The sequence below is a fragment of the Manacus vitellinus genome, unplaced genomic scaffold (assembly GCF_001715985.3).
Source record: "Manacus vitellinus isolate BGI_N305 unplaced genomic scaffold, ASM171598v3 scaffold_0_pilon, whole genome shotgun sequence".
NCBI classification, from domain to species: domain Eukaryota; kingdom Metazoa; phylum Chordata; class Aves; order Passeriformes; family Pipridae; genus Manacus; species Manacus vitellinus.
The window spans coordinates 22345266-22409811 of record NW_021938789.1 but is presented as its reverse complement, the minus strand read 5'-3'; the positions used below and the strand labels follow the sequence as shown (position 1 = coordinate 22409811).

The window sequence follows — 64546 nt, the reverse complement described above, 5'->3', positions numbered from 1 at the left end:
ACCTGATAGACCTTCCTCTGAGCAGCCATAAAGATTCTTTGCTGTAGCCTTCATCTAAAGTATCAATTAGATGCATTCACAGTGATACATCTCCCTGAGCAGCTACTGCCACTTAGAGACTGTTTAACCCATTCTTTAATTTTACCGATCGGCGCTTGTCATGGCTTAACCCCAGATGGCAATTAAGTTCCACACAGTTGCTTGCTTACTCCCCATACTCACACAGGGATGGGGAGGAGAATCAGGGAGAAAAAAATAATATTTAGGGACTGTGATAGGAACTGTTTAACAATCCAAACTGAGTAAAATAATAATACTAGTAGTACCACTTATAATAATAATTGATATAAAAAGGAGAGGGAGAGAGATTGATAAAACCCAAGAGGTGCACAATACAATTGCTCACCACCTGATGACCGATGCCCAGCCCGTCCCTGAGCCACGATGAGCCCCGCTTCCAAGTAACCCCCTCCATTTATATACTGGGCATGATGTTGTATGGTATGGAATATCCCTTTGGCCAGCTCAGATCAGCTGTCCCGGCTATGCTCCCTTGCAGCTTTTTGTGCACCTCCTCACTGGCACTAAGAAGACCTTTGCTTAGAGTAAGCACTACTTAGCAACAACCAAAACATCAGTGTGCTATCAACATTATTCTCATACTGAGTCCGAAACACAACACTACTAGAAAGAAAATTAACTCTATCACAGCTGAAACCAGGACATTTGGTCTTTCTGATTGCTCTTAGGTACTGATTAGATGTATTCACGGTGATACCAACATTTCTCTGAGTGGTTACTGCTACATTAAAGACCATGATGTGCATCACTTTGCCTTCATTAACGTTGTTCCTTACCTGCCGCTTTATTACTCAGTCCACCAAAACTCTTCTGCACCCCTTGGACTGCACTTAACACGTCCATATAACGAGCAAATTTTGTCCCTTTCTGTTTAACCCATTCTTTCACATCAGTAGTGTTAAACAGCAATCTCCTGCATGTTCACTGTAAGGCAGTACTTTCTACACTTTTTTTTAACCACTAGGGTTTTTTCTCCATTTTGAAAGAGACCTGCTTTCTTAAAAGCCTTTGATAAAGAACTATCTCCAAAAGGTTTATTGGAAATCCACGCTTTCTACATAATTCTCACTGAGTCAACTCAATCCAGAATATGCTTTTATATAAAGAAACTTAATATCCTCGTAGCTCACAACAGAGTCACTATGAAAGGTACATTGAACTTACTAGATGTTTGTAAACTTGCAAAGTACTGGAAAGCACTCTTAACAACTTCAGTATATCCCATGATCTGCATAACTAGTTCGCATCATTCATTGTCTAAATATTTCATGTAATTTACTGCTGTTGTGAAGAAAATGTAATTTCCATTTTAGATGAAAAGCAGAAAAGGGTAAATTAAATGGCAGTTTAAATTAGGCATTTCCAGTCAGGATTTATTAATATGTCTAAATGAGTGCATCTTTCAGTTGTTCACTGAAGAGATGAGCCAATAGCCTCATTTTCTGTTCCCCCTTTGCTCACAAAGACTGCTAAAGGTGACAGCATTCCCACGCTTCATTTTATGACATACCTGGATGGTTGTGAGCAGTCTTTGGAAGGCCTACATGTTTATGAAATAGACACAGTTAGCACCTGTGAACTGTTCCCTATTGTTCTAAGTCACCAACGTCTGAAATTGAACCCTGACACGAAAGATAGGCAATAATGGAATCTTAAATCCAGCTGTTTTGGGCTTTCAGTAGTGAATCAATTTGCCTAACATTGTGTGAAAGAAGTAATATTAACAGGTATTAGACTAACCATTACAGGTAGAATGCGAAACAGAAAAGGTTTAGCACATTGAAGCCCTCCTTTCAGCCTGAGAACAGCAAAATTCATGGTGACTACAGGTTAAGAACTGTTGTAGATGCAATATTTGTGTTATCAATAAGAAAATGTAATAATGAAAAAAGCAGAGCAAAGGTGTATTTTGCTGTGGAAGAAATAATACAGTCAGTGAGCTATGTAGAATACTAAACTACATCACTAACAATGGAACACAAAGAAATTACTATGGATAAATTTATATGCTATGAAATCATTTTTTTTTCATTGAGTCTGTAACATTAACACCAAAGACAATTATGAACGAGAGTTTCCATTTTCAGTTTTGGGAAAGACTAAAATGCATTTCTCATTCAATAGAACTTCTGTGTTAAAGGCTTTTTCTTTTTTTTGTGTGTTTACATTAAATAGGTTTATAATGTGTTCCTGTCCTGTAATTACTGGTCACGTAGCTCATCCCACTATAAAGAGCTAGTTCTGCTTTCACCGAGGTGCAAAAGGAACCCAGTGGACCAACCATTTGAATACAACAATGCTTTAACAGGTGGCTCTAGATAGTCCATGGGCGCTGAGGGCTGTGCTGAGACAAGCTGCTGCTGCAACATCTGTTCAAGATACACCGAATGAGCCAGCGCTTGTTTCAGGAAAGTCTGCTTCCAAGTGGATTTGCTGGTAATTAATTTCTGACTAGATATCCATACAGCACGTCTGCTGTGAAGTGCCAGTACTTAGCCAATGGAAAGACAACTCTTGCTCTAGAAAAACAGATTTTTTCCCTAGAGAGTCACAGAATCACAGAAGCTTTAGGGCTGGAAGGGACCTCTGAAGATCATCTGGTCCAGCCCCTCTGCCAAGGCAGGGTCACCTAGAGCAGGTGACAGAGGAACGCGTCCCGGTGGGTTCGGAATGTCTCCAGACAGGGAGACTCCATGACCTCCCTGGGCAGCCTGTCACCAAACCCCGTAAGCTCACACTACAGCAGACGAAAAACCTATCGATTAGGTGCCTGCTCATCACCTGTCTCCTCAAACTGGAAGCTTTGCAGACCTTCCAGCAACCCCAACCTGTACCTACAAAGGCGCGGTCAGTCCCTTTTTAAACAGGTTTACGCTACCTTTCCCGCCCTCCCTCCGGGCCGGCCGAACCACACTTACCCCGAACCCAGGCACTCCCAGCGGGGGCGCTGCCGAGAGGCCGCGATGTCTCGGCGTTTGAACACCTTTGAAAATGGCGCGCGGAGCAGCGGCCGCTTCCGCCCCGTCCCCTCAGCAACGGCGGCGACGGCCCTGCCCCGCCAACCGCCCGCCCCTTCCCTTCCCTTCCCTTCCCTGCCCGCTCCCTCCCTTCCCTTCCCTTCCCTGCCCGCCCCTTCCCTTCCCTGCCCGCCCAGCAGCCCTCGCGCGGGGCGTGGAACGTTTCCTGCTTTCCTTGCGCCCGGAGCCATTGGGGGCGGCGTTGGGAGAAGGGGGCGCTGCAGGCCCCGCAGGGCTCCGGTAGAACCCTGACTCGAGGGACCGGCCCGTGCCGACAGCCCGGCTCTGGGAGCCTGCGAGACGGATGGAGAGGGATTTCTAATATGGGCAAGTAGTGCTAGGGCACGCGGTAGTGGCTTCAAACTGTAAGTGGATAGGTTAGATTAGATATTAGGAAGAAGTTCTTTACTGTGAGGGCGGTGAGACACTGGAACAGGTTGCCTAGAAAAGTGGATGCCCTATCCCTGGAAGTGTTCCAAGTCCGGGTTGGATGGAACGCTGACCATCCTGGTCTGGTGAAAGGTGTTCCTGCCCATGACAGGGGGTTGGAACTAGATGATCTTAAGGTCCTTTACAAACCAAACCATTCTGTGAAATCCAAATGCCTCAATGTTCCTGAGTTGTCACGTAGCATGTTTGTTACAAAACTCAGAAGAAAAAACTTTCTCATTCGTACTCATTCGTGCATATTCTTGCATCTGCATCTCAAAATCATCTTACCTCTGTCTGCATGTTTTCTGTACCTGTTTCTATTCTGTATACACCCCATCTCTGTCCAACAACTTAGCACTTTCATCAAGATGTACAGAAAACCTATGTCCTGAGTCCCTGGCAGCTGAAGCTCCAGGAGGATGAAGGGCTTACATGAGGTGGGAGTATACTGATGCTAAAAGGAAGAAAAACACCACATGGAGAAATGGAGCAAATCTACTTCAATGGCCAGAGACAAAACAATGGAATTAACTCTGTTTTCACGTTTTTGAAATAACACTCCACAGAAATAAAGAATATGATGAACATAGTTTAATTAGGAATAATAGCCGCAGTCACATTACAACTCAGAAAACAAATTCAGTCTTCCACCGCATAAAGTTCCACATCAACACTTCCTAAAACAAGGAAAATATTTGATAGTCTTCAATGCTTACATAATTTCCAAAATATTAATGAAAAGAGTAGTATCCTTTTTGCATACTAAGGTAGTGCTTACTGCTTATAGCAAGAGGAGGAATTATAAATAAAAGTATCTGAATATTAGGGGAAAGGAAAAACTGTATCCAAAGTGTTTCACAGAATTAATGCTTTCAAACAGTACTTCAGCCCAGTAGAAGAAAAACAAATCCCGTTTCATTTTGCCCTGAAAGACATTTGAAGCAGAGTGTAACTCAACAGATATGGCAGTTAACTACACATACAATTGGAAATCCACCTTTTAAAACAAATAGCATTTATAGTGTTTGAATCCCTTATACACAGGCACCTATTTTGCTAGCTTCTCTTTCCCTTTTGAGAACTTAATGAGACTGTGCAATACTGGAGCAGTAGTCTAAAATATCCTGTATAGTGAATTCCATAGTAATTCCTGATCCAGGATAGCAGCGAGCTATCAGCCCTTCAAAGTGCTTGTATTGTCGTATAAACTCATCTTGCATGGAATGCCACACAACCTGCCAAAGAAAGCAAACTTTAGGAAAAGTCAACTGGCACAATACGCTACATATGTGAACTACTAAACATGGCTCATTAATTCATTCTCAGTTCAGGTGTCATTTTCCAGTTAAAGCTTGCTGACAAAGTTCCATAAATGGAGTTGCTGCATTACATAAAAAGATTGATGTTTTTCACCCTTTAAGTTTAAGATCCGTAATGTTTACATGACTCCTACCAAATGTGCAAAGCAGAAAATAGTAAAGATGAGAAAGTTTTCCTAAAAGAAGTATTGCTTTTGTGTTTCAAGAAAACACCCTGAACCAGAATTGTGCTGTAATTCACGTTTCAGATTTTAAACAGCTGTTTAAACAACTCTAACTTGTAAATCTATTTATCATTTACTCCAGTAAGAAATTTGCAGAGTATAACAAAAACATCAGATAATGCAATATCAGAAAAGATGTAATTGCAAGTCTATTCTGCTGTAGTGCACCAACTAAATTTCGCATCAGGTTAACAGTGCATTTCAATCTAGTTCTCTCTACTTCCAGTATATTTTGCAGAACAGAGATCACCTCTTAATGGTCAGCTAGGGAATCATAGAGGAATTTTCTTTATGAACTTTACCACCACATTTCAAATCCATGATAAACAAACAGAATTATAAAAATACCCTAAAAACCTTGACTCAAAATTCATGTTTTTTTTCAGAGTTATGCTGAACATTCTCATAGAATACATATGTTAAAGCAATAATAAAAATCCTCTGTGTAAACATTATAAGGTTTTTAAGTCATGATTATGGTTAGTTTACCTGAAGTAAGTTTTCTTCTTCACAGAGATGTTTATCTACCTTCTTGTAGAGATTATCCAATCCCTTCTTCACTTCCTTACCAGGATATTCCTTTATAACTTTACGAAGCTCCTGTTTATTGAAAGCCAGCTGGTAACTTACTTCCTCTTCTCGTATACCTTGTGCCACACGAGCTTCAACGCCTTCAAAAAAATGCTAACAACAAATAACAGTATTAATGACAACTACAAACCTAAACTAATTAACTTAATTTGGCAAGGATATATGCAGTTAAGCCTTGATTCTGCTTAATGACTGCTGTGTTACCCCCATTTTTGTTTTTTAATTGGGCATGCTAAGCTATAAACAAAACACAACCCAACAACAGAGTGCTCCAAGTACTAGCATAAAACTGAAATCAATCATTTCTAGAAGGAATCAAGCTTTTCTTTGCAACCTTTAACTAATAATCACCCTCAAAATCCTCAATTAACAAGGATACTGGATCTTTCAGATAAACTCACTAAGCACCTGAGCATCTCTACTTAAAACATAATTACACAACAGCATAGCTGTTCACAAATGCCCTCACTTCTCACTGCTGTTGACCAGTTGGCTCAACATAATACAAATGGAGAGAAGTACTTCTATGAGCATGCAGGTAGAGAAACAAAAGTGCATTGGGTCTGGCCAGGACAGAGTTAACTGTCTTTATAGCAGCCCATATGGTGCTGTTTTTGGATTTGTGGCTAAAATGGCTGATAACAATGTTTTGTTATTGCTGAACAGGTCAAACCTGTTGAAACCATAGTATATAACTTCATTCTCAACAACAAAAAGTAGGGTTGGAGGAGGGGGCAGGGATGATGTTCGGCTTCAAGGTGGCTCGCTCTCTTTTTTCTCTCTCTCACACACACACAAAATGGATGCCTCAAAAAGCAAAGAACAGTGGAAGACATTCAGTAGCAGAACTGAGTCTGAACCTAAGTCACCACTCACTAACACTTCACACATATAAGCTTTCCTAGAACTCTTCTTATTGTTGAATAATTCAGAAACTACAGTAATTTTCTCTGCAGTTGAGGTAAATAAAATGATCCTAAAGCTCCAGATTACTTTTCCTCTATTTTTTCCTTCTTCAAAACCGTTTGCTTAAGATACTAATGTTTACTCAGTACTATTAATTGCCATGAAAAATTTGCTTATTTTCATCCAAGACTGCTACCCTCATGAGTCAAGTACTCTTGCCAGACATCCTCAAGTCCAAAATAATAAAATAAGAGGTTATGATAGATGCAGTGATAAAGAGATCAAATAATGCAAACTAAACATTCTGTACCATTTAAATGTAGAGGCAAATATACTTACATTTAACTTTTCAAGAGGCTGTCCAAGTGAATAGATTACATAAGACTGAAGATGATCAGTGTATTTTTGTTTGGCCTCTTTTTTCTCAGCCTCCAGACAAGAAATTTTCAAGCGCGAAAGTGTTGCAAAAATATGATGGAAGTTCTCCATCATGACCACATCTCTGGGTGTTTTCTGGCTTTCGTTAGCTACTTTCTCAACTGAAAGAAACAGGAAGCAAAATACTTAAAATACCTAAAGGACAACCAAATTCAAAAAAAACATAACCAGTAACTATAATACTGCCAAAAAAGAAGTTTTGGATTTCATGTAATTGATAAACGTTTGTATGAGTAATCACCAGAACTGTCACTAAATAGAACAGTTATCTGACAGCCTTCATAAGAAGTAACAGATAAATACAAGCTCTAAGATCATGAAATTTGTATGGGAAGTCACAAGATACAAAATAGTGCCTATGTATGGTCTCATTTACAGAAGTGAGAAACAACCCACACTCTGTGGAGGCTTACAAGTAAGCTTTCAGTATCCCTAATAAGTTTTACATGACAGAATTATTTAAGAAAAATCAAAGAAAAATCAATTCCCATCTTCAGTAGGACAAAAATCTTCGATAAGATAGTGGGGCTTTTTTTAAATGTACTTCTTAGTCTTTCAATTTTTGCTTATTAGTTTTATGTTCAAAATTATTGTCAGTCCCTAAATTTAATAATAAAAATAGATAATCCTAGATCTTTTCTCTCCCACTCCTAAAAAAAAAATAAAAACAAACGACCCCAAAACCAAACAAAACAACAGGCAGACAAAAGAAATTCTACCTATCACTCCCTTACTGCACCTAAAAGCAGGCTGAAAAGAGGATGGCTTCCACCAAGAGTGCAATTAAGTCTCTGTGCCCGTTCATCCATTAATCCTTTGCCGAAACTACCAGAGTATCAGTAATGATTCACTTCAGTCAGAACACTGAATTGCCAACTAGGAAAAGTCTGCTACTGCCATATACTCCCATAGAATTTTCTACAGGGAAAAAAAAAACAACCAGGAAGCTACTTCAGATTGAGCATGCTGTGTTGCTGCCATCTCCTCTTCCTCTCCAGAGTCATAACCACTTCCCTCTCTTTTAACTCGAGATTACAGGTATATACAAAAGGAAATATCTACAGTTCTCTCTTAAAAAGTATACTGCAATTAAAAGGATTACACTTGGTCACCTACCAATAAGAGAGACAACCAAAATTTCAGCCATAATATCGGTCACATGGCTTGCAACAGACAGTCTTAAAAAAATCACCTGTTAATTGGAGCAAAATGATATATAAATAGGAGGAAACAATTATATTAGTAGCTATGAAAACCTCAGAAGACCTACCACTGACAAAAACAGCTCTAATAAGTTTTGTGTAGGCTTTATCTAGATCTCCTCGTCGTTCTGCGTTTTTGAAAATCGATTCAGCGAGGGCAGCAAACTCTTCAAACTCAGCAACAAATGGAAGGATCCCAACTTTACTCTTCTTTGAGATTTTTACTTCATCCATCTGCTTCATTTGATTACTCTTAAATTTAAAAGAAGAACAGATGTTAACCTCTAATATATGACTAGATTATGTTACAACTATTAAAAAAAATTGCAGATATACTGAAAACTGACATTTATCCAAACACAGAAATAATTTTACCTTTCAATTAATATATAATTGAATAGAAAGACTAATACTCAGTCTTTCTGCCTTTTTACCCTTAAACGTTTGTTAAGTAAAATAATTGCAAAGAAAAAGGGAAGACGGGCTTTTATTCTCCTTTGTTTACTTACTGTTAAGAAAAAAAACCCAATGAAAAAACCCCAAACTTGTGCACCAGAAGCAATTAACAATTTTCATTCAATAATCCGAACAAGGAACTTCATTTTTCTGATTCAGCCAAGCTAACAATTCTTTTTGCTGCAAAAGTTTCTTTAGTCTTCCATTAAAATATTATTTTTGAGTCTAATTTAAAAAAAATCTTCAAAATATTTTAAGCATTAAACTGATCAAGAATGGTTAGTCTTATTATGTTGGCCTAGAGTCAAATTACATTGATGAAAATTAAGAAAAAAATTATGCCAGCAACTATATTTTCACTAAACTTGCCATATTTCATATAATGGTCATAGTTGTATTCTGGCAGTAGCGGCTGCCACTGCTCATAGTGCCAAAGAACCTCACACCCTCGTAAGTCCACGACCTTTTGCTTTGGCAAGTAAAAAAGGCAGAGAGCTACAGTTTACTTAATGGACTTCGGTGATCTCAGTGGGAGTATAAATACAAACAAAAACTAAAAATGTCAACCAACTCACAGAAGTGAATAAGTGGTCTTATTTGTTACAAATAGCTACTTACTGAAGAAAACTGGAATGGAGAGGAAAAAGAAACACAACCACCAATTAGTTTATCTTTTTTGAAGGCTTAGCCAGCAGAAGAGCAATAAAGTTACTAATTTTCTCTACAAATTTAACGCAAAAATTTAACTATAAAGAAATGCAAAATCAAAGTGGATAGGACTGGGCTTCCTATAATATTATAGTTAGCTTAATCAGAATAACTAAAAACTTACAATGCACTTATCAAAGTTCCTTTTGACAGTCACCAAAACATTTCCAAGTGTTGTGCTGAGAAAGGACGCTGGGTCCACATTTTGTGCTGTCCATACATGATGACTCATCTTAACTAACATATAAAGGGAATTAAAGCTATCAATCTTGTCCCCCAGCGCTATAAGGTTATTCAGCTCAGGTTCAATACAACGAAATATTTTTGTCATCATTTGTCGGATCATGTCCTTCCTATTAAAAACGTATAAGAGAAAAATATTACTCTGACAGTTTACTAGGCTATATTACATGTTCTTTGATAACATTTTTAGGATATATTTATTGGATATAGTAGTCTCTTTTTCATTCAACAAGTCTCATGATTTTCAGAAGGCTGCTAAGGAAGAAACGTCAGTGCCACACAGTAAAAGTCAACAGTCACAGGTATAAAATATTCCAAAAAGTATTTTCTCTGTGAAAGCTGCCACACACTCTCAAAACTTTGCTAAGCCCATTTTCCGTATAACAGAGCCCACTTTCACTTGGCAAACTAAGAGAATTAAGCATCTTTTTTATACCACTACCCATATACAAAAATTTTCTATTTAGTGACACACTCAATGTCTTGTAGCTAAAAATTAAGATTTCACTGTTCACTTCCACTGAAAGGGAACAATTTCTGATTACAGAGAAAAGTTTTATATGCCAAATAAATTCAAAAGTAGCCTTAAGAATTAAGAATCAATAATAAACAACAGCAGCACATACTCAGATGATATAGTTTGTGGAACACCAGAAGTGTACGAACGAGATAAAGCTACTCCATCCATTTCCTCCACTTCATTCTGTAAGAACAAGGAATGTATGTAAATAAAAATAAATTCTGTCTCCAATTCTATATCTAAGCAATAAGTATATCTGATAAAACCAACATGATTAGCAGCTCTCTACTCCATCGCCCCACCTCCTGAGTAGAAAATATAGCAGTTTGCAAGGTTCTGGTGTTTTCTGGTCACGTTCCACCAGATACAACACTATCCCCAATTGCTCCCTATTGTCTTCCTGCATAGCATGGTCAAGTGTCTATTGTGATCTTACGAGGAGATAAAGCCATGGCAAAGAAACCTGTCAGTCCTTCTTTCACAGATTTTGTTATGGTCAGCCAAAAATAAGGATCCTGCCAGATCATGGAGAAAAACACATTATTGATCACCTAGATCACATAACTGCCAGATAAATTTCAAATTTATTTATTTTGAATTTCTCTAATGAGGCCTGGTCAATATTTTTTACTTCAATGACAGAGAACGTAAGCCATACCGTTGTTGTTCCCGATGTGCTCTGATGTTGTTGTAGTTTGAAAAATTTACTAATGAAGTCCTGTTCTGCCAGACACAGAGGCTCTAGTTCACTTAATACTTGCTCAAAAATCTAAAGAAAGCCAAATATTTTATCAATACACCAAATACTACGAACAGTTAGCAATACCAATTTTAACTGTTTGTTGCATATACTTTCTAACTTCACTAAGCTTTAGAAGGCTTATTACTACTTAACAGAAATGGAAACAGCTTGAACTTCTATCTTTGAAAGTATAGTTGCATCTTCAATATAGTCCCTTCTCATGCATGTAACACTGGTAAGAAAAGAATAACCTATGTTTTTCCACAACTATAAGTTTTCTAGACACAGCCTGAGGCAAAATTTAAAGCCTTAGGGAAGAAAAACAGGTCAACTGTATATGTAGAAGATAACTGCTCTGTAGGAAAAGCAGAAAATGTTTCTTTATACCTGCTACAGAAAGCAACAAGTAGGTTTTGTACTGAAGTATGCATCACAATTTTTAGACTTAAACAAAACACTATTTTGGCAATAATTTTTAATCTGTCATCTTTACACAATGCAGAATTTTCTCTGCAAGTATTTAGCAAACAAGACAGGCAATAACTTACCACAAAGAAATCCATACTGATGGAAATTCCCATAGGAAAAAATAAAACAACCTAGTAGATCAGCTCAATAGCTTACAATTTTGTATATATTAGTCACACTCACATATCCCAAATGGGTGCGAGATACAAGTCCCAAGTTGAAAATAATAGCACAATACTTGCATAAAGCTGTTTTACCAAGTTATCTTTTTAATTCTAGACCAGTTGCTGCTACAGGTTTGTAATAACTTAACAGTTAATATTGTTTCAGGCATATAGTATTTCCTCCCAGAAAAAGACTGAGCAAGGATTTGAAGAGGTCAGAAGAAAACTCATCTCCATCAAACAATTCAAGAGAAGAAAAATATTTTTATCTCTCACTGATAACTGCTCCTTTTCCTTCCGGTGAGGAGTTAATTCCGCAAGAAATAGCGAGTATTGTCACTTTTAAAGGTTTGGGTGGGGGGGGAATCAACAGATGCTGAGGACAGCAAGTTTTAAAACAAGATGAGGACACTCCAATAGTCACTTAGTGCCATTGTTAAAGCTGAAAACTGATGGGAAACTGATGTGAAACCAGAATAAATAAAATTTTAGGGCCATGCTCAAAGTCCTGGCTAAAATAAATTTCTGCTTTCATATCTTTCACTTTTGCTTACATACTGGCAAAATGTGACAGAATATATGAATACCTGTACTGAGAAAAATAATATCAGCTGGAGAATCCATCTCAATTCCTGTTTGCTTAAAAATGTGTATTTGGCTTAAACTTAATAGACCATTTGTTTTATGCTTGATATTCTTTAAAGATCACACATAGCATATAAAGGAACTTAATAGAATCTAATAACCAAAGAAAAATACTCTGACCTACATATTTCTTAGAAACTGCCTTTATTAGATGTATGGTGCATACAGACTTTGAAATTGGCAGGTTTTAAGATTTAAACAGTACAGATTTTTAAACTATACAAGAAGGATATGTAAGATGCTTCTAATACAAAACTAAGCAGGAATCCTATACAATACTTTGGCTTTACCTTATCAAATTTTGTTCTGTCAGCCACATCAAGGTCAGAGGCAGACATGTTTCCCATGTCTAACAGTGAGGATGACTGAGACCTACGGTTTCCTGAACTCTGAACAGAGAGTTTATTTAGACTAGAAGTAGACCCAGTCAGTTTTCCAGAACTTCCATGAAGACCTGTGAAATAAAGACACTATGAAGAAGAAGCAAAGGCAGAATAAAATACTAAAGAACAGGTTCATTACAGAACATATGAGATCAATACAATAGTCCTATATTACAATCAAACAACTCAATTTTTATCTAAGCTAAAAATGCTTTTGCTATAGACATTCTTTCCTTGTTACAAGGTAACTGAAATACTTCAGCAATTTTCAAAGTATAACATAGCTGTATAACCTCTCATTGTAAACTATGGAAAAAAGTATAAAAGGAATGAAACTCTGAAATACAGGAACACTGGGATAGATATTCTCCTTGAAAACTTGAAAGTGAAGACCAGTTATAATCTTTGTGAATGTACTCTGGGCAAAGGCTGCTACAAGCAGAAGAACTGATGCCCAGGAGGGAAAAAATTAAAAAGCTTTATGTATACACAGGCACTTTTTCTTCTTGAACTTGATCTTTCTGCTGTTAACATCCTTTTATCTACACAGTTTGTTCTAGCTATTTTGCTGGATCCACAGCTCCACAGTAATTCTACTTCTAATGGTCTCCTCTCCTTTTGATCATAATTAATATTCAGTTATTTCTTCCTGATATTGTCGGGCCTTCTCCTAGATGAGGAAATGTATTTTTTTTTCTAGAATTCTCAGAAATGTTGGATGAGGACAGAGAAAGCTAGTAACAAAAAAGACCAAGAAATTATCAATATCTAGCTGCCACCTAAACTTCTCACATCTAAACCACAAAAAAACTTAAAAGCAACCCTGCAAGTTTCATTTAACTGCTATGTTGGTATCTAGTCACAAGACAAAGTCTATAAATCTAAGTTGCCACCTCAGCTTACTGGAAGAGTTAGGAAACTATGACAAGCTCTCAGGCACAAACATATTTTTACTAGTAGCATGGGGAAAACAGAAGATATTGCCTTTACCTGCAAACCTTTTCAACTTCTATGTTGGGACATTATAGTTGTGCTTCATTTTTGCCTTGCAAAATCAACGATTCTGCTAATGCTCATTTCATTCTAGAGCACTTCAGTGTTAGGTAGATTCTCCATGGTGCAGCACTACATCATAACATCGACACACATGCATTGACAATACCAACTAATGCAACTAGTTATACTCACTCTCAGTTTCCTGTTTGACAGCACTTTCTTTTCGAGGCAGTGTAGCTGGGATGGATTAGGTTGCAAGCATCAAAGACAAAGACAAGTTAAAATGCAGTTTGCACAAACCATGCACAAGATGCAAGTTAAGCTCTAACTGGAAAGAAACATGCGGAGAACTATAAGCAGCAAGTAACTACATTGCAAACACATTTAGTTGGAGAGGTACTATTCTAGAAATTCAGTATCTAAGCTACATGGACAATAAAGTAAGTTTCTAGGTATTAAAATTTGCTTGTTCTTATATAGTGCGTTCAAAGAACATTTTTGGTAACGTGTATTCAAGTTCTCCCAAATTGAGAAGTCCATTAAATTAGGGCTTTATTTGTCAGAATTAATACTGCAAAAGACTCAGTTTCCAAGATAAATCATCATATCAATAATAGACTTGAAGAAATCAAAATGCACTTATGTAATTTTTTACTGAGTCAGAGATATTGTCCAGCATTTTAATTTAAAAAAAACATATACCAATGCTACAAAATCATTCATGGTTACCCTTTTCTGTTTGCAAATCAGGATGTTTACATAGAGAATACATCACTTTTGTATTTATGCTGCACCAAAAACTGATGACTGCAAATTTGGAGAGGATGAAAATAATAAATATATAGTAAAAAAATTTCCAAAGCTTTTTTTTTTTATTTTTTTTCAGAATAAAACAGCTTCCTCAAGTGGACTTCAATGTGAAATTTAGAGTAAATGGGCATTTGTAGAAAAATAGAGAATCCCTAACCAGTAAAAGGCATTTGCATACATACGCTACAAGCAATATGCGGTATTAAAGATCTTGATGAGGATGGATGCTACAAGCCCCCAAAAATGGAGCAGGCAAGCAGAACCTACTGTAATAGAATGAGTAGATACTTCTAAATGCCACAAACATGTCTTAAATACCAGATGTTCTCAAGAAGGCAACACTACTGATAATTGTAACATCAAATTGAAATTTAATTCCAGCCTAGTTTTTAGATCTTGGGGGTTTTGGCAGGTTTTGAATAAAAACGTTTTAGGCATGATATATTTTGGCGTATGCAACTGTCATGCATTGGCCCCACTTCTTCATTGTCCTCAGTTTCCAAACGCATGGGACTTATAACAGAATGTGAAGAACTGTAGGCAAAGATCAGGCCCCAGACAACCAGGGGAGCCTCAGTGGCTTTTGAGAAGCTACACCGCATAAACCTATGACAGTAGTAGCACTCTTTCCAACACTGACTGTATGGTATTTAAGTATCAAAGTCTTGGCTTCATCAGAAAAGGAAAAAAAAAAAGAAAAAAACACTACTTAAGACAAGTGTGAATGCTCACGACCCAGGTAGGTTTTTTTGCCATAAAAAAGCAGACAAAGAACCTTGCGCTAGCACAGAATGCCAGAATTCTCCCAGCTTTTGAGGCATTCAAATAGCAGTGCTATTCCCAAAGCACAAAAAAAAGGCAAGAACACACACCAACACAGCTTGGAAACAGGTCATCTTTAGTGTTCGAGTACAACTGGAGCATTATTGCATTTATGCACCTATACTATTCCTTAAGCAAGTTTACTATTAAGAAGTGATGTATTTTGAATAAATGTGCAACTAGGAGTAGTAGTATGATCTTCTCAAGGTGCAGCTTTTACACTGGTGAATTGAAAGACCTCTTTCTCCAAAATGCCTGCTAGCTCCATAATGCTTACGCAAGTTAGGGAATTGCTACAAAAACTGTTTCCTCACAAATACAAATCACAAAAGAAGTGTCAAGGCAAAGGGTTAAGAATGCTTTAGATATCAATTTGTATTAGGATAAAGGGGGTTCTTTCCTTGCAATAAGATACCTTTTCAAGATTTATGAATTTAAATGTTCTGATGACGACACATTATGGCACCTCTTGCTCTCCATGTCCAACAGATTGCCAAGACTGATCTTTCCAGCTTCGCCCTTCCTCAAATAATACCACTCTCCTGCTTTCTTCCTTTTGTTACATTTTCCTGTTTTCTACCATCTTCTACCATCAAACTTCAAAGGATAAGTTCAGGACCCAAAATAGGCTTGACAGAACTTACTCGTTAAAGCTGCACATAATTTTGGAATTCTGAAGTTGCAAACTGGTGAACTGCGGCAAACATAAATATTTCAAACCAGTTTTGAAACAGTGGACCTCAAAATAGAGAATAGACAATATATAAATACACCTATACCACTGTTGCTTTCTAAGTATCCCAGTTTGTTTTTTTCCTAAAGTTTCATTTCCATATTCACACTAGACTAAATCTAGGAGGAATATAGACACCCTTAGACATAAATGCCTACAAGTTAACAAATTATGATTTCTAGTCTCAGGCTACATAGGTAAATCCAACTGAAAAAAACCCAATAAAATACATAAGTTTTCTTAGGCAGAATTAGCATTAAAAACTAGCTTCCTAAAATTCACCTAAAACTCATTAAAAGCAGAAATAACAGCAGAAGGAACACACAACACACGCTGCTGCCCAAACTTTTGTTAATTACAAGAATTGATTTTTCAAACTTGTTCCAGTAATAAAGTGGGATAGATCAAGTAATAAAATATGATTGGTAGTTTGTTAAAAAGTGATCAAGGATCTGAAAATTTAGAAAAATATCATATTTTATCCTTTTATCTTGACTAATTTCACAATATTTCAGTTGTTCTACTTTGGCCTTCTCGAAGTCAGAAGTTTTACCAATCATTTTTTCCATCCAACTTCTTCTACCTTGCCAAAAATAAAGAATTTTACCCCATCATAAAATTAGCTGTAAGTGTTGCAATAAGTGTTTAATATGCAAATTACAAGATTCAAAGCAAGATATGTGTCTTCTGGAAGCTTACCAAACTTTTTCCCTTCTCTGGTTGTGCCTGTCATCTTGATCTTGGCAACTTCAAAGAAATCTTTTATTTCCCTTTCATACAGTCGTGATAGATAATCCATATAATTCTTAAAAGAAAAAAGTAAATTTAGTTAACAGGTATTCATACTGACTTCTATTACAGGTAAATAGTTCCAAAAACATGCAAGGTTTGTAAGTCCTACTAAATAACAAACTGTTTTGGTCAATATAAATATATATATTTATGCAGCATGCACAAAAATATATTCATGATATTTAAGCAGCTTATATTCATTTTCATAGTGAGTTCACTAAGCATTATTCAGAAACTTCTACTTCTCCTCCATAAAGAAAGATATGCAATGCAGTACATACAAATAGGATTGCCAGTGGTAGAGTATCACAGAATTCAATTCAAGGGTAAAATGGAGAGAATTCAGCACCGTTCTCTGTACCCTCTTTCATCACTCCTATTGTGTCCTCAAAAGCACACATAACACATAAATATATAACTCTTTCAATTTTTTGTTAGAAGATCACAAATATGTCAACCATTCATTAACTATCTGCATGACACTGAAAGCAAAGGAAGAGCTGTTTCAAAGCCATTGAAAAAGTCTAATTTAAATCTTCCATTTAAGAATTACAGTACTTTAATTAAAAAAAAAAGACTTGCTCTCTAAGGACTAACTTCCCTTTGATTTCTACCTAAACATTTTGTATACTTCTGTAGTAATTTTTTTCATTCCATGTTAGTTTTAAACAAGGTAGTTAAAAGTTACATACATAGAAAGGGAAAACATTTCTATTTAGTCTACTTTACAAGAGACCTTAAATTTTTGATGTTCCCAAGTGAAATGAAGGTCTGTTGAAATAAAGATGTCACACAGACAAAAGACACATCGCTTTGAAAATAGCTTAATATCATTTTTCTTACTAGGCTGTAAAATGACAAACTTGTTTTACATAAACATTAAGAAAAATATCTTATACTTCTGAACCAAATGTTTGAGGAAAAAACTAACAAACAAAACAGGATATCACAAACATGAAAAAACGAAGTTTCTTATTCCAAAGAGGAACATTATTCCAAGAAAAGAGGAGCATTGAGTTACATTTCATATATAGGAATATTCACAGGTGCATACACATGGGCAATTGTTTTGACTATCAAATCCAGTCTACTACGTACTTTGTCTAGCATCATTTGAGCACTTCACATACCTTTGTTAGTCCTTCATATTTTCCATAATCTGTGTTCTTGAGCCACTCCATCAGTTTAGCATATCGAAGTAAATCTCTGTGAAATGGATGGTGATTGGGTAATGTCAATTCAGCAGAGTGCTGGGCAAGAGTGGAACTCTGATCGTGACCCTTGATAAAAAAAAGTGTTGAAGTAAATCTGGAAGCACTACACAGAAGTACAATAAGTTTCCTGAAAAACTGAATATGAAGACAGCATCTCATTCAGGCAAACAGAAAAGTCTCATAAAATACCTTGGATAGAAGTAGAGCCTAGAGACGCAGACTGAAAAAGACACCTAACAATACTGACACTAAGCTGTTATAGTTGTGGCAGGTAATGCATCTTAATAAGCTTGTTCACTGTAAGGCTCTTTGCCTTAAGGGTGAGTCACTAGCATTTTTCGCTGCTTCTGTTTAAAGATGTTACTCCCACACTGTAAGACACATCAAGTCCCCAGTTAATGAGTGGCTTAGGTGTTAACAATGAGCTTTATATACTACACCTCTTCTCTGAAAGTTGCTCCAATTCAACCTACTTTAGTCCACTTTGGCCAAGCCTTCCTTGGTCAAGTCTTAAAAACATCAGTTCACACACATTCTCTCTCCCTCCACACAGAGACACACACCCACACTTTCAGTGAACATTTACTGGAGTTAACAGTTTTTGACATGCAGCATTTAACACAAGCTACTAATTTCATGCTCCTCCTTTACTCTGGCTACTTTCCTGAAACCCACACTATGCTTTAAGCATCACATCACATTGCTGGAACAACATATGATTTAGATTTTTAAGCTTTCACTTGCTTGAACTCACAAGCTTCCTGGGAAATTCAGGAAGAGCAAGCAAGGTAACACCACTGTGCAGCCACACAGCAGAATACACAACCATTATTCATGGGTTAACAGAAGGGAGGATGGGACTTAATTTCCAAATGGCTTTAATATTTTCTGTAAAGTCTTTTTTGCTGGGCTTTTAGTAAATACTGCAACAGGTCTTGATCTCAAGTATAGTTTGTGCCATAACAGCACAAAAAGATTCCTATTCCTGTAGCATCACATGCAGGCAGTTTATGCAGGTCAGGCAATGTCAGTCCCTCAGAGAAGAAGAATTCCTGGACAGTTCCACCTTGGATGTGATAAGTCAGCAGAATAAGCTATACAGCTTAAAAACTGCCTTTGCATGTTTTTAAGTTGGAACAGCAGCCAGTTTAGATTAAAGTGACAAAACTAAAGCAAATTTTGTCTTACCCTTTTCTATTGTACTGGGTTCAAGTCTTTGGTTAAAAAAAGCCCTAAAAGCTTCCACAATACATTCACAGACTTGTTTAAAAATTTATATATATGAATCTGTGATATTATTTGTGAAATACTAACCTTTACTAAGTACTGCAATGCGAACATGCCAGCTTCTGGGAAAAGTTAATATACTACACAGGATCATGGAATGGTTTGGGTTAGAAGTGAGCTCAAAGTTCATCTAGTTCCACCTCCTCTGTGATGGGAAGGGACACCTTTCACTAGATCAGGTTGCTCAAAGCCCCATCCAACCTGTCCTATCACTTCCAGTGATAGGGCATTCATAACTTCTCTGGACAACCTGTTCCATTTCTTTTTTTTGTATCCAACATGAACATGAACTTACTTTGAGCCCTGTTCTCTTAACTATGTAAACTGAGACACAAATGGACCCAAAGAAACAAGTCCTGCCAACTTCATTAATTTATTCTCATAGACAACGGGGAAGGATAACACTATAAATCTTCCTTATAAAAATAATCCTGTAGTTTGCCTTTAAGAAAAAGCTAACTTTGCAAAGTGTAGTTACTGAAACATATAATTTGGAATTGGCATCCAGCCAGCATTAGCAACACAGCTGCTGATGTGATTACTGAAGTCATACTCAATGCTGTATGTGCTTCTGGGCATGCGTATAGCAAATATTTTCAATAGATCTTTTATAGGCTTCTATGAAAACTAGATTACAGAAAACCATTTACAGTTCTCCCTTCTGCTCCTGGTGTGTTACATTCCCACAGCATGCATTTTAATGTACGAGTTCATTATAGTTTAACATAATTTACCCGGTGGCTTTCACAGTTCTCTTCAATTAAGTCGGTCCAAAGTTCGTTCATATTACTGCTAGGAAATACTCAGCTATCCAGATTTTTATTGCTTCTTTCATCTAACAATTTTATTCATGTCCCATTATTACACGCAACTTTTTTGCTTGGTAGTTGCATTCTTCATAAAGCTAGATGACAAATTCCTTAGCAAGGTAAATTTCTCTCTCCAGACCAACTTTTCCACAGGACTAATCATTTTGGTTGTACTAAATCATGTCCTGTTCAAGCCTAACCCAAAACATTATGGAGTTTCTAGGTGTACCTTTCCTATCTAATTAACAGGCTTTCTCTCACTGCACATAAACATACACCATTATCAATGATAACCCAAGTTTGTTATTCAACTATTTCATAGTTTCAAAGCTTCGAACTATTTGATATTTCAAATGCAGAAAGCTTAGCTGCCATTAAATTGAGTGCTGAATGTGGTTGTTAAAAAAAAATAAAATCTTTAAAGTTGTTGATACACAGATTAATCAATTATTAGTAGTACACAATAAAGACGACTACACTGACTGTTAGTAACAGTTACTGTAAACAGTTTGTAACACTGCAGTGAATGGCAAGCCAAAGTTGCATTTCTGCTTAAAAATTCTAATATTTATTACCAATTTTATGTAAAGGAAATGAAGCACTTCAATACCTTACAACAGGAGTTTGAATCAAGCATTGGGCTTTTTTGCCTTTAAAAAAATAAAGAACAATTTCATACTTCCAATATAATGTATTTAGGCCCAAATGTCAATCTAATTTTGACTTTACATCTAATGAGTTCCAAATCAGAATGTCTTGCTTGTATTAACAGCTGCCTACACACATCATGTTTTCATTTGCATTTTTAATTTAGAATTCTTTATCTGCCTTTTTTTTCTGAAGTGCTTTGATTTATTTTTGTAAGAAACATTCTAAACAAATAATGCAACTCTTCAGATGTTAAAGGTAACAAAGTGTTCTAGTTAGTTTTCAAGAACATTGGCTTGAGAAAAAACACGGTTATTTTAGTAAGGTAACACAAAAATCTGTTATACCTCCAACACCTGAATCTGTATCTCAAAATTAAAAACACAAACTTCTTTTTTCACTTTTACAATAATCAAAAAGGCTTTGCAGTGGCTCATTTCTTGTAGTTAATGAACTCCTCCTGCTAAAAATTATGACTTTGCTGTTAAGTTTAATCTATAAATACCTCATAGTTAACAGCAAGTTAAAACTTTTCAGAGGGTAATTCTATATGAAAAACAATGTGAAGCCAATACTAGTTTCAGAATTTAAAAAAAAAATAAATTGCAAAGTGGTAATAGCATTCTCAACAGCACTCAAAAGTGTCTTTAAAAATATTTCATCTAATACACATAATATTGCACAGTAATAATAATAATCTCTTACCAGTTTTAAAAATAAAATCTTCAGAATAGAACATCAGAAAATATATTCTGTTAAGCAGCCACTTCCATACACAATTCCAATATTCCAACTCTATGAATGCATTTACATAGGACTTATACAATATAGCTTCTACTTCCTCATTTACAGGCTGAGACAGATAGCCTATACTCAGGTTTTCAAAATATCAAAAGTGACAGAGGAAAAATACCTTCTTAAGAACAGATGCTAAAGGCAAAAGAATTAACATGCTGTGGAGCTGGAACTCTTCTGCAAAGTGAAGAAAATGTAGGAAGTGCTAATCTTTGTCATAAAAAGTCAGGCTTGTACTCTCAAATATAATTTTCTACACAATTATCCAGTGTAAATATTCCATTTTCTGCACACAGTCTAATACAGAAAATCTAGAACTTTTAAACTTTTATTGCATTAATATGTATAAAACTGGAATTATTATTTTTTATTTACAAATTCTGCAATTTCACACAATTGCAGTATCTGCACAGTTGTACATACATTACAATTTCCTGAAAATATTTTTCCTCCATACATCTCCATCTGTCTCTTACCAATTTCTGGAGATCAGATCAGAGGAATGTTAGCTTATAAACAAAGCTTAAAGGCTGACAAAAATAACAGACGTGAGAAGGGGCGTAAGTCTGATGCTCTGTAATCAGTAAAGACAAATTTCTTTTTACAAAGCCAAAAATGCAGCTGCTAGTTAGATAATTCAAGCTAAAAAAAAAATTAGTTAGAAAAGCTTATTTCAAACCCAAGGTACTCACTGGAACTGAATGATAGGAGGACCTGTTATAGAGTTGAAGGAGGGTCTGAGTAAACTAATTGGAGATAAAAAATACAGAAATTAAAAAACTGAGGCTAAAAAAACCACCCAGCCTTTAGGACACAGTGTAAGGACAGTAAGGACAGTAATTTATCAATATCTCAAGTTAAAGATCAAAACCAAGGTTCAGACATTTTACTTTGGATGTTTGGTTTTGTTTTGGCTTTTTTGCATGGCTCTTGAGGTTCAGATAGCAAGAACTTCAATGTTTTCAGCCTCTAACAGCTTTAAAAAAAAGGTCAGTGCTTTTTCTCCTCAATTAATCAAGCTTTACAATTAAAATAAATCCCTATATATCACACAATGTGTTTAATTCAGATAGCAAGCCCATTAAAAAGAGGTGTTTGGGTTTTTTTTTTTAATGTAAGAGACTTATGTAGGCAATTGTAGTTTGGTGTGCTTAGCAATATCTCTGCCTGAAGCGCCTCTAGCATTTACTGATTACATCACAGAATATGTCCAATCTTAGGCAGATTGTTTTTCTTCTGCAGAAAAGTTTGTGATCAAAAATTTCCTATTAAATAGAAAGGAGCAATACCTGCTGAACAAATACGCTGTTCAAATGACTGGCAAGTCTCCGTGCAAATTGCTCACGCAAGTCACTAAACCGCTGCTGTTGCTGCTTCACTGCATGAAGCATATCATGTCCTACAAACAAAAAGGATTTAGAGAGCACAAAATATATAGTAATATATTGTATATGGGAACCAAGAGGGACAGAGGTCACAATTCCTTCAATCTACAGAACAAAATCTGAGACTAGTTGGAACAGCAGTTACAAATAAAGGCAGTACCATAATAAATTTGCATGTTAGACTGAAGTCTAACAAAAACATTACCTGGACGAAGAGCTACATTCATACACTGTAGAAGGGCATCTGCTGCATTAGTGCAGGCCTCAATGCCTCGAGAAGATGTCAGATCTCCCTCCTGAAGGGCCTTTATATGACCTTTTGCCAAATCCATGTGATTCTACAAAATAATGGATAGTACTGTCCATAAGCAGGCTAGGTTGCTATGCTGCTGAACCCAGAATAATAAATACAACTTTATCATTATAACTTACTGAAGTTAGTGCAGTAACAAAACAGAAAAATATGCTCATTATCTTAAGCAATGATTGTGCTAGAGGGTAGCAACCTAAAAGAATTTTATACTTGATGTGAACAACTATTGTAAACACCATAAAAATGCTTACCACTAAGAACTCTATCTCTGACAGTAGTTTCACATTATTCGTGTTGCTAAGATGGATTAGGTGGTTGCTTTCTGAAATTTGATCCATTTGATCTTTTACACTCTGAAGCATTTCTTCATAACTGCTCAGCTTTAGCTCAATTTGGTCAACTTCCTTTAGAGCTTCATCCAGCAACTTCATCAAGATATTCACCTGTTTCTCTGAGGCCATAATGGACTGGATATTTGCCTGTACAGAAAATAAAGCAACATTCTAAGAGACATTTTTTATATCTCAAAAGCGCTCTGATATCTCCTTCTGCCTTTATTACTGTCAAACAGTTTTCAAAACTTGTGAGGAAATCAACAACACTGTAGTACTTCTCATTTAAAGTGTTACTGAACACAGCAGTTCCTCAGCCTATGACACTTCCTTATTTCAAAAAGAAAAGACACAAAACCAAAATTTTGCCAAGTTCTTAGAACTGAATTACTGATCTGCAGAAAAATAAAAAGCCAAACAGTAATCCCTGCTATACCAGAACATTTTTAGTTCCAAAAAAACCAGCTCAGGTGTTAAGGTCAGATTTTCTATTCCAAGATAGCTGCCTGTATGACAGAAGGCATTTTCAAAATATACAAGAAACACACAACTTGACAATTTGAGGAGGTTGTTGACTGTTCCCTCAAGACTGTATCCCCTGCATCTCCTTAAGTTTTCCAAGTGACCTCCAGAATGAAGGGTTGTTTAAAAAGTAAAATAGCAAATAATATGGCACTGTTACAGGCAACCAAATACTGCAATGTTATTAGACTAAAGCAGTTTCCTAGTTACATTGATAGGACTCTTTTAGGCATCCATGGACATGAATGGACTATTCTCTCTCTCTGTGCACTCCTGCCCTCAAGAAAGGTATATGCAGAATATCTCCCTTTTTTCTTCTCAGCTCCTCATTTGAAAGCCTGCAATTCACCCCAGAAGGTGTGGAAGGCAAAGAGCAAAGGCTGAAAATCTCTACAATCTGATAATAGACAGGATGTAGCTCAGCTTAGCAACAGAAACACATTTACATTTAAATATACAGCAGAACATGTTAATTAATTTTCAAAGAATGCTATGTGGTCAGTATCAATGAGAACAGTTCAACATGCTGACACACTGCACATTAGAAGGAATGTTTACCCCATCTAGCACTTGTAGTTCTCTCGACAACTTTTCTGCAAAGGCTTCAGCATTAGAAATAGCATATTCACATCCTTCCATCATTATTTCAATATCCTGTTCCTCTCTTGCATTTAACTCCTGGTATTCATCCACAGCTTCTTCATCACCTCCTGCTACACTTTGATTCTCTCCACTTGGAACAGATTCTTAGGTAGAGAAGGAAAATAGAACACATTATCAAGTCCAGAAAGTCACAAGCATTTTAAGAGTACTTAAGTATGTTTAACTACCTCTAAGAAAATTAATCCATTAAGTAACTTTCCTAACAAGCACCTGTTACCTATCAACACTTTTTCAAGTCTCAGTCTTCCATGCTCTTCATTACAACTACCAGAAGTGATTCTCAACAAAGATCTTTTCCAAATTATGCAACACAAGCAAAATACAAATATCCACCTTCCTTTATTTCAAGGGACAAGCCTAGTCTCAGTTTATTCACCTCTTACACTGGTAATCAGCATCAGAATACATTACAGTATTACGCTCGATTTGTTAGCAGAAGATCAGTAAAAGTTAGATTCTCTCTTTTGGTAGACAGACCATACTGAAGTTGATTAAGATATATGTCACTGAATAAATAAAAGTTATCTTGATGCTCAAGGTGAGTTTCATAGCAGAAGAGTAAGTACTGGGGTAAGTGAAAATGAAATAACAATGGTTTCATTAACTATTAATGGTTTCATTAACGGCAGTACTTACTTAATTTAACAAGCCACTCAAAGGCTGACAAATGACTGACATAACATTAATACAGTCCAGCCAGAAAGTGTTAGGACATTTGAAATAACTTTCTTATCTCTAGCAACTCGATAAGCTATCCAAAGCCCTATTAAACAAAATAAAACCAAAAAAATCACATATTATTTACGAAATTGCTTACAAAGCAAAGTAAAGGAAAAAGGTGTTACGCACCTTCTGCAACTTTAGGAAGTTCTGAAGAATTAAAAGGTATGGAAAAGCAGAGGAAAGGAAGCAAAGAATGTTAGCTAGACAAAGCACGAACAGCGTGTATATTTTTAAATGGCAGTAAGTTTGGATGTTTAATATTGCACGAACTTGAAATGTTAGAGGTTGGTTTAAAACAAATTGGACAACACCAAAATACAGAAACGTTATCCTTCCTGTTTCACATTTCTAATTCAAATTCTTCTGCACATGCCAGTCTAGTATTTAATACCAATAGTTTAAACACTTCTGACAGACTCAACATGAGATACACTTATTCACTAGGCTTTACTGTAAAATTTTAACTATAATAATGATAACATGACTGTAAAAATATTTAATACAGCATAAGCAAACAAGATACAAAGCCTCCTTAGTAACCAACCAGTCACAAAAACTGTAACAGGGTCCAGCAGAATTTAACACATGCTCCACAGTTTAAAAGCTAGAAATCTCATGTAAACCCTCATTAGTCTCTGGAGAGCTACAGAAGCATCACTTTTTAAGGTATTTTTCTAATTCAGGGGAAATGAAAACAGGAACAAAAGCAGATTCATTACACAATTAGACCTACCAGATCTTGGAGGTAGATTTTATTTTGTTCGAGAAACAGAATGTCTTAAAAATACAATAAGCTTATCAATTAATTATCATTAAGTATTTTGTCTTGGGTCTCAGTTTTCTAACAGAAAATCTTAGAAAATCAATAGTCACCTTGCTCATCTGAAGACATAAAAAATATAAAATAATAAAATTCCATAAGAAAACCCATCAGGATTAAAAATATTTCTTTTAGTATACCCGTTTTACAACAATAATTATTAAACTTTACACTTCAAATACAATTGTAGAAGTTTACCTTCCAACAGCTGTGAACTAACATTAATAAAGTCAATTTTCTTTCTAAGATATCTCTGATTGAGTTTCCAGATACATGAAATAAAGGTGTTCTTTTCCACTGTGCTGCTTGCAACCCATTTGTACACTTTGTCAAAATGCAAGTCAAATTCAGGATTCTCCTGTAAAAGATAAGATATGTTACAGGTTCCACAGACAAATGATTTTCTGAGTAGCAGAGATTGTTTACACATTAAATTATTGAGATGATGGAATAAAAATGAAATTATACATGTGCCAGCCTTAAAGAGACAGAAGCTCATATAGCAAGTCTGGTGCCCTGATGCTCTTTAATAAAGGTGCTAAAATAGTGAACGTGAAAAAACAGAGTCCAAGCTATGAGACAGTATTTTGTCAAGCCAGATAAGGTAAAAATAACACAAAATACAGAGATCTGTAAGACTGTCAACAAATATTTGACAGCACTGTCTGCCCTGAAAAACTGTCCTCAGAATGACTAATGTCTTGTGTTAGCCTTCTGAAAATAAAAATGGTAGCTGGAGTTACCAAATAATACCATACACAACACAGTTCAGGGAGATTTGAGAGAATAGGCAAGGGGAAAAAGAATTATAAGTACTTTATATATTTTAGAGGTGTGATAGTGTTTGATAGGACTGAACAGGATAGAAAAAATCATTTGGCCTTTTAATAGTAAAAAGCTTCTATGTAAGTATTTTCAAATAGATTTACTGCCTGTTGAGAATGTTACTTTGGTAGCAATTGAATGAAGTACTTGCCTTCCTACAGTCACTTATGAACTCAGTATGGACTGGAACTGGTAATTGCCTGTTTTAAAGATGATATTACAAGCATTTTGCAAGGTCCAGTCTCCTTTTGATGAAAAATGTTATTGCCTCAGATATATGTTACTTATATATAGTTTGTAAATACTATTGCTGTTACTTATGATATAGTCACTACTACCTGTAGAAGCAGGCGGCACAAGAAACTGCACATGATGGGAAATTTTACAATAAAAGAAGTTCTTTTTTTTTCTTTAGCTTATATTGATAAATATAATTACCATACATTTCTAAATAAACAGTATAGTCACATAAAACTTGACCTGTCTCACAACTAGTGCAGGAAAGGCCTTGTGTCAAAAGCATTGCATACGATCATATGTGAAAGCCAACCATGATGAACCTATCAACTTTAATTCTGACGTTATTGGATATGAGAGAGTTTGGCATTCAACATTTGGTTTTTGAAAGAACATTTCAAAATTTCTCATTAGATTGGTATATATATTACAGTATATTTCTGCAAATGGTTATCAAATTCTGTTTTGCAAGAAAAAGCCTTGAAAGACAGAGTAATTTTAACCTTAATCTTAAGAATCAATTCTCCAACATGGTATTTAGGAACAGCAAGGAAAATCTAAAATCCAGCCAACAAGCACATGGATAACTGAAATAACAAACCTACACTGGGGGAGAGGGGGTCGGGAGGGGAAAAAACAAAGAGTTTTAAACTTTGTAGTTTTCTGCACTATTCTTCCAAATCACAAGTTACCAGCAGATAAAACCAGACATTGTAGCATGAAGGATTTTCACCCCTGCCTGCTTGTACATCTTTAGTGTATGACAAAAGATTAATTTGAGTGGTCAAATATAGGTTGCTCTTGTTGTTCTGTGGAAAAGTCCACCACCTCAGGACTGTACCCTTTCCAAGAAATGGCCAATGTCAGGATTCAGAGAACAGACCTCACCCTTCAGCTTACATACTGCTCCTTAAGAATACTTTAAGTGTCCTCGCTAAAAACATTACATGGAGCTGAACATCGTTAGTAAGATAGTAGTAGATTTTCTTAATGGAAACTAAGCTTGGAGTAAAAATTTACATACAACTTGAAACAAACAAAGCCCAAGCTCTCTACAGTCACTGAGAGATCACTACAACTAATAGGGCAGATATTCAGACTATTGCTATTCAAGCATATCTAGATTGCTCTTACTCAATTTACCAGGGCTACATTCTTGGAAAGACTGAAAGAAACTGCAGGCATAAGCAGCACAGGAATGTATCATCCCAATTTCTAATAAACTCCTAATTAACATGTTATCAATCTAAGCTTTAAAGCAGCCAATATCAAGAAGTTAACTCTAACTTGGAGCGAAAAGGATGTTCTGAGCAGAGCACTAAATCAAAAAAAAAAAAAAAGGTACACCTACTTTAACAGCATCTTTGGCATCAACAACAGCAAGGTCTCGAAGTGCCCATGCAGTCTGCCTTTTGTAGAAATCTCCTTTGTCAGATTTTTTCACTTTTACCACATTTACTTGCACTGGTCGTTCCGTTGTCACTATTAAATGAAATAAGAGAGTAATTTCAAAACACACATATTTCTTTAACGCCTGTTTCTGCTGTACTTCAACTTCTGAAATCCCTCTCCCTTCTGTGGGCGAGGTTTCATAATATTTATTTGATGAAAACAGACAACAGACCCTTTGAAACATTTCCATCCACAATATCCACAGCTCAGTTTAAGCCTAAGTCAAACAGGCATGCATCTCTTTACAGCTTGTGATGTAATGAACCCAATTTACAGCTATTTTTTGATACAGCAGATCTTGGACCATTACCATGTAACTGACAAAGCAAAGACATAATTGGAGATTACAGTCAGAATAAAAACATTATCAGACTTCTCAGTCAGAAAAATATTGTAGCAAGCTAATTTATTGACAGATCAACCCAAAGCACCTAATTTTTTTAAGAGATATACTGTAAAGGAACATTAGAAATCAGTTCAGTTACTGTGCCTTTCCAGAGCCCTCTGTCTTGGATTCTAACCAGTACTCTATACTGCATTTTATTTAGGTTTATCAAGCTACTGATAATAATGACTACTAAATCCCCTTTAAAGCACTACATAAAGCCCAGCAGTCCCAAAATAAATATGTTTGATTTCTTCATTTCAAATTACAATGAGATCTGTGAATAAAAGTACAGGGGTTTGTTTCTTTTTCAGTAGAAGCAATAATGGAAGCACAACTGATTTTCTCCATTAAAAATGGAAATGGAAAGCACCTGTTTTATACAGGTCAAGAAAAAGCACTGTAAATAAAGCTAAGACAAAAGCAACTGAATAAAAAACCAAGGTGAAGACAAGAAATACAGTGTGGTATTCCTATGTACCTGTGGCGCACAAAAAGCAGTTTCTCTTCTTTTTGCCTGCTTTGCACACGTTCACAATGCTCAACAAGCGTTCGTCATTGGGAGTGAAAATATCCCTCTGTAAAGCATGCTTGATTGCAGTCATTTTCTCTCAGCTGAAAGATTTTAGGAAGCCGTAATACACTCAAGCACATTTAACAGACACACACAAAAAATAACCAGTCATGTACTTATAGCGATTCGAGTTTTTTAAAATTAAATTTTACAGGTAACTTAATGAATCGTAACCTAGACAAGCATGACTTACATAGAGGAACAGCCCACTTCAAGTACAAGTTCAAGTTAAAGCTTACTATCTTACTTCAATAGGACAACTGTAATTTATCAACACCCAGATGATCCTTCAGCTTAATTTAACAGAGAACAAAAAGCTTCTTTGTAGTAAAGGGGAATGCAAGACATTAACAACAAAAAAAAAAACAAAAAAAAAAGTTGAAACAGGAATCAAAAAAAGAGGACTCCCTCACCAGTTAGTGAAATTTTAGAATGGACATGAATGCCATGGATCCAGTAAAACTACAGATGAAGACAGGTGAACAAAAAAATCCCACAAAATCTAACAGGATGGATCATGTGAAACTAAAGTCACTACAGAGATGATCTTAACTTAAAAGTCCTGAATCCTTCAAATATACCTAAAATCTTCAATTAAATGTGCAGGACTCTTTCACCAAGGTTATATGCTGGTCAGACCAAACTGAAAATAATGCCCCATTTAGCAGAAGAAAATGTCCCCCTACTTTACAGGAAGACTTCTAGAATATATTCTGGATATGGTATGTCTCAGCAGTCAGTCACTCCACTGCTGATGGCACAATTTCAAGTCTAACAAATTATTACTTTTGAGTCTTGGTGAACCACACACACATCCTAATTCTCTTCTGGTAGACAGAAAAATCATTCTGAATAATTCTGCTTCCTCACTTCCTCCTCCCTTGGTATCACAAGAGAAATTCTAAATTCTAAATCCCACATTATGCCATTCCCTGATGTCAACGATGTAGTCATACACTACATCAGACCATTAGGTTGCATAAATGAGGTGCATCTGTCATTAACGCCAAAAGTACTTTCCTAACAACATCCAGAAAGTTTGATTTCTAGTTTTTCTAGTGAGAATAGTTTTCAGGTAATTTGTGGAAGGTAGAGGACCAAAAAAGAAGGCGGAAAGAGACTGTGGGGTGGACGGGGAGGAGGGGATCTCTTCATGGGTTTCCTCATTCAAGTGATTCACCTCTGCAGTAGCAGCAGCCAGCAGTGGGAGAAAGTAAAGGGTGAGAAGAAGGGACTGTAAGAGAAGAAAGCTATTCAGATTTGTGGGATGCACTATCAATTGGTTTGTTTAAAAATGTTCACTGACAGTTAGGATTTCTTTTGTCAATGTCTTCAAGTAAGTATGCAACATGCTTGGAGGAAAGCATTTGTAGTTCTACCATGTTCATTTACAATAAAGAATTCACAGTGGTAAAGTAAGAGCAACAATAAATTAACCTTGCACCAAACAAGAATAAAATCCCAAGGAAGTGATAAAATTCTGAAAGAGACTTCCATGACAGATTTCAGTATAGTCAATGGGTTCCTCAGCAAAGCATGGGCTAGTCCCCACTGGATTCTAGAAATCCAGGGAGGAGGGGATGTGGATGGGGATGGGCCAAGCCCATCCAATACTCAAGCCTGCAGAATTCAATCACATCAGAAAAAAACAAAAACCAAAACAGATCCAAAACCCCCACCAAGGCCCCTGAAAATTAAGGAATTAGCAATATTCACTTGATTCAGAACAGTTCCTCACACTACACAGAGATTCTACAAAGTCTGAACAGAGCAACACTTAGACATTACATTTCAATGTTTTTAAAGACAGAAGCTCCAATATTACTCTGAACTTGTGCCTTAAAATTCTACAGTGCATTAAAAATGTGATTAATATACACTACATGCTATGCTGCCTGATGTCAAAACAATATATGTAGTTAAATTTTCAGTTAACTTGTTGTCTTAGAGATGCCTGCATTGCTTTCTCTGATAAAGCAAAGACAAAACCTTAGGCACTGTGATAGTTTTAAAGATAGTAACTCAAGGGTTTTGGATTCTGCCAAGGCAGAATCAGTACTGTCAAATGCACAGAGCTCAGGGCATCCAAACAAACACTGTTTATAGGACACCCCTATGGCAATGTAACAGTCCAAAGCTGCTAACAATTTGCCTCCGCTTTCATCAAATGCTGGGGCCATCTTCTGTTTCCCAAATTGTATCAGGTTGTCATTCCTGTTACTCTTCAACACGTGCAAAAGATGAACATACAAAATACCAACAACCTGCTGCATTTCAGAAATTTCCTTTCCTTCCTGATTTAGAATTTTATTTTCTGCTCTAAGTCACGATCAAACTGCTGCAAATTGCTCCCCCATTTCAGTGCTAACACAAATTGTCCAGGTTATGCACTATACAGCTTTCCCATCAAACAAACATCATCAACTCAAGATCAAAGACAGGCTCTAATATACAGTCCAACTTCTGTTACAAACTCAGCCCCCTTCTTCACAACCACCAAAACCTTCACAACGTCCCAGGATCAAGGACCTCTTACTTTTCACACTTGAATCCTTGAATCCTGCTGGCTCAAAGGAACAAAGAATTTAGCCCAAGGAGTCGGAGATAAAGCCCTTTCCTCAGAAAAATGCTTCAGGAGAGCAGAGACCACACCAGACTCAAATAAAACCCTTTAGGCATTGCTGCATTTTCACCTGTAATGTTCCAGACAAAGACTACGTGAAATCTGTCAGAGACATCACATCACAGGCGCGGCCTGTCCGGGAAATAGGCGCCAGACAGGGCACAGCGATGTGTAAGGCTACTTACTGAGCACTGCTGGGCCCCCCCGAAGGTGCAAACAGGAAAACACGCTACCCCTGCATCGTACCGGGTCAGAACGTAGCACGAGAGCGCAACCCAAGGGAATCACTCAAAATATCAATTATTTAACAGGAAAACTCAGAAGAGCTACCTGCAGCGGCGGCCTCCCCGGGCCCGTCCGGCACCGCCTCTCCGCCTCCCACCCGGGAGTCCCGCACACGGACACGACCCCCTCGCCGCGCCGCCCCACCGAGCCCGGCGCACGGGCGCGGCCGAGCCGGCCCGCGGAGCACCACGGCAGGCCCCCACCACGCGGCGGAGAAGGGGCGGGAGGGGCGCCGCGGCCACCTCGCTCTCACCGGCGGGCCGAGACAGGACGGGAAGGGCCGGGGAAGGGAAGGGCCCGGAACAGAACGCCGCTCCCGCAGCCGCGCCGGTCCGGCAGCGCCGCTTCCGCCCACGTGACGGCGGCGGCTGGGCGGCCGCCGCAGCGCCCCCTGGCGGTGGAGGTGTGGGGAGATGGCAGAACTTCAAATAACGGTGTCCATCTCTGACCGCATGGTGTAATTCGATTTGGCCAGGACAGCGGCAGGGCTAATGTAACTTCATAGAATCATCAAGGTTGGAAGAGCCCTTCAAGATCAACCAGTCCAACCATCCACCCATCACTGCCACTGTAACCCCAAACCACTACCCCGTAATAGCCAGAGCCAGAAGTCTCTTAAACACCTCCAGCAACAGTGCCTCCACCACCTCCTTGGGCAACCTATTCCCGTGCCTGACCGCCCTAACAGTGAAAATTTGTTTTCTGATACCTAATCTGAATCTACCGTCTCAGTTTAAGGCCATTTCCTCTGGTCCTCACTGCAGTCACGGCAGAAGAGACTGGCCCCCACCTCACCACAACCTCCTTTCAGGTAGTTGTGGATGGAGTATGATGAGATTCCCCCTGAGCCTCCTCTTCTCTAGACTAAATAAACCCATTCCCTCAGCTGTTCCTTTTAAGACTTGTTTTCTACACCCTTTGGAAACCTTGTTGCCCTTGTCTGAACATGCTCCAGCACTTGGATGTCTTTGTTACAGTGAGGCGCCCAGAACTGAACACCAAGGTGTGGCCTCACCAATGCCCAGTACAGGGGATGATCACTGCCCTGGTGCTGCTGGCCATGCTATTTCTGATACAGGATGCCATTGGCTTTCTTGGCCACCTGGGTGCATTGCTAGCTCATGTTCATTCAGCTCATATTCATATTCTGTGAGCAGCATTCAGACTTTGGCTTTGCCCCCAGGCAGAAGCACCAGTAGTAATTGATAGTCTTTGATGTCCTTGATAATCCAGACAGTACTCTCTGACTAGTGATCATGAAATTTAGGATTTGGCATCTAACCGTGAGAAATGATGTACCAATCTGTCTGTAGCTACTTGTAGCCACTGCTGAATTCTGTGAAAACTGGAGCTACCTTCCAGTTCAAACTTTGCTGTGAAGGAGGTTCTCTACAGGATCGATATACTTAACTAATTTTTAATATCATTAATGTAAGTTAATAATACGGTATTTCTTCAACACTTGCATGCAGAGTTAAGGATAGCATAATTACAGATTACTTGAACTGTATGATTTATTCACATTAATACATCAGTATGCCTTCAGTGTATTGCTGATAAAATGTATTTGCCAGGCCACGACCAATAAAGAACAACAGAAAACATCTTTTGCAAGGGTTTGTTAGAAATTGCCAATATGTGGACTTATAACATTTAAAGCTGTGATTTTGTAGTTCCCATATCATTTTTTCACTTGACTGAAAGCACTGAGATTAGCTCAGTTGTTTAGTTGGTTAGAGCGTGGTGCTAATAACACCAAGGTTGTGGCCATTCACTTGGGAGTTAGACTCAATGATCTTTGTGGGTCCCTCCCAGCTCAGATTCTGTGATTAAATCTGACTGACCAATTAAGTCTTGCTGAATATACTTTTATTTTCCTACTTACATAATGACATACTGTATAATTTTATAATATACCATTTGTAAGGGCCAAGGTTAAAATAGAAGTAATTCGATAATTTCTCAATTCAGCCACAAAATATAACTATCTCTGGCTAGATATACAAAGACTGGACAGGCAGCCATAAAATATTGGACAAGGTTTCATAAAGCTGTTGTTATTAGGCAGAACTCTCTAGTTTCCTGTCTCTAGCTGTTACTTATGTTAGAAGAAAAAAGAAACCACACCAAAATGCAGTTTCTAATGGTAAAATGTGTTTACAAATTAAAACTGACATGAGATAATCTTCCAGGATGCACAGTGCCATCCTCTACCCTCCTACTTCAGCTTCCCACAGATGCTCTTTAGAAAGGGTCTTTGATCTTAGATACTGACTTTAAGACAAAATATTCTTAAATATTTAAAATTACATAATACAATCCCTTGCTTTACTAGAAAAATATTTATATGCTGAAAGTGACTGAACCTATTGGGAAATAGATAGATGACAGGGAAAGCAGTATAGTCTTGTGTTGGAAAGAGGTGTATTACTATATGTATGACTCCAAAGCACAAAGGAGAAGAATGAGAAATAACACAAAAGACACAGTCCAGAACAGGCACTCTGCTCTGTTTCACTTCCAAAATTATTTTTAAAATTCTGTATTTGCCTAATTTAAGATGTAGGAAATTATTAGTTATCCATGAAAGATAAACACACAGGAGAAGAGTACTTCTGCTTTAAATAAATAAAATTAAATAAACTCTTTTGTCATAGGTTTCCCCACATTCTTAATTCTGATGTTGGTTAAAGAGTTTTAAAAAATACATACAGGAAAAAACCTGATCGATCTTTATGATAGCCTTTTTGCCTCTTCTGTGATGCTTATGATCACTCTTCTTCATTTTCAGGCTGCTACATATTTTCTTTTCTCTGTAACAGATATGGCTGATAGCAATTCCCATCTTCTGAAGAAAATCTGCATTATAACCACAATCTCAAGTATTAATTTATTCCATCCTGTAGCTGAAACCTTTTATAAGAATGCAACAGATTTATTTATACACAAGAGTTTGTTCCTATTCAGTTTCGGAGAAGACTTCCAGGAGAACTAGATAAACCCCTGATACTGTATTTCAAACTACATTCTACTTATCCAAGATCAGGAAATGTGATGCAGGAAATAACTCTGCATTAACTGAAAGATGGACTATTTAGCCTGTTAGCATATTCTCTGTGTCCTGTGGTGCAGCTGGGCTATACTCACCACAAAGTGATGGTCTCCAGCACCTCAAGACAGACTTTCCACATTGTGATCAGGCAATTATACGGTGTCTTGGTAGTTGACATCTTACAAAGACGTTCACACAAAGAACTGTGTAAAAGTAAGGAGTCCCTAGATTAGATCCCTGAAGATCTTTTAAAGTATTTTTCCTTTAGATAGTAAATGAAATAATTGACAGGGACAATGTACCTTTTTTAACTTTCCTTCAGTTTAGTCTGATTACTTAGTGAAGCATGTCTGAAATACTATGTTATTAGACAGAAGAAATGACAGACAGACTTTAATTGCGTATTATTCCACATAAAATGCAGGTTTATTTGCCTTCTAATATAGTCAATTTACTGTTTATACAGTACAAGAATAAAAATATATAAACTACCAAAGAAAGTCCATTAAATGTGGCTGAACATTATAGTAATTTTTTAGCTATCATCAGTTTCTAACATGATACAGACAATTGTTGGGTCAGGAATTCACTATATATGTACTTTATTTCAGAAGAGTGATCTGAAGTGCTCATTTTTAGAGGTTCTATGTCTTTATTACAATTATGAGATGAATGATGGAAGCTTTTCTACCCAGAAAACATTTCCTTGTGCCTATTAAGCAAAGAATTTGTACACATTACAGAAAACATTGTGATCTCAACAATTAATACATGGTTCAAACAAGACAATGTATCAGGGATAGCAGTAGCATGAATTATACTTGCTATTGAAGATGGTTTTGTGGAACCTGGACGTTAGGCAAATACTTCTTGTAGCTAATAATCAAATGTCACAACACACATACTGGCAATGGATTATCCCAAAGACATTCTCAAAAGAACAACTGATTTTCACAAACAATTACTATAAATACAATCCTTCTCTTTAACAGTATGTAGGTGGCAAATTTAAGACTTAAGTTCTTACAAGTTCCAGAGGATGTGTTACCCACATAAACGGCTCTCACAACTGTCGTGATACACATAATTACTAAGATTTGTGTTAGAATGCATGTAATTTGCAACATGTGCCTAGAATAAATATATAACTTCTGAAGATTAGCTAATCAAAGGTATGGCCTTTCCTATATACACGCAATAGGGTAACATTTTAAAAGTAGAAAGCTGTACATTTTACAGTTTTTCAAATATATTCTCAGTTATTGGATGTTATTTTAATTTTGAATCCAAAGTACATTTTCACAAATGTTTTAAAAGCTGGGAGTTCATGTGAAAGACAACAGCAAAGTACAAGTCACAGGACCCTTGTGTGACTATCCAGTTGTACAGATGGCAGGTGCTGAGAGGGGACATGAAGCACCCTCTGATTTCCTAGGAGCTGTCATCAGTCAGCTTTAGGTCCACACCTGGTTTAGTCCACAGCTAGCCTTCCTATACTCTCTTGGTTGCCAAAACAGAAAGAGATTTTCTCCTGCAGGATGTTCTGACCAGAAGCTTCTCTGAATGACCTTCTGGGTTGGCATTTCTTTATTGATTACGGGTTGAACAGCCAATGAGCATTGCTGACTGACACCAGGCAGTATCACTGTGCTTCTTACTATTAACATTGTTCCCCTTCAGCTCCTGCTTCAATACAGCTTCAATTCATCCTCTGTTTCTACTGTAATATACTACTATCACAAGTCCAGCTGTAACTTTTTATGAAATGTTCTGAACATTCAAGTAGGCCTCGCCCACTGGAAATGTAACTCTAAGTAGCGCACCGAATATGCTAACATTAGCTAAAAACTGGTGAAAATAACTCTCATAATTCTATGAATTTTGAAAAGTCTATCACTGTCCTACAAAGTAAGTGTAGTAGCCAACGACTATTGTTTACATAGTACCTTGTTATCTCTTGGTCCAGAGGCAGAGACATAAACAGTTTCTGTTCCTTAACCTTGCCTGTTTATAAGCACTGAAGTGCTAGAAAGGAGAACTTAATGATACAAAAGTTCTGAAAGGTGTGACAAATAAAGCAATGCTGCTTAAGAACATTTATTATCTAGGACAGTACCACAAATGTGAAGGCCAAAGGGCACACTAAATGTTCTATAGGAAAAATAATATAACTGCATAGGTAAAAGGTTGGTCCCATGGTACCTAAATGCAATACTCCGATTCATCAGGATGAGGGTTGGATTCTTATACGGATGTAGGTAAGATTTCTTTAATGGAGTTCTGCATTTTAACACATTTGAAAACGGAAATGTGCATCATTCTTATACAGACCTCAATTGATTGCTTTCTTTTTTCTACTTCTAGGACACAAATTAACTGTTTATGCTCTTAATGCTGTAAAATGATTTTAGCTATTAATGAAAGATAATCTATACCTCCATAAACATATGAGAAAATGCTGAACTCTACTTACAAAAGCAATCACTACTGACTGTGAGAATTACTGGTTCTACCTTGTGAGTCTCATGTATTTGTAAGTATTTGCTAGAGTGAGGCCCTCCCAATATATATAAATGGTCAATTGTTTATGTAAAAAGTACGCTCCATTTTTTACTTACATGTAAACCTAAAAAGCAGATACTGCATATCACTTACTATCTTTTTGATCAGATGGTATATGAAATGCTGGTCAGTGAAAGTCAACCAGTCACCTTAATGTTAGAAAATGCATCCTCAGGACAAAGGACACAGGGAGAGACATAAAAGGTTGGAAGCATAGAAGCACATCCTCATAACTACTAAGCAATCCCTATTACTGGATGACCAGATTGAATCATCATTTAGGTAGGTGTCATCAAAGTTCACAATCTTCAAGTCCTTCTTAAGGTACATTGCATTCAGATTGCTTAGTGTTCGAGCAAAGGTATATTTAGATGCACAACTATATGCTTCCATATTGTAGATCTTGTGGAAGTGCATATCAAAATATGGATTATCCTAAAAAAAAAAAAAAAGGAATAAAATTGAGAGATAGAGAAATTATTATATGCATTACAGTGTTAAAATGGCAATCTGTTGTTCTCTGCTTAGCTACCTGCAGGGCTTTTTCTCTGATGGGCTCTAAAGTACTTTGCATATTTCTGCTATTCATCTTAAGTGGTCTTTTATACCTTTAAAAAGCAGCAGCGTAAAATTAGATGTAATTCTTTGCCATTGGGAATTGTGAGTAAAACTTTCAAAGTTTATTCAACCAATATGCTGCTGTTTATTGAGATTATACAATCTTGTTTTGAAATAAACCAATTTGTCATGTTGCCTAAAACACACTATATGAAAAGCACTTGCCTGAGACTATAACTATCTATGTCTGTCAGAAGAATAATACTGATTGGCCCTTTCTGCCTTAATTGTATTTCTTTGTGCTTTCTGGTTCTTTGGCACAATTAATTAACTTAGCAGCAGCTAAGTTCTGCTAAATTCCATGGATACGAATACCTATTATGAACATTTATAGCAGTGTTAATCACCCTATAATTATGAGTTTGAGGTTCATTTAGGCTTTTCTTTAACCAAAAATGAGACAGATTTTGATCATCCAAGTTGTGAAAGGCTGGATCATCTCTGAGGAATATTTTAGCACAACACTTCAAAAAAAAAAAGCTTAAATTCATGCAGCAAGTGATAAGGAAATCCTCTGGCTGCCTTTGGCTGGGGAAAGGACAGGAACATTTTCAGGTGCAAGATAACTTGGAGAGGGGATGTAAAGGATTCTTAGTTTTGTCTTTTTTCCCCTTCTGGCCTAAACTGCTACGAGCTCACAGGGTGCGGGGGTACTCTGAAGCAGAGTTCACCTCTTCTGTCTCCCACATTCCTCTTTTTAGCCTTGAGGACCATGTGCACAGGACAGAATGAGAACAACTCCAATTTGCCATTTTCCTTGGAATAAGGCTCTGAAACATTTCTTGTGGGGCTGTTGATTTCTGTTTCATTAGCTTTATGTAATTTGAATTCTATTTCACATTCATTTGAAAGCGCTTTCAAAAAAATAATTCTTTCCTGGACTACATTTATTATACACAGACAACTGTTAAAATGTCTTTTCGCACATATAAAGAAGATATTCTCCTCAGCATATTCTTCTAGCTTTGTAAAATTGGATTTAATTCTATTTTTGGAGTTGTTATGTATTGTACTACTGCAGTCTCATTTTATCCTTCTGAAGCTGTATCTGAGAGATTAGGACTTTTTTAGCAGCAAGGTCAGCCTGATCTAGCCAAAACTGTTTCATATTTACACACACAAATAGACAAATACTGAATTGATTCAAGTAACCTGAGACTAAGCTGTGTGAAAGACACAATTTTGTGAGCTGCTACATGAAACAATGCACTTGTATGGTATTTTACACGTTGACTTTGTTACACAGAGACCAGATTCAAACATTTAAATGAGAGGGTGACAGTCTCCATAGAAATATTTAACAAAATTTTGTTTTCAAATACACTTTAAAATCTATGGGATTAACTGCAGTTTACACTGGAGCTGCAGGTGGAGAACTTTTATTACCAATTATAATTAACAAATTAGAAAACAACCAGCTTCTGCCTCAAGTCTCAACCAGAGAGATAAAGATGATCACAATAAACACAAAAATCTCTCCTTCCTCTTCCCTTGCAACAGTGAAAATGTGATGTGGAGCCTCTCACATGCAATAAAACAAAAATTCCTTGGTAACATAACTTTATTTTTCAGATAATGCATTTTAATAATTTTGTCCTAAATTGCAACACAAGAAAATTATACTCTACGTATTTAATAGTACACAACACTTACAGTATCTGCTTCTTTTCCATCAATCATCTCCAGATCTTTCAAAAACCACTTTTCAACTATTTCATATTTCTCCTCTCGATTCACTCGCCAGTGTTTCACCATACATATTTCTACTTCTTTACTTGCAGTCACTGCAAGAAAAAAATAGTTTAGATATGCAGGCAAGTACTTATGCAAAGTTCTGATAATAGAAGGCTTAATTAAACTACATTTTAGATAGTAACTTTAAATCATGACAGGCAGGGCTGTATAGGCTTATACTGACTTAACAGTTTTATTTTGCCCAGGTAGTAGAAACAGCACCATGTTTTCAGTCTTTTAGTAGATCTAGTGTTTTTAGTAGATCTAGAGTTTACCTTACCCAGCCTGTGAAGAGAGTCTTGTCTGTTCAAAAGCCTTTCATGTAAATTCACTAGCAGTGCCAAGAAAGCCTAGTTCTGGCACTGGATCTGCACTTATGGTTTGGGAGGCAGTCTTTTTGGGATGCTGCAGTCAGAAAACTGCAAAACTTCTACCAAGGCTCTGTATTTACATGACTTGTGCTACACTTTCCGTTCTGTAGAGGAAGTTATCATATGTAGCCATTACTTTTTTAAAGCAAAATTCTTATTTCTCTAATATATAATTAGGCCACTTCACAAAAATAACATTTAAAAATTTTCCTAAAGCTTCAAGCTGTCCAGTGCTGACTTTATAGAAATAACTGTTTTCCAACGTAGGCAGGAAATTAGATTAAAAAGAACACAAAGACACTCTGTGCAGTAACTACCATGATTAATTGATTACATTGAGTGCTGTGTAGGAGACTGGATTTCCGTAACACACAATGATGAGTGTGAAAAGCAGCAGAGCCTGAACAATCTCCTGCACATCCAGCTGCTGATGGCTGCAGGGCAGGAGACATCCCCAAGCCATCTGGTAGCCTAAGTTAAGGGTGAGATGTCACCTATGTCTAGCAGGAGCATTTTCACACCATAGCATGAGGCTAGAAACACAGGCGCAAAATTCTTTTATTTCTAAATATTACCTGAATTTTTGAAAACCCATTTTGAAACTTGACTAGTTTTATCTTACTCTTGTTAAAACTTCTCTTGCTTCTCACCTGCTTATAAGAAAATGGTTATTAAATAAAGACCAACAAAGGATGTATGTTGGAGATATGCCTTCTCTCCACTGAAAAGAAAAACAGTGGAAAATATATAAATGGATTATAATTTCTCTCAGCCTATAGCTTCACTGCCTGGGAAATACAAATCAGTCTTGCTTTTTTCCCCTAATCCTATCAAGCAGAGTTGCTTGAAGGTTTTTTATTAAAAAAAAAAAAAAAAGACCAAAAGACCACCACTGTGGTGGATAGGTTAAAATCATTTTCATTTGCAAGCAAATCTAATAGAGTAATCTTAGGAAGTTCTCTTCATACTTTCAGTTTCTCCCATTTTTTTCTGTTGGTTGGAAATATATTGCCTTCCTCAGAGTTAAAACAAAAGGAAACAAGCCCAAGCCCAAAAGCCCCCAGTCCTGTCAGAAACACAAAGGGATGTCCTAGTGGACCCCAGGTCCTCCACATCGCCACTGCTCTACCTGTCAGACAACAGAAATCCTATGACATAAGGACAGAGCACAGATGTGTTAGGAATAATGAAACCAGGAGCATGTCCTGCCCAGTGGTGAAATTTGGGCGGACTAGTTTCAATTAAAAATAAATTTACTTTTCCTATATTTTACATATTGCTTGTTCTTGTACTCAGTTAAAAGAGCCAAAGAAAAAAAATATATAGAACATGAGCTCAGATCTACCATGTCAGTCTATTAAGTTCTAAAAGCTTTTCCTGAGGAGGGCACAGCTATGGTAATGCCTTCATAGAGCACAAACTATTTCTTAAAGTCTTCCATGGACTAAACACCTTTTTCAGAGTCTCTGTTGGACAATACAATGCTATTCCTACCGTTCTTTCTTGAGCATAGCAATACTGGGTTGTGAAAACCCCTGAATGGGGTTGCATATCAGCCTTATGTTCTTCTGGGGTTTGTGAAGCTTTCAGTGAAAGGATACTATTACCTTCACACAGAAACTGGGACTTGCTGTTGTGAAAAGGAAAGGAAATAATGTTGGCACAAAAATGAGATTCTTCAGTTACCCACACCGGGATTTTGTTGTAATACAGATTTCAAAAGGCATAGACCTCTGAAGTTTTGCCTATAGCTTCACTGATATTTTTTTTTTTTGCTATGGTAATTTGAAATGAACAGGAATACACAGAGGTTGCATTGCAGGGATAGGTTTTAAGATAATGTGTTTTGCTCCTACAGAATCACAGTGGAATACAGTAGCTGCTGGCAGCCAGATGCAACCCATCTTTCAGAATCAGATTTCCATTCTACTCACCACTTACTTGACTGTGCCTGTATATAATAAGAGACTTTAATATTGACTACTGGAGAGATCCCACTCTTAATACTCTACATAAATTTTCCTTCATGTCTTTAAAGACTTCCAATCAGTTAATCTGATTAGAGGCTTTCTTTAATGGCTTCTTCTCTTCTACCTTAAACTGAAGTTTTTAGTAAAGGTTTTAAAGGTGCGTAACGTTATTTCTCCTCTTTGGATGTTTCACAGCAGTGAAATATTTAGATTTACTACATGCAGCTAACCATACTTCTGCTGGACTGTTTCATAAACTATGAGTGACATTGGTATTTCTGTACGTTTAGAAGCTCTATGATATTCCAGAATTCATTTCTTAAAACTATTTTTACAGTTCTAAAACACAAAGCATGTTCTACCAACATTATGGGAGTACAGGGAACATAGCTTGCTCAGTATTTCTGATAATCTGTAAGACAATTTATACATTCTAAGGACATAAAGTGTTTAGAAAGATAATGATCACAGAATACTGGATACTAACCCAATCTATGTCTTGAGTACACAGATTGTTTCTACCTGTTACATATTTTGAACCTGAAGAAGAAAGAGACGGGAAGAATCATTCACCTCAACCTAACTACTTACAGATGACATAATTTCTGGTTTTGAGTATCTTCCAGTGTTCTGAAATAAAAATTAAATAAAGCACTCAAACAAACAAACAAAAACAATAAACCAGTTTGTCTGAAATCTTGTTCTAATACCTCTATAAAACAGATTCCCCTGGAAAAAAATTCAGGAAGTAGCCAGATAATTACCACTCACAGCAATCTTGTTTTACTCACAGTTTGTCCTAATTTCTAACTCTAATGTGTATTTACTTAAACCACAAGTCTAGTTTGTTGCTCCTGATGTAATTGGGACAATACGTAGAACATTAGACCAAGATGGGGGATACCGTAAAAGCTTTTAAAACGACAAATGTTTCCTGCAATGTTAATGCATAGTTACGCTTTCCTACGCAAACCCGATTAAACTATAGTAAGGGTTTGCTCTTTTCGGAGCAGATCAGCCGCTCACAGCACTGCCACGGATTGCGCACTGCCACCAGTTGTCCTGCAAGAGTCACGTTTCTCCGCTGATGTCAAACCTCGAGCCCGTGTGAATCAGAAATCGGAGCAAACGCCGTTTCGGGGGTTGCTGGCGATGCGGAGGCAGCGAGCTGGGCTCCGTGCCCTGCTGGGGAGCGGTGGGGCGGGACGCGGCGGCGGCCGCACCCCGTCGAGGCGCGCTGCCCGCTCCGTCCTGGCGGGCGCTCCGCTCCCTCGCCACGCCCACGGACCTCACTGTGCATCCCCACGCACCCACTCCCGCGCCCGCCTCCGGTCGAAGACCCACTCCTCCCGGCGCTGCCCCGCGCACCTGCCGGCGCCACAAGGTAGTAGCGCCTGGGCACCCTGCGGCCCCGTTGCGCAGCCTCGATGAGACGTCGTGCAGCCTTCTGCCGGCCGGGCGCCAACAGCGCTCGTGTCGGCGCGAGGTCCTGCCGTCACCAGCGAGGACCAGTGGCACCCGCGAGCCGCTCAGCGCGGGCGCTGTTGCCCCCGCGCCCGCAGCACGCGCGCCTCGCCGGGCACTCGCGGCCGCTCCAGTCGGAGGCTGCGCCCGCCGTGCGGGCCGCGGCGCGGGGGCATGCCGCACCGACCCCGGCAACGGGCACCGCTCCCGTACGGACGACTCTCGCGGCCGCAGGCGGCACCCCCGTTTAAAGCTCCTGCCGCCGGCGCGGGTAGGCCGGTCCGCGGCATCTCCCCCGCCCCGCGCCCGCCCTCCCATCCGTTGCCAGCGGGACGCTCCCATCGGAGGGGTCCGGACCGGCTGCGCGGCCCCGCCGATGTCACAGTGAGGTCCCGTAGAGATGCAATCGAGATGCCCGCCCGGTCTGTCCCCCGGCTGGGGGGGAGGAGGAGGACGAGAGAACGAGCGAGGAAGGGACGCAAAGCAATCACGCTAAAGGCAGTTTACCGAAAAAGGGAATTGTCAGCACAATTTTTTTATCAGTGGATGAATGAGCTGGTGGAATTTGTAAAGGAATTAGATAGCCTTATGGCTGTCACCACTGTTCATACACTAATATTATGAGTATTAATAACGTTAAGGGGGAAATTACCTTATGCCTTTATACTCCTTATAAACGAAAAGTGAAATCATCTCCAGAGGAGTCTCAGAGGGCAGGTGCAAAGTGGGCACCAGGGGAAACTACCATCCCCAGAACTTTTACATGTGTGAGGGCCCTTTCACATCAGACATGAGTATATTTGCAGAAATTTTGGTTGTTCCTGCTACTCTGAAGGTGTGTGAGTAACGTTTTTGGAGGCAGGTGTTCTTCTAATTTCAGTATCCATGGTAGCCTGTGTTAGAGTTTTCCTTTTGGACTCATTTCTGGCTGCTACTAGAAGCTAGATCTTCTCTTCTATTCTTGTCCTCAAGCTTGGTATGTCTGAATACCTTATTGAGTTTTTCATTCTTATGGTTTCAATGCAACTTAGAAAGGAATCTAGCCTTAGAATGAAACTGAGTGCTAAAGTAAGGTAAGGTTTAAAATCTGAGGATTTTTTAAAAAATTACAATAGTAGAATTATTTAGTGACATAGGTCTATGTGGTGCTTTGATGATGTGAAAGAAAATGGAATTAAGGTAAAATGATGTTGATGTAAAATTATCTCTACAATAAATACTAAGCATATTAGATTGACAAGTGGGAAAGGGATAGAAAAGAAACTAGAACCTTTTGGGTTATTCTGCTCTCTTTTGGTCCCATGTGTTTAGAAACACAGTTGTGATTCCTAGATATATAGATTTATTTTCATCTCTGATTTGTGAGGGTAAAGTTACTCTAAGCTTCAGGTTTTTGACATATTTTGTAAGTATGGGGCTTAAGGACAGATTTAATCTCTTACCTTCAAAGGTTTGTTTTAGGAAAAAAGCACGATGCTCACTTCCAAATCAAGACAACAACATATGAGGAAAATGCCTTGTTTTGGAGACCTTCCACTGGATAGCTGAGACACAGAGATATCCAGATGCCTGCTTACAACTTTGATGACTTGGTGTGAGACACTGGATTATTATATTAATTGTTGCCTCAGACCAGTTCAAGTGTGTGTGTGTGGGGAAGGGACAGGTCACATTTCACAAAGGTGCCCTGCTCCATATCCCAGCCCCTTGGAGCCTCCTTGGCCAACCCAGAGCAGCTGTCAGTCACTGGACACGGGGAGCACTGCCCCACACCACAAACCCTGGAGCCCCTAACCCAGCCTCAGAGCGGCCAGTGAGCCAGAAGTCTCACCTGGGGTGGAGGGTGGAGGGTGGGGGGATGGCCACAGGGGGCAAAAGCAAATAAAACCAACACCATCAGATGTCCACATTGTCACGACCCTACTGTCTGTACATGTGGAAGCTGGAACTGCATGGGATTCCAGGAGGTAGCTATAATTCTCTTTTTTTCTCTCTCTTTCTTTATTTCTTCTTCTTCTCCTAATCTCCTTTCTTGATATTTGGATAACTTAAAGCTGGATGGGTTGGATTTTGCTAAGTTGTATGGGTTAGCATGTGCTAAGTCAATGCTTTGTGCAATGGTTTATTTTGGTTGAATGTTGCCCTTCAAACTTTTGCCAAGTTCCCTTAATTTTTAAAGTTTGCCAGTAAAAGTGTGTTATTTGACATCCCGAGAAATGTGTGCAGTGTGTTCTGCTGTGTACTCTTTCAAGATATAAAAAGAACTGAAGGCTCTTTTAATAAATCTGGCGGGCAGATTTTTGGAGCCTTGTATATTTTTAACATAAAACCCCTTTGATAAGCCTGTAGCGCGAGCCTGAGGTCTTATAATTGGCCATGCCTTGAATATGGGACTGGTGTACAAATTGGCTTGCAGTTTATGGTCCCTCTTGTTCTGCCAGGCATTGGCAGAACTGTCAAGACTCATGCCTTCAGTTCATCACCACTAGTGTTAATAGTGCCATGGCTGGAGGTTTCAGTGTTCATACTCGGTGCCAGAGTCCTCATTAGGAAGCTGATTATGACTCAGACAATCCGTAGCTTATGTTGCATTTCAGATGCTTGAATTTTTTTTTTTTTTTTGCAGTTGTGAAGCAAGAAAATTACAGACAAAATACCCTCAGAAAAATATCTTCAGCTCTGGAAGAACTTTCAATCAGTTTTTCCCTTGTTATACCCAGCTGGTACTGGAGAAACTGCCTAGATGGCAATGAGACATCACTAGTATCATGGAAGTGATGGAGCTGAGACAAAAGTGTGTAGATCTGTTCTCTCTTGAGTCAGATTTTCATTTTTCACAGTTTGATCAAACTGTAAGTCATTCTCCCTCCATTTTCATAGGACTGTTTTGTGGTTTGATATATTAATACTCTTAGACTTTTTTCTTTTTGGATGTTCTTGTACATTAATATTGTGCCACTGGTCACCAGTACATGGCTAGTAGAAATGTGTACATTAACAGAGCTTTACATTGAAAGCCATGACTTCATTTAGGTGAGGCTTTAGGGCTGAGTAGTCTGAGCAGTACTAATGAATATTCGGCTGCACCTCTACCTCCTACTTTCCCCTGTCCATGCCTACTTAGATTTCCCTTTATGCAAAGAATGTTGCCTGCATAGTGACTTGAGCATCTGTTGTGCGTGCTGGATAAGTGTTCAAATTGTATTTTAAAGATTATTATAGAGACTAAATTACTTCACAATGTCCTTTATTGCATTCTTAAAGGATACATTAACCAAGCTATCTGAGTAAATTGGTAGAAAATGGTGATTTTTAAGTAGAATGTTTTAATAGGAAACTGAAAAAATTGTAATTCATTATTGCTCTTCATTTTTTTGATTCTTTATTCACCCATCCTCTATTACAACATATTTGAGATCCACCTTAGCTACAATAGTGTAAGCACAAATCCCAACAGTCTGAAAGGCAGCAGTTGGGTAGTAATTTACCCAGCCAGCAAGGATACAGTAACCCTGGACTGGGTTTAGCTTCTCATTCTGGCACCCAATATCCCTGCCAGACATCCTTACCTCAGCTAATCCCACCCATGAATGTGAATGATATAGACATAAACCAGAACAAACTAACCTCATTGTTACCAGGAACACGAACAACTTTACATCCAAATTTAACTGGGATTTACTCTTAACTGTCCACATAGATGAATTATAGATGATTGTGAAAGCTACACAACCCCTAACCAAGGCTCACAGGGAAGGAAGACTAAAGGTCTGTAACATAAAGTAGTCACCAGGGGAGTGTCTTGGACCTTTCTGCTAAATATTAGTTACGTTTGCTCCTTCTCTTTGCCCTGAAAATTTTTCCAATGTCGAAATAGTTTTCTTTACTGTACCCAGGACATTAACAGATATAGTAGCAGGTCCTAAAAGGATTAATCTCTTTAATCTTTATTGTTTCTCAGTCACACTGTTGTGGTAAAAATCAATTCACCAGCTTTAGGAACTGTATTTATGGTGGGTCCCTATATTCCTTTGGGTCTACTAATGAACGTTAGTATATTCATGCAACTTGATTACTTGAGGCTTGATCCAAAGCCCATTAAGTCAATAGCAAAATTTTCTTTGACTTTGGTGGGCTTCAGAGTAGTCAATGCTGACACAGTAGAACAGTCACCACATTTAGGTGGGACTTCACTGTGTTCTGCATGTTGAAGCCCTCCAGAGGATTTGATCTCTCTCCCAATTCCTGCCAAGATTCATATCCTTACAAAGAAGTGTTTTCTGGAAGCACCTTTCCCGTTACTCCTTCTTTGACAATGTTATGAAATAATGGGAAAATGCAACATAAAGAATAATTTCTCTGAGCTGTAAAGAATCCCTGTAAGCTGAAAAATATAATTTTATTTAAATTATGCTTTATTTTCCTATAGCTGCTGTTTCTGTTTGAGGTTTCAGTCAGGCACGGTTTTCTCTCTTAACACTTAGTTTATCATCTGTAAGTATTCTTCACAGCTTTAGGTCTCCAGGTGACTTTTTTTAACATCACAGATGAGATTTTAGAGTATTAACTAGAAATCACAAGTCGCATTCTACAAAGCAGTAGAAAGCAGTTTCCAAAACTGACTTCAGAAAACTAGTTCTGAATGATCATCACCTGTTTTTCTCCCTCTTGTTACTAACAATTTACTTTTCTCAGGTCTCTTTCCCCACTGACATTTATAGATGATCCGGCTCCTAGTTATGGCTGGTTATACATGTTTTGGTAGCTATGCCAGTAAAATTATTGGCAGTGAAGCATAAACCTGATTCAGTTTGTCCTGAAAACTGTTGAAGCAGCAGAGGTAACAGTGTTTCATGCAGAAGTGCTATTCAGTGAAGTACGACTTGAATCACTCAGTTTTAAAATAGAAGATAGAAATACATGCTGCAGAAGGCGGTTAAACTGCTTTTTGTAGAACTACTTTTCTCCTGAGTGTTTTGGAGAACCCATTAAAAGAGTCTCATACCAGCCTCAGGATCTATGGATGCTCAAACAGCTAATGACTCAAAATCTTATCCGTTCTGGTAAAAAACACTAAAATCCAAATATGACTCGTGTCTCTAATGGTATGATGTAATTACTTGGTTTAAAAAAGCAATGCTGTTCTCTTTTCTTGGAAGAAAGGAGATAAAAGAGTTTATTTAAGCTTTTATTTAACTGAAGCTCAAATTTGTCAAGTTTATATTGACTTTATACTGGTTTATCATCTTTAAAATATGATCATGACCTTCACTGGAATAAATGATCCCAGACCATACCAACACCCCATTCAAAGCTTTCCTTTCCTTTTCAATTCAGAAAATGCACGCATGTTCTTCTTGGAATAGTAACCAGATGCTGTTTTATGGATGGAGTTGGGAAGAATATTTTGAAACATGACACAAATGAGGTATGAGGTATCCAGTTCTTCTATGAAAAATGTACACATGTTGAATTTTACACATGTATGAGCTAAAAATTACGGCCTCGATTAAATTCACTTATATGATAAGATTTTAAGTTCCTGTTCAGCAAGCACCTAATAACGCTCTGATGAATTGGAGCCATATTTAATTAATAATATAAAATCCTGGCATGATGGATTCAGCACTTTGGTATTCAAATATAACTCATTCAATATCATGCAGTTTTCTTTGTGGAGGTAAAACCCTAAAGATAGGAATAAAGTTAAAAATGTAGTAAAAAAAAGGTTAAAACAAATCCTGTGAGTTTCTAGTCACACAAATGACTGTTAATCTTCTGACAGCTGAAAGTTTTTGAAAGCTTAGCTTAGGATTTTGACAGCTGTGTTTAAAGCAGTAACTCTTGGCAGCATATTTAATGAAAATACAGGAAACATATAGTAGATATTTACTTTGACCAAAAAGTCAAGAAGTATCTTGGTAATTACATTTGAAGTAGATTAGGTTGTGATGCCAATCAAAATGCCCTTTTATGTTCTCATTTTCTTGTAAATTTTTCAATAAATGCATTTTTGCTTCCAGAGTTACCCAGAGCAACTTTAACAGATATTTTGTGAAAAGCTTCTTCATACTTTTTAATAATGATTTTCATCTCTAACTCTGTAGTCTCAAGTAATAAATTTCATTTGTCTTGGCACAAGAACCATTCTCTCCCCTCAAGAAAATTGAACATTATTATTAATGTAGATAGTCAATTACTTCAGATTAATGTGGATTTATATTTTAAATCAATACATCAACGTGATGCAAAGCACTCTTAAAACTTCTGGTGGATATCTAATCCATATTTTAAAAATTCATAGAGTCGGGAATCTATACAGCTGCATAGTTTGTATGGATATTTTATTTAGGGGATGAGTGTATAGTTGACAGTTGTGTGGCTTAAAATACACTTTGTTCTATATAGATCTTTATAAGTTCTTATCTGATCAGTTACTCAAAAAAGTTAACGTCAAATACATTAAGAGAAGAAATAAAATACAAAAATATTGAGAGTAAATCTAATTTGTCATAGGAAAAAGCTAGTAAGGGAATGGTGAACACATCTCCAAATGCTTTCAAAGGTGGCTGCCATTGTCAAAGAGTGATTTTGATCAATTTTAAAGTAAAGGATTCAGTATAAGGATAATTAACTCAAATGTAATGACCCAGCATTTGCTGGGTCAGATTGTGTGATCTGACCTTAAACAAGTTTCTAGCTTCCTCTTCCTGGAGCATTGAAATGAAGGCAAATGGCTGTTCTGCTTTTTCCAATTTAGCTGGAGCCATGCACATGGAAGAAACTACTCAAAAATGAAACTACTCACAAGACTAGTAGGTCATTTACATTTCCCATAGCAGGATCAACTCAATCTAGCTCATTGTCCTAGTCTGCTCCTAATCAGAGCCACAACTTCTATAGTGGTCATAGAGTCTCATCTCTTGCATACCCAACTGCAGCTTTTAAAGAATTCCAACCCTCTGTTTGCCTTACCCAATGGATGTGCTTAGGATGCTCTGGGTACATAAACTGACTGAGATTTGATGCAGGTCATTTGAAAAACAGGGTTAGTGTCCAGGGAAAACTCCTGCTTTTTTAAACTTGAAAATTCCTTAACATGTGGTGTTGAAAACTTGGATTCATTATGGTTTTTTTTTCTTGGTCTTCATTCAATTCTTACATTTCACTTCATAATTGGAAAAAAAAAATTACATATTAGTGTAAGATCAATAAAAGAAAACTACAGGGTGCTTTTTTTCTTGTCTGAAATTTGAATTAGAACTAGAGAATATTGCACAATGATGGAAAAAGTGTGCATCAGGCCTCAGTTCATAACCTGGATTATGCTTGCATCATCAGTTCCCCATTGCCTTCTCTTGAAGTGAAAGGTCTTGACTGTGGGTTATGCTTTTCAGCCAGCTAATGTTGCACATATGGTTAGTATTGTCCTGTAATTACGTTTCTTAGTCTCCCTTTCTCTCCTTTGGTAGACAAACATATAATACATTAATTGCTTTCCTTCTCATTAGCATCTTGGTAAAGAATTGGGTGAAGACAAAGATCCTTGGAAGCTGGGACCAGGACCCTGCACTTAGTTTGGCATGGCTGATCTCTACTCACGAGTGGACACTGCTGATGGCACTGAACCAAAGCAGCCAACTGATGGCCTCGGACTGTGTAATCAGAAAATCATGAGTCTTGATCACTGAAGGGTCTGTTCCTCTTGTAGCATTTGTTGTGTGAAGTAGATCTACCTGTACAATTGTCATTATTAATTTTAATAATTTATTTTATTAATCCTTTCTCCAAAATTATTTTATACTGCAGTTGGAAAAGGTGCAGCAATTGATGAGACAGAATTTTGGAGAGATTTGCTCTTCAGGAACCACACCAAAGAGCTAGAGCCACATCTCTGAATTCTTTGACAAAGACCTTTGTATCTTTTTCTTTTTTTTTCTTTTTTTGGCTAGAGATTTCTTAGAAAAACCCCAACCACCTAGTTTCATCTAGGATTAACATAGAATTTGTTAATTATTCTGTAATTACTTTGCTTCCATTGAACAAGTACATCTATGTTAAATAAAATTAGAAAATACTCACAGACAAGGCCATCTTTTGTGTAAGAAGCTTGAAATTTCTGTTTGGTCAATAAATAATTATCTCAGTCTTTAGTTTTTAAGTATATTCAAATTATTATAGATGGATGCAGACTTGTTTGCCTTATTAGTTTGAACACCTGTGTACATTTTCTAGCTTTTTCCTCTAGCGTGTGCAAGTCTCATTTGATGCTGTATTTTATCTTGTTCAAATTCAGATCCTTGATACTGATGCTAATCTCCCTCTTGTTTGTTGCCTAAAGCCAGTCATGCAGAATAACACCCACAAGATCCTTTTTGTGTTTCAGACTTTCCATGTTTGGTGAACTCAAGTGCTCCCTATTCAGTTACAGGAGAATGGAAACTTGAAAAGGTCCTGTGCTTTTCCATTCACTCATTTTTGCACTGAATCCTGGAATAAGCATAGGCTTATTTTGTTTATCATGTCAGTGAAAAATTCAGATGCTGTACTGCTACAGGGCAATGACACCTTTACTTCTATCACACTCAGTGTATGCTGAAAGCCAAGTAGCTGGATTGATGGGAAAATCTTTACTAAACACTGTTTTACATACTGCTACACATGATTGGTTAGAGATGCCTCTGCCCAAATTAAGGTGCAAACAAGACCATATGCCAAAGTCAATAATATGGATTTTATTTAACAATACATGTGAGGTACAGAGAAAGGGGGGGGAGAGAGAGAGAGAGGGAGATTAAGCAGAATATAGTCACAATCCCATGGATCCAGTGGCATGCTGTTGGTCCTTCTTCACCCCAGGCATCTCAGTGGTGGGGGTTCCAGAGTTGTTCTTCTACAGGTACCACCATGATACAGTCCAAGTTCAAGGTATCCATGGGGTGGTTGCAGATGCTGTTCCCCATGATTGGAGTGGTATGTCTATGAGCAGTTGCTTCCTTTCCCACAGTTTGCCACAGTGGGAATTTTTATCTGGATGCATTAATCAGGATGTGCTAGCCAGATCTTGCCTCCACCTGGCCTGGAATTAGTGCCTTCCTGCCACAAACTCTCCATTCTGTGCTCATATCAAGTTCCTGCTGCGGTGGCTTATCTTATGGCAAATTTCTTCTGAGGCCTTGACAGTGTTTGAGGCAGGCAACTGTGCTCTTCAAGTCATTACACATACAGCAATAGTTGTTATGTAAATGAAATTTTAGGGAAATTACTATGAGTCACTGAAGTTGAAAATATGTTGTGCAAAGTGACACAACACAGTGCCCACAACCGATGCAAAATATTATATGAAAATTGTAAATAAATGGCCAATATTTTATTGAATAAAAAGCCATGATTGAATCATGAGGCAATAGTGTGAAGTTTACACACTATGACCATGTGAGTGATTGACACGGAAGCCTGGCAAAACTTGTACCCGCAGTGCATTAAACATATAAATAAATTTTTTTTGCTACTTCACCTCTAGGGACTCAAAACTGTTCCAACTTGTCACCTTTAAAAATACTTTCACAAGAGGATAACTGAATAAAAAGAGGACACAGTATCTTTCATTCCAACACAGTATACTTTATGGTTTTTGTAGCCTGGATCAGACAGAAGGAGTTTTAATCAAATAAAGCATTGCTTACTTAGGTCATAAAGTAAAAAATACTCATAATTGTTTTGTTTTGATGAGAAGATTAATTCAATTTCACCGTTTAATTAACCCAAGCTAGAGATTGCCAATTTTATTTTCATTTTTTTGGTGAATTTTTCCAATAGCCTGAAAACAATACTGAATAAAAGTACCAAATATATCCCTCCCCACCCCAATAATTTAAGCATATTGCAACAGGATAGTGAATTTTCATTGTGTCTGCCAAACATAAAAACATTTCAGAATCAAGCCCTTTTATTGAACTAATTAAATAATTAATTTATTCTGGAACAAATTAAACCTATTTTCCAAAGAACTTCTGCCTAATGGGTGGTTGACTTAGAGTTGCACTATGGCTGTGTGGGACCTATTCCCTGCTTAGACGTCAGACCAAGCTGGTGAGGGCTGCTGTGAGTGTCCTAACCACAGAAAAAGTTCTGATCGTAATTAATGTCTTGTTGGACACCAGAAAATTCATATCACCCCAATTTCAGTTTCTTCTGGAGCAGATGCCCTGACAGACCATGGACTCCAGCTGAAGCACGTACTGGTCCCTCTTGTGCTCTCTCTTGTGTGGGTTTTCGTATGTCTGTCAATAACATTAACCAAGAGATGGGAAAATTGGTCTTGTGGCAATAATGATTGCATTTGCATGTGTGCCTTTTGTACAACTGCCATGTTTTCTAGGCTAGAACGTTGCAGATGATTATGAGGGTTTAAATTATAAATGTGTATTTTAAATAATGTACACATAGCAACACGTGTGCTACTGTTTCCTTGGTGTATATTATTTTTTCATTGCTTTGCTTTGCTCCTCTTCTTTCCAGCTGCTTACCCTTGAAGCAAATAAATAATCTCATTGGATTAACTGTTCTCATTTAAAACAGAGCACATACATAAATATGTTTTGAAATAATTTTCTTTTGTTGAAGCAACAACTTTTTGTACAGCTTTGTATTTTTTTCTAGATACATTGACAGTAGTCCAGCAGTGCCATGGGCGATGTTCAGCTTAGGTTGTTTTGTGTTGGAAGAGCTCTGTTACTCAAAATCAGTGATTATTTTGCAGATAACCTGGTTAATATTATAGTTGTCTATGTATTCTCCATAGTAAGAGTACACAGGACAAGAAGCTCAGATACCAAGAAGATGAAACAGCCAAAGGGGAGATTTTCCCTCCTTCTCATTATCCTGCCTTGACTCTGATGCAGAATATCAATACAGAAAGAATCCAAGTTGGGACCATGCAGAATAGTCTTTCCTAAACTCAGCTGGATTCTGGCAGCCAATGCCTTAAGGGCATTCTAAGCCTGAGATTGTGTTCAATCCATTATGCTTAGTAGCCATCAGTAGACCTATCTTCTATGAAATTATCTAATTTTATTTTAAAATTATTTTTTGTTTTGTCTTCCTTAGCATCCTTTGGCAGTGAGTTCCATAATTCTGTTAATAAGTTGGATAAAAAAGTATTCATTTTTTTCCATTTTAAACCTACTATCAGAAAGTATCTTTGGACATCTCCTCGTGCTTCTGTTGTAAGAAGTAGTGAATGGTTACTCTCTATTTCCAAATGGTTTGTGATTTTGTAGGCTCTTATCGTACCCTTGCTGTTAGTCATTTTATTTGCAAACTGAAAGACCCTAACCTGTTTATATTCTCCTTATATCTCTAATCAGTCTCGCTATGTTTGCCTCAAGTTTTTTCTTGTTCTACTTTTGGAGAGTATTTCTCAGCTGAATGTAGCAGCCCATAAAAATGCCATCTATTTGTCACTCACTTTCAGCTCTGGATTTTACCAACCTGCAAAATTTTGTATTCTCAGTAAATTTTGTTACCTCATTATTTAGTGCTTTTTCTTTTCCACTTCTTTGTCCATATATTGGACAGTTTAAGTTCCAATAGTGCCTGAAGGACCAAACATTTAAAATTTTGAAAACTAACCATTTGTTTCTGGTTTTTGTTCCTTTTTTTTCCCCTATTCCTGTGTTCAGGGGAGGAATTTCCCTTTTACCCTATGTCAACCTTAGCTATGTCAATCTCTCTATTTCTAGTTCTTTTCAGAAAAATCTCTTGGAAACCTGGGTGTACTCCCTCAACTGGACAATGTATCAATAGGACTGTTGGCTCTTTTGGACAGTTTAAAACATGTACATCCATGACTTATCTCTGCAAAGCATATGGTTTCTTCCCTCACATGCTGTTTTGTCTGTGTTACTTTTTATCCTGCTAAATATTACAATTCTAGACATTTTTGTGGTGTGCAATGTTAGACACAAAATGTTGTTGGGTGCTATCTATCCAGGGAGACTTATTCCTCATTTTACCCATTCGTTCCCCAACTTCGTTGTAGTCTGCTTATCTGGTTGAGCCTGAGTATATGTGCTGGCTTCTTCACTTATAGGAGATGTGGCCAGGTATGGTGGTCTGCCTGGACAGATCACAGCACATTCTTTCCACTTTATCTATATTCTTGAAGGAGCAATAAGAAAATAAATCACATCAGAAAGCCTGACACATCTGAGACATGGACCCTACGCTGGATGGAGCAGGTGAAAAATTAGCTATTGTGTAAAGCTCAGAATAGAAGATTGTAGCTGTTGGCTGAGTTTTTATTTGTGCAGTAGAAAGCATTCAAATTAAACTATTTTCTGTTAAGTATTTCACAACCTGTATATTATTGTATTTTGTAAAGAATCTGTTTTATAGATTAAGATGTACTTCAGTACTTTTTCTGAAGAAAAAAAATCATATCTCAGATATTTCCCCTTAGCTACTGTAGAAACTTTTATAATTAAAATATGTTAAGTGTCTGTGGGGAAAGGTGGGGTGCAACCCACATATTTGCAGAGCCCAATATTTGCATATTCTCCTTGTTTCAGAACAAAGATTTTGAAAAGCTGAAGTATTTACTGAATAGTTGCTCAGAGCAAAGAAGCCAGCAAGACTGCAGGCAGGTAAGTAAAATAGATTTCTGCTGATAAATTTTTAATCTAGTAATGCTGCTGCTCCCCCATATACATAACCATTGCATTTATGCAAATATCATTTAGAAGGAGAAAGAGCATTTGCTTGGAGTGTGCAACATTATTGATAGTTCTGATGTTTTAGGCTATTGCACTTGGAGCTGTCATTCCTGCGTTGAGTATAAGAGTGCTAATCTAGCTGATATCAGTTTCCCAGTCCTGAGGGACCCACACTTGGCAGTCTTTGCTGTGGTATGAAAGAAGAGCAGATGACAGTATTGAACACTGGCAGTGTGTATACTCTGGGGAAACTTGGGCCTTCAGTATATCTTGTTAGATATAAACACTAGAGTACTTAAATATGCTGGTACTTTGAGAGAACTGTGACTGTTTCTCATATTGAAGCAGCAGTTTGAGTTGAATCTTTGCTGTTATTTTACTGGGGAAAACATTCTGCAGAGGGGAAAGAGAAAGAACAAGAGTGAAATGAGATAGTTAAAGATGCATGAAAACAGTTATTTGATACCAAGGCACTGAATATTCAAGATGGAAGATTTATTTCTGAATACGGGAGGAGTGTTTTAGACTTTCAAACTAGTTCAGAGACAATCTCTATAGAGTTATCAAGGGGGTTTTTTTCCTCACAATTAAGCAGGATAAGAAAGACATAGAGGAACATGATTTCAATTTTTAGTGGATACAAAATAAACAGACTTTTTAGAGTTAATAAGGTTTTGTTTAGTTGGACAAATACAATAAACCTTTTGTGTAAGGATGAGGATTGGTCTATAACATTTGGTAAATATTGACAAATATTGCCTCCTTTAAGAGACTGCAGCATCAGCTGTCTCATTTGTCATGAAGGTGACTATTAAGGTAGATATCACTGTTCTAATGCTCCCAGTTAAAAATTTTTGCAAGCTGTGTTTTTTTTGTCAGTTCACAGAACTGGCACTAAAGTCACTGTTCTATGAAACCTGTTGCAATTTGGCGAATGTGTTGATTAGGGGAAGTCTCATGGTTCACGTTGATGAGATAATTCCCAGTTCAGCTCAGGTTCTGTTAGTGGTAGGTAGTTTTAGGGACTATTCCGGTTTTGGACCCACAAACACTCTTACTCCTTTTTTACTATTAATATCTGTTACTGGTAGCCTGTACTGGCAAATGCCTTCATTCTCATAGTAGCACCCCCACCAGTTTCTTCCTCAAACTTTGGAAAGGTTGAGCCTTCCTCCACTTTCTTCTTCCAAGAGGCAGACATGGCTAGCATCCCCACTTGTTCCTCTTCTTAGCTAAAATGAAGGCTGAAACCCTCTCCCTTTGCTTTTTTTAAAAAAGGAGGTGCAATGGGAAGGTCCTGTGTGCACTTTGATGAAAGCTAGCACACTGTAGGCCAGATGACAATAAGGTGGGCATGGCAATAGCTGGTATACCTTGTTCCCCTGTGCCCTTTCACTTCAGATGTGAGAGAAGCCTCCCACAGGCTCCTGAACTGGGGATGATCAAAGGTGAGTGATTTCACTTGAAGAACTAGAGGAGTAGGACATACAGGGGGTAATATGCATCCTATTCAAAGAAGGTGAAGGAATATGTGGCAAAAAAGACTTTCAAACAAGAAGAATAGTTTTTTAATGCAGTGATCGATATAACAAGATAAAGACGTGAGGTGACAGAACTAGACAAACCAAACTGGCACAAACTTTGCAATAGGAGTCAAGTACTGTTCTGACTGAGCCAACAAAAGCACTGTTTGCAAACTTTTTTTGCCAGTGAGTAATTTCCAGCAGAGTTCAGCAGCACCACAGCGCACTTTCAGGTGCCTCTTGTGTATTCTGTAAGCTTTCACAAGCCCTATATTAATAAAAATTGGAAATTTTTTTTAAAGGCACAATTCTGAGGAAGAACAGAACATTTCATGGTTTATTAGTAAAACACACCACGAATTTGTCAAGCTATAGTTTATCAAAAGTTAGAGGAAAGAATGTTGCACCATTCTTCAATCAGGCAGTATTTTCAAATAAAACCAAACCCAAAGTCTCATGAAAAAACTGTTAATCGGACCTCAAACTCTTGACCTTGCAAAATAAAATGTTAACAAGTATCTTGCTGGCATTTTGCAAATTAAGCCACAATCCCATAAAATTGTGTCAAAAGTAGTCAAGACACACATGTCCACTGTAGCAAACCCAGTGTTATGCTGCACAGCAAAACCAACATGCTATATAGAAGGATTCTCTTTGAAATGTTAAAGATGATTATTTAAATTTTAAATTTTTCAAACTTTTCAAGCAATTTCCCAGCCTATTATTCTACTATCTCCCATTTCTCTCCAAAACTTTCTTTAACTTTCTTAGGGGAGTTGCCTTTTTCAAGGCTTATGATGTTGACAAAATCCCATGAATACAGGGAAAAGCAGGTCTTGTAGTGTAAAGTGGTCCATTGATAAGCACCAGAAACATGCTAACAAGTCTCCAGATCTCTTCTGTGCTTCTTTCTCTTGCTTCGTGGGATAATAGAACATGTTTATGCCTAAGCTGTGGTGAGGGTGGATGAAGACTGTATAAATCTGGGCTAGCAGTATGAGACTAATGGACTCATCATACCTTCAGATCTAGTAAGTTAATTGACAGTTTGAATAGCATTTGTGATCCAAGACATTGTAGGGAAAGAGGTGGAATGTACACCTGCTCTTGCTGCAAACAAATCACTTCATATTTCCACTCTGTTCTGCAGCCAAATAGATCCCAACTGGACTGCTGAGCACAACTATTAAAAAATTACTGTTATTAGTATTTCTTTTATCATAAGCACATATAAACATGTAATTAATATTAGTGACTCAGCCTATATCTGCCATTCCAGGATTTATTATGAAAACAAATATATAGATATACACTTCTAAAAGGTGCAAGTATACCTGTCTACTGATGAGATCAAAGGGAACTGAGGCACTTTGCTCCTTTGAAAAATTGCAGTGCCTCTGTGGTTATTGGGACCCACTACACTGGAAAATTTGCTCCTTTGTAAACATTTCTGAAAGGATGACCTGCATTTGTGACATGTCTCTAGGCAACATAGGTGAATTTTTCATTTAATTTACTATTTCCATTTCTAGGTTTTTGAAAGACCATGAAGATCAATATTTTAGTACAAAAAAAAAAATCAGGCTTTTAGAATGCTGTGTGCAAATGTTTTGTATGAAAATTGATATTTACGTATCTAAATGTATAAGTGTTGGAGAACATCTGGAGTAAATGTGAATGCAAGTTACAAATCAAATGTTTCGGTGTTGCTTTATTTGAAAGTAGTTGTACAGAAGAGGTGAATATGTTAGTGACTTTGTGGGCTGTTCTGACCCTAGTATGACATAAAAATAGGCTTGCTAGCCATATAGCCCTTAATAAAGTGTCAGTGAGGGAATTTTATGCTTTATTTTCTAAGAAATGTTCCAATGTCTAAATTTTGCTGCCAACATTTTATAATTATTTACTAATGATTTTGCATCATGTTTAGTTTTTTGCTTTTATGTATGCATCTTTTAAGTGTGAAATTGGAACCATTATTATAAGGCAAGGACATGCACTGAGTGAATGCTTTTAATGCTGTTCAGAAAATTCAGAAACAGCGAAAATTTCAAAGTTCAGTCTTTTACCTCTGAAAGCTAAAGAGGGTACCTTTTTGTAGATACTTTAAAATTAAAAAAAAAAAAGTAAAAAGCCCTTAAAATCTTCAAGGTTTTATTTTCAAAGGCAAAGAAGGTAGGTCAGTACTTTGACAATTATTTGCTGTCCTTTTTATTAAGACTTGAATAATATTTATAGTGTCAAAATAGTGAAATCTGCACTTTTGTACACATGAATGTATATTGATGAGTGGTATCTGATAATTTGGGCATGCATAGTTTATATTATACTGATGAATGGGAAACCTCATGTATATGACATTACTACCCCATGGACAGCAACATGGGTTCTAGATCTAGAGAAAAAACATCTGTACGGGAAGAAATGGCAAGCTGGGGTAGACTTTGTACTACATAGAAGTCTTTTTAGATATAAAGCTGAAGACTTATTTTTCTTTTTCAGATTACAGATAAGGCACAGTTTTTATTCCCCATCTAGGATTCTTTTTTATATTTCTAAACTATTTACCGAAGGCATTTTTAAGTGACCTAGTCATTATTCAAAGGATGAGTCCCTGAGGCTAGAAGTCTCTCTAAGTAGTTTTCTAATCCTATTTTCACAGTGTTTCTCTCTTCTAATGAAAGCAGTAGTTTTTATATCATGATGTGCCAGGTACCGAAGTTAATTGATTATGTTCTCTGTAGGGAACTTTGAAGTAAGAAACTTGATTTGTCTCTGTTGAGAATGGAAAAATGGGGGAACTTACTGACCCTATTAGAACATTGCAATGTATCTGTAGGGTACTTTGTGGTCTTCAGTGATAGCCCAGAAGTGCTTTTGGTTATGAGTGTGTTTAATGACATACACAGGAAAGCAATGACAGACTTCACAGAATTATTTAATGGAATCAAATAATGGTTCTAGATGGGTAAAAAAAGTTAAGTATTTTCTAATCAGACTCTTGTCAATGCTGAGCAAGCAAAAGTCAATATTTAATATTCTCAGAGGTAAATCAAGCTTTGAATAATGGTCAAACTATGGTAATGCAGCTCAATCTGAAAATGTCAAAGGCAACATTGTTTATGTTTTAGCAAACGGTATTGGTTCATGATGGTCATGGTTTTATGGACTTTTCTCAAAAAACCAATTCAGTCAAAACATTGAAGACTAGTTTCTTGTTCTTCAAAAAACTATGGAAATAGTTAATGAGATACAGCAATCTCCTGTGCTGCAGAATACAGTGTTAAAGAAATTATACTGTTTCGTTTTTTCCCCTGTACTCAGTGCTGGTGAGGCCACACCTCGAGTACTGTGTCCAGCTCTGGGCCCCTCAGTTCGGGAAGGATATTGGGCCCCTCAGTTCAGGTGCTGCAGCAGGTCCAGAGAAGAGCTACAAGACCAGTGAAGAGACTCAAGCACAAATCCTGTGAGGAGAGGCTGAGGGAGCTGGAGTTGTTTAGCCTGGAGGACACTCAGGGGAGACCTCATCACTCTACAACTACCTGAAAGGAGGCTGTAGCCAGGTGGGGGTTGGTCTCTTCTCCCAGGCAACCAGCAGTAGGACAGGAGGGCATGGTCTTAAGCTGTGGCAGGGGAGGTTTAGGTTGGATATTAAGAAGAAATTTTTTACAGAGATATTGGAATGGGCTGCCCAGGGAAGTGATGGATTCACCGTCCCTGGAGGTTTTTAAGATGAGACTGGATGTGGCACTCAGTGCCATGGTCTAGTAACCACGGTGGTGTTGGATCAAGGGTTGGACTTGGTGACCTCGGGGGTCTTTTCCAACCCAGTTGATTCTATGATTCTGTGATTCTATGATTCTATATGTAAGTACTGTAGAGAGGAATAGAGAGAGAATCATAAAATATCCCAAGTTCAAAGGGACCCACGAGAATCATTGAGTCCAACTCCTGCCCTTGCACAGGACCACCGCAAGAGATACACCATGTGCCTGGGAGCATTGCCCAAAGACATCTTGAACTCTGTCAGGCTTGGTGCTGTGACCACTTCCCTGGAGAGCCTGTTCCGGTGCCTAACCACCCTCTGGGTGAAGAACCTTTTCCTAATATCCAATCTAACCAACCCTGACACAACTTGAGGCCATTACCTTGGGTTCTGTCACTGGTCACCACAGAGAAGAGATCAGTGCCTGCCCCTCCTCTTACCCTCATGAGGAAGCTGTAGACTGCAATGAGGTCTCCCCTCAGTCTCTTCTTCTCCAGGCTGAATAGACCATACTCCTCATACGACTTCCCCTCAAGGCCTTTCACCATCTTCGTTTGCCCTCCTTTGGGTGCTTTCTAATAGCACTGCTGGCTCATTTTCTACCTTAAGCACTGCAAGAGCATTCATTCTGCAGTTGCAGTATATGAATCCTGAAGGAATTCCTGGAGATTACAGGTGCCTGGAGCACACCATCTCATTGGGATCCACAGGAAGGAGGAATCCCAAGGGTCCACAAAACTATCATCAGAGATTTAGAGAATCAAATTGTTGAGGAGTAAATTTGTTTCACCCTCTCATTGTTTTTCCTCCGTAGACTAAATAAAACTGTCAGCGTATAGAAGCTTTCTGTGAACAGGAGGGCACTGAAATTGTTCTTCATGTCATACCTACAATGGACAAAACAAAATGTGGAGCAAGAGTATTTCACTAACACTCAAAACCTCATTATAAAGATAGTGAAGCACAAGAAATTGATCCTTGGAAGGATTTTGGAACCATTTTCTTTGGGTATTCTTTCATAAGAGATAAGACAAAACTGTCAGGATGGGCAACTAATTTGTTCTTGGAGTTGTGATACTGACCACACTGTGATAATGGGATAATTTTCTGCCCTCTGGGCTGATACCGAGAAGTGCTGTGTCTTTCACGATTCTAGGTACCAAAGTACTGGTCTCTAAATCCAGTTAGAGCCTCCCCACCTCTAAAGGCAGCCCTTTTACTTCTGGCCAAAGCACCACTGAGGGTGTAGGAAAGTCCATTAAAGGGATTTCAAACCATACATAAAATGCAGTTGGAGTCAAAATAGGATATATCCTTATCTTATTTCATCTCCAAGTGCATAGGTTAGGCTCTGAGTTTTCCTATAGTTAGTCACACGAAGGTCAGACAGTGTCTGGTTTTAATGCTAAGTGACAATCTTCTGTAATTTTAGCTGTCTTATCATTCCTATTGCTTTTAAATAAATAAGGTATACAGTATAATGAGATTTAATGAACAGTTAGGTACAGCAGCAAATGTTCTATGAGTTTATTAAACAGCTGTGTAGATTGCTAATGTGAATTCTTCAGGAATCCAATGAAAAAAATTCACAGATGTCTTATGAAAATCAGTGAAGTAAAATTATCTGAGTTAAAGTGTAGTTCTGTTTTAAAGAAGTATTTCAGACATGTAATTTGTAACTCTCATGTTTTAATCTCAGCTGTAAAGACATTTCTGGGCCACACTGTCACCTTTACATACAATAAGTTTTTCTTACCTACTGACTAGGTTAGTAACTAGGTAACAAATGACATAACTAAGCTGTTCAGTTTTGGTGTTGATAAGAAACTTCAGCCTTTCCCTTAATCTCTGAATAAAAATGTGTTATATTTTACTGTCAGTCTTGAAAGTTCTCATGGAAATCTGCATATAAATTTACCCTTTTTTGTTGCTGATTAAAAATACATATGTTTGGAATTTATTAAAAATATGAACAGGTTTACTCAGAAATGAATCCTTTATATTCTTATGTAACTGATTAATTCTGTGGTACTAACAGTAGTGAAAACATGGTGCCTTTGCGATTTTACCAATAAGATAAAAAATGTGGTGTAGCAGCTTACACCAGTATGTAAGATCAATATTGTGTGATACAAAGGTGTCATTCCTACACAGCCACTTTTCTGGCCAGAGCCCCTCTTCACACC

The 64546-nt window shown here is 37.6% G+C and overlaps 2 protein-coding genes across 10 annotated transcripts; both read right to left on the bottom strand.

Annotated features, from left to right (window-relative positions):
- Positions 1 to 4099: 4099 nt before the first annotated feature.
- Positions 4100 to 32679, bottom strand: EXOC1 (exocyst complex component 1). 9 transcript variants are annotated; one of them, XM_018069307.1, is made up of 21 exons: positions 32630 to 32679; positions 29584 to 29717; positions 28617 to 28747; positions 26402 to 26561; positions 25510 to 25530; positions 24556 to 24743; positions 23395 to 23622; positions 23036 to 23168; positions 22735 to 22844; positions 22138 to 22191; positions 17823 to 17972; positions 16600 to 16705; positions 13728 to 13772; positions 12447 to 12610; positions 10796 to 10906; positions 10244 to 10320; positions 9499 to 9727; positions 8279 to 8462; positions 6910 to 7109; positions 5563 to 5757; positions 4100 to 4765 (listed from the first exon to the last, which is right to left on the bottom strand). In XM_018069307.1, the coding sequence occupies exons 2-21, from the start codon at positions 29705 to 29707 to the stop codon at positions 4613 to 4615; spliced, it is 2763 nt and encodes a 920-aa protein (XP_017924796.1). In that variant the 5' UTR covers positions 29708 to 29717; positions 32630 to 32679; the 3' UTR covers positions 4100 to 4612. The 9 variants fall into 9 exon arrangements, with proteins under 9 accessions (XP_017924796.1, XP_025750493.1, XP_017924814.1 ...); XM_025894708.1 differs by lacking the exon at positions 32630 to 32679 and adding an exon at positions 32213 to 32399; XM_018069325.1 differs by lacking the exon at positions 13728 to 13772.
- A 4773-nt stretch (positions 32680 to 37452) lies between these two features.
- On the bottom strand, positions 37453 to 41282 carry EXOC1L (exocyst complex component 1 like). The gene is made up of 3 exons (XM_025896782.2): positions 41256 to 41282; positions 40470 to 40600; positions 37453 to 38633 (listed from the first exon to the last, which is right to left on the bottom strand). The coding sequence occupies exons 2-3, from the start codon at positions 40569 to 40571 to the stop codon at positions 38370 to 38372; spliced, it is 366 nt and encodes a 121-aa protein (XP_025752567.1). The 5' UTR covers positions 40572 to 40600; positions 41256 to 41282; the 3' UTR covers positions 37453 to 38369.
- Positions 41283 to 64546: the final 23264 nt, after the last annotated feature.

Coding starts and splice junctions, on each gene's coding strand:
- EXOC1 (XM_018069307.1), bottom strand. CDS start 29,707: ATGACTGCAATCAAGCATGCTTTACAGAGGGATATTTTCACTCCCAAT. Junction 13,773..16,599: donor CAGAGAAGGGAAAAAGTTTG/GTAAGCTTCCAG, acceptor AATCCATCCCAG/CTACACTGCCTCGAAAAGAA. Junction 12,611..13,727: donor TGTCAAACAGGAAACTGAGA/GTGAGTATAACT, acceptor TTTATTTCACAG/GTCTTCATGGAAGTTCTGGA.
- EXOC1L (XM_025896782.2), bottom strand. CDS start 40,571: ATGGTGAAACACTGGCGAGTGAATCGAGAGGAGAAATATGAAATAGTT. Junction 38,634..40,469: donor ATGGAAAAGAAGCAGATACT/GTAAGTGTTGTG, acceptor TTTTTTTTTTAG/GATAATCCATATTTTGATAT.